The 72,089-nt window shown below is 35.4% G+C and overlaps 3 protein-coding genes across 4 annotated transcripts in view; 2 read left to right on the top strand and 1 right to left on the bottom strand.

Moving 5' to 3' along the window:
• Positions 1–2,843, bottom strand: part of LOC140141253 (F-box/LRR-repeat protein 4-like) — a 4,303-nt gene extending 1,460 nt beyond the window's left edge. The window contains exons 1-2 of one of the 2 annotated variants that reach the window (XM_072163060.1): positions 2,689–2,843; positions 1,607–1,754 (exon numbers count right to left, since the gene is read on the bottom strand). In XM_072163060.1, the coding sequence (XP_072019161.1) occupies positions 1,607–1,752 (146 nt within the window). In that variant the 5' untranslated portion in view covers positions 1,753–1,754; positions 2,689–2,843. The remainder of the gene's footprint in view (positions 1–1,606; positions 1,755–2,688) is intronic. The other variant, XM_072163061.1, reaches the window with a different exon arrangement.
• Positions 2,844–13,487: 10,644 nt separating this feature from the next.
• Positions 13,488–21,563, top strand: LOC140140563 (uncharacterized). The gene is made up of 2 exons (XM_072162321.1): positions 13,488–13,544; positions 20,784–21,563. The coding sequence occupies exons 1-2, from the start codon at positions 13,488–13,490 to the stop codon at positions 21,561–21,563; spliced, it is 837 nt and encodes a 278-aa protein (XP_072018422.1).
• An 8,282-nt stretch (positions 21,564–29,845) lies between these two features.
• Positions 29,846–66,634, top strand: LOC140141251 (uncharacterized). Its single transcript, XM_072163059.1, has 5 exons — positions 29,846–30,362; positions 31,001–31,064; positions 39,219–39,359; positions 62,117–62,357; positions 64,273–66,634. The coding sequence occupies exons 1-5, from the start codon at positions 30,325–30,327 to the stop codon at positions 65,130–65,132; spliced, it is 1,344 nt and encodes a 447-aa protein (XP_072019160.1). The 5' UTR covers positions 29,846–30,324; the 3' UTR covers positions 65,133–66,634.
• The last annotated feature ends 5,455 nt before the right edge of the window (positions 66,635–72,089 follow it).

Raw genomic sequence — 72,089 nt, 5'->3', positions numbered from 1 at the left:
ACAATGACTGACCAATTAATATCGGTACAACAGAGGTCATTACTGATTCTGACCTCGACTGTACATTTCCGGTTGACTTTGTCAGGTGCAGCCTATACACCGAAAAATACGGTATAAAAAGTGATATTTGGCAAGCTGCTTATATAATAACATTTATGAACAGAACAAATTTGAATTAATTATGATCCAATGAGAACGCGGTGAATTCACCGCAGGATGAACATCAAGTGACATCTAGTCTGCGAAATTGTTGACTATATATAGCATAATTCGTGGTAATTTTCATTGTAATAAATACTTTTACATTATTATTACCATACCGCGGAAACATGGCATGTTGCCTCAGGGGATCGACGCTAAGTCAGGTACCGCGTGAGCAAACTCAAAATAGCGCAAATAGCGCGAGCGTACACAAAAGAAACTTCGCGCGTAAGATAAGCGATGTCGCCAGGTCTGTACGCAGTACCGGCGTCAGCTGAATTCGAGTATGCTTAGAAGGCACAGGCATGGAAAATTCCAATCTGTGTATTAATAATCTAAGATTATTACAAACTAGATTTCGCGGTTCTCGGGTTGGGTGGTTCTTGTGACTATCTCTAATTACCCAACACCCGTTACCCATTCATAACCTCATTAATAAACGCGATGCGTGCGATCCAATCATATTTTATTATTTGCGAAAACGCGAACGCAAATCGAGGTCATTAATATCTCACAATTGACCGCAAAATGCGTAATTGTTCCAATGTCGCACACAATTGACTTCTGCGTGCGCGGTATTGTGCGTCCAACAAACTGCGCGCGCGCTGGCTGCCGTATTTGGATTGCGCGCTACCATATTTGCACAGATTGTGATACGCACTTTTGTTATTGGTCGTTCTGTTTTAGCCTGATCGATTTTTGGCAAGGGAAGATGTAAAAATCATCTATTTTTATAAACTTTTGAGCAACATTTTGTGTTATTTTGTAAGGTGAAGAGATTAAAGTGACGGTTATGAATGAGGTTAATATATGTTATATTTGGTGTTTTTACACCGTGGACACGTGAGAAACGCACGTGTTGTTTGTTTACATCTCAGACCCCAATATCGATTAGGTGACGTCATCAGAAAAAGGTCTGTAATCGGCGAATCGAGGTGGTCAGCGTGCGAGCTATGCGCTCGCGTTTGTCAGCGTTGCTAAGGTAGCTGAGTACAATGGAAAATGAACTATTGCACTGGTGCGGAGTGTAATAGTCTTTTTCTTAAAATGGAAAAAATAATCAAAAATAATTGACCAATCAAATGATAAGACAGAATCTTTGTAAGAGTTATATAAAAATCAATATTTCCGATCTCCGACTGATTTTGCATGATCACATCACAAATGTGAAATGATGCCATCATTATTCGCTGTCGTAGTGCACGTTAGTAACCATTGTTTACTGCTCCAAGCCTGGGCCCATACACCTGTTCTGAATTTTGATATGCCATAGGATTTGTGTTGTGATCATTTCGATCAGTGGTTCGTAACAAAGAAAGCATCATCCAGTTGACCTAGCAACGGTCATATTCTAACGTGCACTACGATAGCGAATAATGGTCAACAACAACACAATCTTACGTACTGTGCTGCTCGTCCTCTGTCAACAAGACATAGAAAAGAGAAGATGTGCAGAAAATCATCCTCTGTCAACATATCGATATAACAGGTAGCTCCATCGCAAATCACCGAGGTACAGTTGATGTCGTCCTCAACGATGTCGTCAGCCATCTCTGTAATAGATTGAGGGTTTTTGAGACAACGATGATTTAAGAGCAATAATCAATCACGTACACACACACCTTCAACATACCCCCCTCCAATTTACCACCCTTCCCAACACCTCAACCCCACCACTCCGAGTAAACATATTTCCTTGGGAAAAATGTTCACGCAGCCTCAACCTCAGTCCCCTTCCATGCTTATCCTCAGTCCCTGATACGGTTACAATGTATGTGGATCGTATTGGGCTATTCCAGAAAATGGATGCACACCCCCTGTAGAGGAGGTCGGATTTCCGGACTTTTTTGTACAATCGTGAATGTTGGAAATCCAGATTTTTAAAAGCGTCCAAAGGCAAAAAATCCGGCAGAAAAATAGTTCAAAATCAGAAATCCTCAATTTGAGACTTCATTTTGGATATTTCCGTAATTTTTCCTTCATTTCAATTCAATTTCCAAGCTTTTTCAAGTAACATTGGCAACAAGAATTCCAGTTGTTTCCAGAAAGCAAATTTGGAAATCCAGACATTTCTTTGATTGAAAAGTTACTCCTCTATAGGAGGTGTGTACTTATTTTCTGGAATAGCCATTTAACATCTCTTTATCGGCATAACGTTTACCAAAAGGCCTACCATGTTTCTTTGTTTGATTACCCAGTCAGTTCGAGTAGACGCATGTACGCTTTGGTCCTGATGGGACCAGGCTCAAGCCGCAAATTAAAAGCTTAAAAAACATGCTAGCCTCTATTGTTTGTGTGTTTTCTTTTACTAATTAGTTAATAGTTGCCATTATATTTGCCTTTTATAATAACAGGCTAGGAGCTGCTAGGATATCCTAAATAATTTTAATACACAATAGTTTCCATTCAACAGGTCGTTTTTAACTTCAAAACTATACAGTGTTAATGTTGCACACGCGCAGATGAGTGATTTTTTTTTTATCTCACCTTGTCAGCGGTCAAGCTGGTCGAGTACACAGTCGCATCATGGTCGCATTTAAGTTGAAGGTCTGGTCAGTTAGTTTGTGGACATTATTCTGATAGTGATAGTAAACCGTAGTGTACATAAAGTTACTGTCACCTGAAATGCGAAGAATAAGAATTATTCGAAGATTTCATTGACAAACATTTGACGTATCTGCAGTTTTCATGGTTGTTGTAAGTTAAGGATTATAACAAACAGGTAGGTAAACTTACATTTTTACATTCACATTTAAATTACATTTTTAGAGTAAAAAAATAGCTTGCTAATAATGAGACAACTAAAACCTCTACTGAAAAACTCGCTGTTATGCGTTTTAAGATAATTCATTGAATTTAATATGACGATATGACTTAATTTGAAGCAATTTTGCAATTCCCTGCCTCGCAGCGTGAGTCGAGTTTTAAGACGAGCGCGTTGCTCAGAGTTCTCTGTTCTGTTGCATGTTTGGCATGTTTGAAAAGTCAATCAAATCAAAGAAATACACCTTGCCGAATGTTGGGAAACGTGTAAAAGGTGTTCAGTATAGAATTGAGGGTATATAATGGTCGCTGTTTATGCCACCGACTGAGCTCTCTCGCTTGGGCATATAAACATTCGGCCGCACAGTGTCATCGCCCCGATATCTTCATGGTAGAAATCGCCATGGTAGGTTTAATCCACAGCCACGCATGGCCATTTTATTCCGACCTTATGAGACGTATAATTAGCCAAGTGACCTGACTAAGGCTACTGACAATAGCCGGGGTAATTGATTTCTCGCTGTGTGAGTAAGCTTGCATACGACATTGCGGTCAATGGTCATACTGCCTCCACTGGAGTAGTGAGTGCAGCTATAGCCTGCGCGCTGTAGGCCTAGTCCATACAGGACCAACGCAATATAAAATTAGAATTTTGGTCAGATTTTGAGTTCAAGACGCACGGCCTTTTCTCAAGACGCAAGCTAACGACTATCATATCTGTTCAACACGTATTGTCAAGTGTATGATACCAGATCTGGTTTCTTGAGACGAAATCATTTACGGGAGATATTCATCATTTTCTATCCCGGTATCCGAAGATTTTCGTCTGATATCAAAATCGTGCATAGCAATTCACGTGTATCGATCCCGGGTATTTATTTTAGTATCTCTGCTGCACCAAATGATTATTAGCCAGGCGATGTCGGTGTGGGCCGTGTCCTCAATAAAGTAGGGACTGTGAGCCCGCAAATTAACACTGGCGGTGTTTCTAGAAGATATATAGTGTTTCTAGAATTGTTCTGGATCAAATGTGTTTATTTTTAAAGCAACACCGTGGTGTCTACCATGCACAGTAGAATTTATTAGCGGTGTGTACGACCTTATTCCCACTCTCAATTTAGAGTATAATCTCTGCATCATGCATGGTATGAGTGAACCGTGCCCGCTCAGTGCATTAGCACCCTGGGATCGCGTGACGTGCAATGTAAAATAAAAATGCACTCTCGCGGAGTCTTTTTGCAGGTGACGCTCAAAATTGCAAAATAATAATCAATATAAATTGGCCAATCAAAGGCCCAGATTAATTGTTTATAATTATAATTCAACATATCCAGTAGCTATAATCAATAAATCATGATCAAATAGCGGGCCGAATAGAACAGCGTAATATGTAATCCAGAGTGAAGAGTACCATATAGGGCCTACCAGTAGGCCTATTAAGCTTGCATTCTCTGAAAAAGAACGTTAAATTTTGCCAAAAATTATTTTTTTATACTATAGTCCAGAATGTAGTATATACTACTTACCATTGCCACTGCATGCAACAATAACTCAAATAATATGCAGTGTTTCCAATTTTTGAATCCCCAAATGTGTGACTAAGCGCCCAAGATTGACCCCTACTAGGCCAATATGCATGTATCGTCGATTTCTGTGACATGAATTTCCTCAAGCGTCCCAATTTGGCGAACAACTCTTGGTGTTGGCAACAATAGGGCACAGTTCGATTGTAATCATGAAGGTCAAGGATGTAACTTCCTGGTTGAATCTGAGGGCACCAAATCGCATATTTGAGATTACGCCAACCAATATCGGTCCTGGAGCTAGTATAATAACTAATTTAAATAGTCTTCACCGGCGTGTCCATGCAGGATCTTTTCCTGCGGGGGCTCAACCCCACTTTCAGATTTATGCGAGGGGCTTAATGGTTAAAATCGCCAAAAACGGCTGATTTTTAACAAAGTGCGGGGGGGGAGGGCTTCAGCACCCAACCCCCCTCTCCCCTGCACGCCATTGGTATTAGTCCCGGGCTTTAGTCTTGGCCTTTTTGTTTCTTTTTTTTTTTTTTAAGCCGTACGGTCGGTCCGTGCAGAGACACACTTCGGATATTATGATCATGGGACCAGGCTCATCAAAGAAGAGAAGCCATATGCAGCCCGGGGACATGGCACATCGGGGGGGGGGGGGCTTCATAATCAAATTCGGGATATAAGTCGGTGAGAGCAAAATATAAAAAAAATATGCAAAATAGGCACTGGGTGAGAGACGCAGACCGTTTGAACTAAATTAGGTGACCATTGATAATATGACATTTTTGCTGAACCATGAATTTGGTATCAGTATATAGTGTATGTTACTTACTTACTATTTTACCAGCTATACTTATACTGACTAACCTTTTGGTCTGACATGGACATATCTCAGGGCCTATTTTAACGTGCCTCCTGGCATGTTCGTGCAGTGACAATAAAAATCCGTGCAGTGAAAATTAAAAACCCGTGCTTAAAATATTTCTATACTATTCAAGTGTGCAGGCCAGGAAAGTAAAATAGGTTCCTTCACAAAATAAGACTGAGGGAGCAGAGTGGGTCAGACAGTTTTACCGGACTAGCCAGCTCTAACATTGTCTAACGGCGGAAATTGACCAAAATCACCCTGTGTTTAAAAACACTTTGATTCGGGGCAAAAATAGTGTAATATTTAAAATTGCGCCATGTTAACACAACATAATCACTTTGATTTGGGGTAAAGGTTTTCTCGCGCCCCGCAAAATCGAGCCAAAAAGTATGACCGCCAGGAATATGTTCATCGCTGCCCACTCCTGATACGCAACTGGGGACGAGAGTCAAAAAGTAAAGACGTACGGAAGTAACTAAGGGCCATGCGGCTCACTTTGTAACTCATTGTAACTCAAGATGTCAGGATCTTGTGATTACAAATCCTGACTTCTTGTGTTCCTGACTTCCTGCCATTTTGAAATAAAGAAATAGTTAAGACAACTCAAGATCTCATGAAATCTGTTCAATTTTCACGGCGTCAGTATTTTAATTGCAAGCCCATCCACGTTTATTATCTAGAGATCCTATTTTCATGATTTAAAGTCGGGAACTCACGAACTCACGACGCGCTTGAGTTCCTGACTTCAACTTAGGAAGTCAGAAACTCAAGCGCAGCGGGGCGCAGCGTGAGTTCGTGAGTTTAAAGTCGGAAACTCACGACGCGCTTGAGTTCCTGACAGTCAGGAAGTCAGGAACTCAAGCGCGGCGTGAGTTCGTGAGTTCCAACAACCCGGTTCCCGGTTTCTGAGATTTAAAAAAAACAAATCAGTCAATTTGGTTGACATTTTTGATCTCAACCAGTACAGTGGTGCCAAGTATTTACCGGTATCATTTTTTTTTCACATATTGGGGCAATATCATCGTAAGGACAACTTGTTGAATATTTTACAAGATTGGTCACACGATTAAGAATATTGAAAATAATTGCAAATGGTTCGTTAGACCATCATCCTCATCATTTTCTTTCGGTCATAACTAGATAGCTACATCATAATAATAGATTTTGAAAGTGCATAACTCGATTTTTTGAGCCTAGCTACAGCTTGATGAAAGTACACACCTGGTTTACGAATATGTCAAATTAACGGTATTATGTTTTATAAAAATGTTAATCACAAAAGATATTGGTTGGAGTTATTTAGACGGGTAGGTTTCATTTAAAATGTAAATCCATTTAATTGACTTGTCATTATTTTTACTTAGCCACGGCTCAATGAAAGTACACACCTGGTTCTTTAATGTCACGTAAAAGGTATACAATGTAAAAACAAAGAAACTGAAAAATTAAATTAAATGCACACATGAGCTGGCAGTTTCATATAATTACAATCTCTTAAAATAGATTTATTTAGAATGGTGGGTTTTCATTTAAAACGTCAATCTATTTAATTTTTTTACCTAGCTGCATATCGATGAACGTACACAGCTGGTTTACAGATATAAAGCTAAACGGTATTTTGTTAAAAAAATTTAACCAGATTTGGTGATCTTATACCTGTTATTGATTGCCCCGGGGTTGTGGATTGGCCAGCACTATCTGGATTTGATCTTTTTTTGCGTTACTGCGCCCTCACTCAATAATTCTAGCTTCAGAAAATATAATGGAGATTCCTATAAAGAGTGTGCACTCTCCACCAGAAGTTTTGTGTGCATGTTTTTTGCCAGGCATTTATGATGATTGAAAACCAGAAGGCCCATTGTAAGTTACGGCTTTTTGGTTCTCAACCCTCGATTTGATGTGAGTTTCTCAATTTCTGAATAACTAGTTTCTTCATCAGTGTGAAGAAAAAAAGAATCTGCTATTTTTTTTAAATTGCCAGTTGCTTTCAACTTTGAAATAGTTCGATGTTTCCTGAAAATTGGAAGTCTACCAAAATTGTTTAATAAAAACAATTACAAGGACTGTTCGTGTTTGCTGAATTTTCAAATATGATGCAAGTAGGCCTTCTAAATTATGAATTAGCACGATCAGCAAAAATGATCAGGGCCAAATTTCTTTTCTTGTGTATTTAATTGAGCCTGTGCTATAAGAGGCACATGCTATTGTTGAAACACTGATTATTGTCCAGAAGGTATCAATCTCTCCTTTTCAGCGCCCAAGAGGCTATAGTGGTGTTGCTTTGTTGTGGAATAACTTGAAATCTTGATCATTTTGTGTTCTCTGTTGACAAGGGGCAGTCGTCAGTTAACGGCTCTTTTCAGAGCCATCAGTAGGCAAGGGGTGGTCTACATGTCTCATTCTTAGGTACTTTGTCCTGAAGAAGTCAGAGCTACTCCTGACGAAAGCTTGACAGTTCTAAACTTGTCCGACGGCGAACCCGCTAAAAACCCACTAATTGTTATGAATTCACGTCATAAACATGATAAAAGCCCATCCCACAATATGTAAATTTGTATTGACTTTTTATTTGTTCTATCGTGAATTTCAAAAAATCTAAATCATTATTTGATATCAAAAGGACAGTCCACATGCAGTGTGCAGAATGCAATTTAGTGTGTCTGATGTGCTCTCGTGTCCCACAAAATACTGTGCAAAGGTGGGTGACAGTCAATAATATATCAACTGAAAAAAGTCTTACTTACTTACTTACTTACTTACTTACTTACTTACTTACTTACTTACTTACTTACTTACTTACTTACTTACTTACTTACTTACTTACTTACTTACTTACTTACTTACTTACTTTACTTACTTACTTACTTACTTACCCAGCAAACACAAAAACATTTTAAAAACGTTTTAAATAAGTTATATTTTGGCTTTTGGTTTAGGTAAAAACGTTTTAATAACATTAAAATGTCGGGTTATATAAAGGTCATGATAACGTTTTAAAACGTTTTGTATGAAAAGCACACTGTAACAATATTTTTAAATGTTTTCAAAAAATGTTATTGTAAACTATTTTTGCAAACATTTTTGCCAAATATTGTGTCAATACTTAAATAACATTATGTTAAAATATTTGAATCCAGCAAACACAGAAATGTTCTTAAAATGTTGTTTCCAAAACCTTTTAATAACATTTAAATGTCGGGTTATATAAAGGTCACGAAAACGTTTTTAAAACGTTATTGAAAATATTTTGGCCAAACATTATTCGCAAAATATTTTTTCAACCCCAAAATAACATTCTGTTTAGAATGTTTTGTGTCAAGTTTTCAAGAATGTTTTTGGAATGTTATTAAAACGTTTTTATACCCTTTATATAACCCGACATTTAAACGTTTTCTGCAAAACATTTTTGTTTGCTGAGCAGTAGATTATCAAAAAATGTTATTTAATGTTATAAAAACGTTTTATACCATTAATGTATCCTTTATATAACCCGACATTTAAACGTTTTCTGACAACCTTTTATAACCTTTTGCGAATGATGTCGAAAACGTTTTGTGTTTGCTGGGTACTTACTTACTTACTTCTTGAATATTTTTGTTTATGTTAATAGCTCTAACATTGAGATGGCTGACATTTCTGGGAACCCACGTCAAGTAAGAGCATTTGTATGGACTATTCCACGCTCACTGGGAACAGTCTTTATAAAATGCTTGAGCAACGTGATAGGGGTAAGAATAGTGTTTTCATTGATTATACAATGTATAAAACATAAACCTAACATGATCAATGCCATTTGAAAATAGATGGGAATTGATCACACAAGGCTTTTGGTGGAAGACAGTAACATAAAATAAGAATCTAGGAAATTAAACCATTGATATGACGTCAGTCTATTCAATAAACAGAATACAGAACGCAACGCAATAATAAACAGAATGCAACACAGGTCTAGCTTTCTTCAGGTGCAACACTACAAAGACCTGCTATTGACCATTATCATGATTAACATTATGAACCCATGACCATTTTAGCAATTGTTATGCAAAATATATGCCTATTAAACACATCTACTTCAAAACTAAATAAATTATATTATGCATTACCAGTGGGTATACAAAACTATTGATTTTCTAAATCACTTGAAGGATTTTACGAATCAACATTTATTTAATTTGTGTAACAAACATTTTAAATCAATCCTAACATGGGCATATTGTTGTTTGTAAGAGAATCCACAGTTTTAGAGTAATAGGGTAGCTGCAGGTAATATGGGACAGCAGGTAATATGGGACACCTGTTTTCATTTTAACAAAAAGTAGCTTAGAGAAGGTACACACTTTAAGTTGATTTGTTAAGTGTTTAGAGACATCAATTGTGCTTCTAGAAATGCAGTTTTGGAGTCTGTGTATCAAACTCTTGGAAATCAATGCCAAAAAGAGTGAAATTGCCCAAAAAATTACGTTGTTTTTTTGGCCTGATATAAAATCAATGACGCCACATTTTATGATTGTGTATCCAAATACTCTGGTACTGAGGGTGCATTTGTCACTTTTTATGATATTTAGGTGATGGGTTAAGCTTATCAGCAGGTAAAATTCCACTGACAAGTGGCACTTTCCTTTTATAAATGATTATTTTCTCTGATTTTCAACTGAATGGGTGCAGGTAATATGGGACACATAGGAAATTGTGTGCATTGTCAATGCGAAAAGCAAAACTATTTAGAAAATTGAATTTTCTTGTTGAAATTTGCATTTAACATTCAAAATCATGTAACAAAAATGTTTTTAGAACAAAAGAGTGATTTTCTGAACATTTTGATTTTCACCATAGAGATAACACAGTGTCCCATATTACCTGCATGTGCAGGTAATATGGGACACTTGACGATGACGTCATTTTGACGTCATAGCGTCCAAACAAACATAAAAACAAGATAACATTGCCTGTTTTATTAATCTTAAAGGACAGGTTGTTCATCATAACAATCTCTTTTGGGCATATCTTCTATAGTTTTTATGCACATAAGCTAAACGTCCTTTATGGTCCCATATTACCTGCAGGTACCCTAATAGGCAATGGTTTATGTCAGAGCATACACTTGAAAACTGTTAATTCTTGACACAAGTCCGCTCGGCTTCGCTCTATGGATTCTTATCCAAGAATCAACAGTTTCTCGTGTATAATTCTCCTTCTTATACAGAACCATTACGTTTGCTCTTTAGTGTCATCTTTACTTGCTTTACTAATATTATGAGCGTAAAACGCTAGTTCATGCTCCCGTTCGACTAGCAACTATTTTAAACTGTTGCGATTTGCTAGTTCAGAGTATCTTGCGAATGGGAGTTTTGGTGTACATCAGGGTTCTATATTAGGACCTCCATTGCTCATCATATTCATCAATGATATTATGGTAAGCACAAGGCAAAGATCTACAAGAAAGGTGACTAACCTGGCAAATAATGATGATGCTTCATGAGCTTTGGCAAAAATTGTATTGATCATTTTATAGCGAGTGTGTAGAAGAATACAAATATCGAGCTAGGAATGAGAGCAAAAAGTAGGAAGTCGCCACGGTACTTTCCATGGAAACTTTTACCAAACCGACAAAGTCTCCAAGGAAGAAAAATCAAAAATCATACAGTCACCACGGATATCGATCGTGAAGGACGCTATGGTGTCTTTTGAAATGTCCACGGAAACTATTACCAAACAGACAAAGTCACCACGCTGATCGATCGCTATTTGCATAACAATGAAACAAGAAACGGGGGTGCTGGATGAGCTGACCTTTGACTGTTGTCACAAACAATCGTCGTTTTGAACTGAAAGCCGAAAAGTGCGCTACCGTCTTGATCAACATTAGATTTTTGTCAAATATACTCTCGAAATTTGTTTATAATATAGGTTTTCTCAGTTAATTTAACACATTTTTCGTTATATTTAATATCCCGTTAAGTTTGAATTCGTCCATAAAATTTTGAAGTGTCTATTTGTAAACTTAAATTTCGTCTTTGGTCAAATAAATTCATATTTTGATCAAACGTATTCATACACAGTTCGCTTAATTTCGTCAAAATGCATTTAAATTTCGTCCATTGTAGGGGTTATCAACTTAATGTGTAAATATTTTTCTTCTTTGATCAAATATTTTCATATTCGGGTCATTTAATTTCGTCTTTAACATAAAGCATGTACAAGTAGGCCTGCATATTTTCTTTTTCTTTCTGTCTTTCTCTCTTTCATTCTTTCTGTTTATCTTTCCATTTTTATATATTTCATATTTCTTTATTTTCTTTATTTTGTTTTCTTTCTTTCGTTGTTTCTTTCTTTTCATTTTTTTTTTTTTTTTGTTAGTTTATGTTTTGTTTTTGTTTCCTTTTAATCTTTATATCATTATTTATTTCAATCCTGGTTGTATGGCCCTCTTTTTCTCGCTCCCGTATTATTGTGATAACTGTTATTTGGTCAGAATAAATTTAGACACGTCTGTTCGGATTTATATCAGCAAGGTAGGAAATAGTGTTATTTCAATGCATTGGAATAGACATTGAATTGAATTTGATTTAGGCCATTTTTCATTTCAATTCAGTGAAATGAATCGAAATGTTTATTTTATTTTTCATTTGAATTCAATTAAATCCATTTCAATTCTTTCATTTTAATTCAATGCATCGAATCGAAATGTATTTTTTGTTAATTTCAATTCAATTCATCGCATAAAACATGTATTTGATTCTATCATTTCATCTGTATTGTCAGCTTATCAGTTACAATGAACTTTCTCCCTGAACTGCGTTTAGCCAAATGGCCGGTCAAATACATCAGTGTTGGTAATAAGAATTGAATTTGAATAGGCCTATGAATCGAATTCAAATGCTGTGAATTGGAATTGAATTCAAATGCTGTGAATTGGAATTGAAATTGGTTAGCAGTTAATTTCAAATTGGAATTGAATCAAAATGATTTTATATAATAAGAAAGTGAATCTGAATTGAATTGAAATTCATTTTCTGAATCGAAATACTATTGAAAACTCAATACCAGTGGTTGAAAATCGAAGATGTAATTAATGAAGGCCTACAATGCATTATGGAGGACGAATTACTTTGATCAAAGCATGAAAATTAATGAACAAAGACGAATTATATTTGTGCAAGTACTGTCCATGCAGCAGGTGAGACGATTTCAATGCGCTCTAGGACGAAATCAAATGAACATTGTATGAATCCTTTTGATCAAAATATGAATTTATTTGACCAAAGACGAAATTTAAGTTTACAAATAGACACTTCCAAATGTTAAGGACGAATTCAAACTTAACGGGATATTAAATATAACGAAAAATGAGTTACATTAACTGAGAAAACCTATAGTTTTTTTGTGTTTTGTTTCTTTCTAATTTTTATATCATTATATATTTCAAATGTGGATGTATGGCCCTCTTTGTCTCGCTCCCATATTATATATTGTGACAACTGTTATTAGGTCAGAATAAATTTAGACACGTCTGTTCGGCTTTATATCAGCAAGGTGAGAACTAGTGTTATTTCAATGCATTAGAATAGGAATTGAATTTGATTTAGGCCATTTTTCAGTTCAATTCAGTGAAGTGAATCGAAATGGTTTTTTTTTCATTTGAATTCAATTCAATTAATTTAATTCAATGTTTTTATTCTTTCATTTCAATTCAATGCATTGAATCGAAATGTATTTTCAGCTTATCAGTTACAATGAACTTTCTCCCTGAACTGCCTTAGCCAAATGTCCGGTAAAATATATCAGTGTTGGTAATAAGAATTGAATTTGAATATGAATTGAATTCAAATGCTGTGAACTGGAATTGAATTCAAATACTGTGAATTGGAATTGAAATTGGTAAGCAGTTAATTTCAATGCATTGAATTGGAATTGACTCAAAATGATTTAAAGTAGAGAAGACTGAATTGAAATTGCATCAAAATGATTTTATATATAAGAAGGTGAATCTGACTAAGATTGAATTGAAATTCATTTTCTGAATCGAAATAACACTAGGGAGAACTCAATACCAGTGGTTGAAATCTAAGATGTAATTAATGAAGGCCTACAATGCATTATGGAGGACGAATTGCTTTGAACAAAGCATGAAAATTAATGAACAAAGACGAATTATATTTGTGCAAGTACTGTCCATGCAGCAGGTGAGACGATTTCAATGCGCTCTAGGACGAAATCAAATGAACATTGTATGAATCTTTTTGACCAAAATATGAATTTATTTGACCAAAGACGAAATTTAAGTTTACAAATAGACACTTCCAAATGTTAAGGACGAATTCAAACTTGACGGGATATTAAATATAACGAAAAAATGTGTTAAATTAACTGAGAAAACCTATTTTGATCAAAAAGATTCATACAATGTTCATTTGATTTCGTCCTAGAGCGCATTGAAATCGTCTCACCTGCTGCATAGACAGTACTTTTTTTGAAGCACGAAGACCATCACACACATGTGGAGTTTCTCAATCTCCCACGGCATTCTGTAAAGTCCCAACAAAAGCCTCCAGCTTTTTATATCAGTCCTCATGCAAAAAACCCATCATCTATTAATAAACCATTACTTCAATCACATTTTCACAACATTGCTGCAATCTTGGGATTTCCTAATATTAATTATACACATTCACCTTTCACATTACATCACTTCCTGGTTTTTTTTTTCTGACTATGGTGCAATATACTGAACTGGGGATTTCCAAGTTCCAAACATAGATCTGACTTTGTTTACAATAATTTGGGGGAATTCCAAAATACATGGGGGGTTTCCCATCTCATAAAATACTTTCAGCTTGCAAACAAAGTTAAATAATTAAATTAAATCAAATTACTCAGGGCACATCACAATAGGCTTTTACGACATCTAATTATTAAAATATGCACTGCATACATGAATAGAAAAAAAATGATTTACAATATCTTGGTGTAGATTATTCATCCAGTAGTTCAAAACATTATTTTATATATTCAATCTAATAATAATACCGGGAACTAAAATTTGCAACTCACTTTGCTACGTTGCGTCCGATCAGATGCCTGATGAAATCCGTTTTCGGACGCAACACGAGCAAAGTGAGTTGCAAATTTTATAGTTCCAGTATTAGATTGAATTTATAAAATAATGATTTACAATCTTATAAGATGTGTATCTTTAATGAATGAAGGAATGAATGAATTGTTGAATGAATGAATTGTTGAACGAGCGGATGGATGAATGAATGAACTTATATATGAATGATAGACTATCACCACACCACCGCCACCCCCCAAAAAAAACACCCCAAACACCCCACACACACCACCACCAAACACCAACAACATTATAAACAGCAATGATAAAATATAATGCATATTTATCGCACAAAACAGTATTATTCTTGAGGATTTGAATACAACCAGCATTACGATTTTCAACAAGCGTTTCAAAGCGACTGGATTGATAGACTACCGTGGCTACTTTTACAAAAATAGGGAAGTCACCATGTCTACCAAAATGACAAAGTCGCCATGGGTGTAAAATAATGTAAAGTGAGCTCAAACTCTATTTTTCTGAATTCTGCGCTCAAAATCAAAAGCTAATTAGGCCCTACATTGAAGATACAGGGTGTCCCATAAAAAATTACCGAGCGAATAAAATTGAACGTAAGTTGAGAAATAGACATCAGAATCAACAAATTTAAAATGTAGCGCATAGCTTATTTTGTTGTGCATCACATACGAAAATTTTATTTGATTCGTTTGACTGGTTGCGAATAAATGAACGATTACATAATGCGTGCATCAAGTCAGTTCATTCCAAGTTTGATCAACAGGCGCCTTTTTTCATACTCGCTCACCGCTTCCTAAAGTTTGTGTATCTCATTCAATTTAGTCCACATTATCTATTTTGTAACTGTCATTCATGCTTTCACTGAAGATAAATATCAGTTTGTCCGAGAAAACTTTAATTTCTGCAATTGGAAACTTTCCAACTTCAATTCTTTATGTTGTGCAAATATATTATATTTTCACTTTCCAACGAATAACAATGATCAAGTGCTTACAGCTTTACGTGTGATTTTTGATTGATAGTAATGATATCATGCAACATCAATATTAAGTTTTAAAAGATTTAAACTTTGCATTACAATTTCTTGGAAATATTCCAAAAACATTAATGTGTGTGAGAAATTTTTTCAGCCATCTGGAATTCTTTATGCAATAATTCTTTATGCAACATTTATATCAACATTAACGAAAAAATATAATTACAAGTAGCGAGCACCGTCTTCTATGCAAGCTTTAATTGTCAATATCGTGCAGGTTTTCAAATTTGAACAGAACCTAATTAATGTTTTGCAAGAAACAGATTGTTAAAAAAACCGAAAAGGATTTCATAGAACAAAATATAAAGCCCATTGACAGTTACCCACTAGTATACATTGAGTTGAATGATCTTTCTTTCAAACTTGGAATGAAGTGAATTGATGCATGCTTTATGTAATCGCTCATTACTTCGCGATCAGTCAACCGATCCCAGTAAAATTGGGGTATACGATGCAGAATAAGATGGGCTACACGCTGACGTTTAGAGTTTTGGATTCTAATGTATATTTTTCGACTTACGTCCAAATTCATTCGCCCGGTAATTTTTTCTGGGACACCATGTATAGTTGATGAATGTGGGGTTCTGCAGGTATACATGTATGGGATGTGTGGGTGTTTGTTGTTAGTGCTGTGAATATATGCTTTATAATTATGCTTACTCCAAAAAAGTTAAGACCATTGTATACCGTACCACCAGAAACCCTCATCAGTGCTATCTACTGTAGATAGCATGTTATACACACACAATCTTACAGGTAGAGATGGTATTAATTATGTATCATGCTGTGTAGGCAAAGAAAGAAACCATGCTTTATAGGAAATTATACGAATGTGTATATTATGCCCTATAGTCCCAGTATCTAGGCCCTACAGCATGCAGTTCAATTGCGGTACGTCAGATTCGTATATAATTTATAGGTCTTTTGGTGTCAAGTTGATCGCTAATCGATCATAAGGGGCACTTCGTAATCAACATCATCATCCCCCATCATCATCTTGCTCCAAGGCCAAAGTATGGTATATAGCCTGTTTTAATTATGTATCGTATCATGGTATGGTATGTACTATCATGCTTATAGAAAATTAGGCTATAGGCGTATTATGTGAATGTATTGGCCCTAGACCCAGTGTTCACGTCACAGCATGCATTTTAAGTGTTCAATTGCGGTAGGCCTACCACTCTAGTCTAAGTTCACTATATGATTTATTGGTCTTTTGGTGTCAAGTTTAATCTTAAAGGGCACTTCGTAATCACTGACATCATCCCCCACCCATCTTGCTCCACAAAACTTATAATTTTATACCATCAGAAATCATAGTTTTGTGCATGGACACGTGTAGCACAGTCATGACAGTACTTTGAGTATATCTTTGAGCTTCTTTGTAAAAGCGATCTGCTAGCACTAGCCGGCATACAGTAACTGCATGCGGTATGATAATATTAATCATTAGGCCTACTAGGCGGTTAGCCATATTTGGCGGTTCTCGGCCGGGCGCGATTACCTGGCTGATGGTGACTGTACCCACTAAGTTTCATGCCCAATATAATATGACAGTTTTACAGATCTCAGAGACCCTGGTGACCCCAAAATGACCTTCCAGAAATTTGGCTCTAAATGTTGACTGTAGGGCCTACCCACCAAGTTCCATGCCCATACGACAGTTTGTTATTAATTTGACCTCAGATGACCCCTGGGTGACCTCGAATGACTCCAAAATGACCTTTTAAAATTTTGGCTCTAAATGTTGACTGTAGGCCTACCCACCAAGTTTCATGCACATACGACAGTTTTTACTAATTTGACCTCAGATGACCCGTGGTTGATCTCGGATGACCCTAAAATGACCTTCCAAAAATGTGGCTTTAAATGTTGACTGTACCTACCAAGTTTCATACCCATACGACACGTTTTTAGTAATTTGACCTGAGATGACCCCTGGGAGGGGGCTAGACTTGATCCACAAGTCCTTCAACTGCTTACGACATAATAGGCCTCGCCTGATTGGTTTGTCGCTTCGATGCGATGTTTAATTAATGTTTGTATATATCTGAAGAATAATTGGCATAGGCGCAAGGCCTACAGTTTGTCATATCGCGAATTTCAAAAAATCTAAATGATTTGATCAGAAGGCTATTCGTCGTATTCAGAATGCAATTTGGCCGTCTGATGGCTCCATAAAAACACCATACAAACGTTGTTGTCCAGTTAGCTCCAATTCCTTAAGCCTATTTCAATATTATACATACCACGTGGCCCTACTTTATAGTCGGTTTATTATAAAACAAGTCTTGTCATGCTATATCACGCATCTTCCAAACGTAGGCCTATTATAATTATTAGGCGTATTATAGCACTAACTGATTCATCACGAAGACAAAGCATGAGGATAATTATAATTAAGTATATCATGCAAATATCATTAATTGTATGCAATGTAAACGACAGGAGGATAAAATTCGATTGTCAATATAATAATTATATATTGTTCGCTTCATACTCAAATAAGAGTATCCCTTTCAAGTTGAAAATGTTGTCAATATTAATAAGTCCCTTCAGATTATACATGTATTTCTTATCAATTTTTGTCAATTATGTGTTACTATTTATCTTCAGGCCAGACTATTTTTTTAATAACACATTATTTTCTTGAATGTTGAAGACTATGAGCAACCAGTATTACGATTTTAATACGTTTTAAGCGACTGGGTCAATAGACTACCGTGTCTACTTTTACTAAAATGACAAAGTCACCATGGCGTAAAATAAAATGGACTTGTTATACCGCCCTCATACGCGTGATCACTCTCGTGGCGACTTAGCTATTTCTGTAGGAGTTTCCATGGCGTCTTTGCCATTTCTGTTTTATATTCCGTGGAAGCTTTTATGGAGACTATGTCATTTTAGTTAAATTTACTACCTGGAGCTTGAAATATCACATATATGGTCAATTCCAGCCAAAGCGGGCCAAAATTCTCTCTGGGGGCCATTTTGAAAATGTTTTCCTTTTCAATCAGTCTAGACTTATCAAATGAGATGATCATGTCTAGTGAATCATCAGGTGGAAATGCCATCGGATTGAAAAATAACTTTTCTTGCTAGACCAAATAAAGTGTTAAATGCGCATATGCGTGTTACCCACGAATTCAAGCATTTTTCACCTGTTGTAGGCCTACGCCATAAAATTTCACTTTCTTTAATATCTTTCAATATTTTATGTGTGACTCATATAGGCCTACACTAGAAATCGGTGAAGACTTTGAACGTAAAATAGAATTTCATTACATATATCTACAAAGAAATATTTTGGTTATTACAAATTTTAAGAAAGAACCAGGTGTACAGTTAAGATTATGTCAATTCTTCGAACTCTTTCCAAAGTGGCTGTCATTTAACATTACTGTATTATTTCGAAAGATTAGAATAAATGCTTCATATAAATATAAAGTTAGATTTTATATCTCGTCGCAGGATGAGGATCTCGGATGGATTCGTGGGTAACAGCGTCTGGAAAATAGCAATTCCTATTAATTTTTTTAAATAAAAATAAAAAATACTTTTCCGTATGCCAATAATTCAGGCTGCAATGGCACTAAAATGAATTCTAATCAAAATACAGACCACATGGAATATTTAGAATGGATCATTATGGCATTTTGGGTATACAAATTTTGAGAATAATGAAGTTGCCAAATTCAAATAGACAGAGCAAACAGTTTTATATTATTATTTTAGTAAAATCATTCCATATTTTCATGCAGTAATATTCTGTTAACTCGTGTTTGACAGTTCCTATGAACTAAATCACAATCAATACATTGTTAACTATAATTTAAGTAGGGATTCGTGGGTAACCAAATGTTCGTGGGTAACACATATTTGAAGGTATGTATTGGTAAGCGGCAAAATAGAAAATATTACAGAAGGTTGGAAACCACCATGCGGTTATTCCTCCATTGTGTTTCAATGATTCCCGTTTCTCTAACAAATTGCATATACCCAAAAAATGGTAATTTAGGATAATCAATCAAAACTTCATGATACAGCTTCAGTATACCTTCAAGAGGACGCTATTAAACAGGACTGTTTTGGAACCTATTTCGCATGTTTTCAAAATGTTAAGATGCATAAGAAACATATAATTTACGAGTAAATCCTTGGATTCGTGGGTAACGCCGAATTCGTGGGTAAAGCTATAAGTACTATAGTACCGTTTGGGGTTTGCGTTTCTTAGGTGTATAAACTCTAAGTACTGTCAAAATTATAGCATACCCATGGCTTGAATATGTGCTGATTTAAACTTAAAATAAACAATCTCCTTATTTTTCAAGGTTAGCATCTATTCGGGATTCGTGGGTAACAAAAGTTTAAACCGTCGTAGATTCTTTTTTAAAGCGGTGAACGTATTTTTACGATTTACAATTTTAAGCGCTTGTCAAACTAAATTCAGTGTCTAAAGTTATTAAATGTTAATTTAAGTTATGGCAATTATATTTGCTGGACTCGTGGGTAACAGTTGATACGTGGGTAACGTCAAATTTGATATTATGGAATTTTATGGGTAAAACGTATTTGCATAAAATAATCATTTGGACCTCAGAATTATAGAACGAAACTTCGTTTCATGATATAGTCATTTATGGCATATTCACTTAACATTTTTCAGAACGATCATTTTATTTTTGATATGCGGGTAACAAAATTATTAGCCAAATTGACTTAATGGCCTCTAGAGTCCACAAACTTTGGTGGAATTCAATCGTTTTACATATGATGAGAGAACATGCAAACGTCTTTCTAACGGTAATAATTTCATTTTGATTGACGGATATTCAATGACATATATGGTGCTTTATCTTTGAATTCGTGGGTAACGCCAATTCATTTAAGCTATCATAACTTGTCCCCTGGTGTGACTTGCTAGTAAAGGCCTATATGCACAAAGGGAGCATATTGGACGTGACATGATATGCTCCATCAATAACGTGATTTCCTTTATTAATGACATTTTAAAGTGGAAAGTTAACGTAGAGAGAATTTTGTCCCGCTTTCGCTGGAATTGACCATATACTTTTGTAGGTCGTGTGATTCTTGAGTTATGTTGTAAATAGGGCTGAAGCAACAACACTTTTGTAAAACGTACATAGCTCATTAACACCAATAAATCAAGCAAGTTTTCAAAGTATATGATTTGTAGAATGAACTTTTGCAAAACATCAAAGTTATTTTTCAATAATTTTTTTGATTTTGATAATGACTTTACTCACATTATATTACTTATCGTAATGTTTATAGGTGCAGATAATCAAAGAACCCTACGCAGCGGCACGTTTCTGCGGTCCAGAAAAGGCTTCTTTCGCCGATGACGCCGAATTTCACCAAAACTTGAATGCATCTACATCGTCTCCATCTCAACCAAATGGCAACATCTACGATGACACCATCTGTACATACAGCTGGGTTAAGGAAACATTGGAGGCTAATTATTCAGGAAAGAATTTTGTTATATGTCATGACCAAGCCTATTGTCTCGGAGGAAGATATGAAGATCTTCCGCGTGGGTATAGGCACACATTTCTAATCAGACATCCGCATAAACTTTTGCCATCGTGGAAGAAACAACTGCTTAAGTTGATGCCGTCATACTCGCACAGACCATTTGGTGATTTACCGATGTTACCTGCCAAATATGGATACGGAGAGTTATACGATTTGATGGAGGCATTGCGATTATCAGGAGACGAAGAGAATCCAGTAATCATTGATGCTGATGATCTGCAAAAGAATCCACAGTCTATCTTACGTCAATACCTTCATCTTCTTGGTATTCCTTTCAGTCAAAGTCTTCTGGAATGGGATTCGGGAGATGAAGTGATGAAATCTTGGATTATGTCTAAACGCTTCTACGAGGATGTCACTAGTTCTGGATGGTTTAGCGTGGCTTTAGAAAGTCGTACGTTTGGGCCGCCCTATGATCTCCCTATAAGAGATCAGTTAGACGCTGATATTCTTCCATTGGTTGAAGCTTCCAAGCCATATTATTCAAAGATGCATTCTTTACGTATCAAACCTTAATAAATCTGAGAATTATTGACATTCTTGTTTTAACATGACAAGGAGTAAGGGGTATTGGTTTTAATTCTGTGGTCCAACCCCATTCCATCCAATACCACTTGGTCCACTTGCCATTTGGTCCAAACCCAAGTTGGTCCAATTGTCATTTTGTTCCATCAGAACCCAAGGCTTAATTTGACACCAATGTTAAGGGGGTACTACACCCCTGGCCAATTTTGTGCCTATTTTGCATTTTGCAAGTAAGATATGTATATTATAGGGGCAAGGACTACAACTACTGCACTGAAAATTCAGCAACTCAAGGCAAGTCGTTATTGATTTATAGATCAAATATTGGTTTTCCCTCAATTAAATGGCCAAATAAGTAAAGTCAACAAATTTGAGATCTATTTTGACATTTTTATATAATCATTTTACATGGATTTAATTGGACTGGACTCGGACCGGAGTCCTTTTGTGTCCGAGTCCGGGCCGAGCCGAGTCTTGTTGTGACCGAGTCCGAGCCAAGTCCGAGTCCAACAAAAGTGGACTTGAGTCCGAGTCCGGACTCGAACGATACATCACTGCCAAATAGCAAGTAACCCGTTAGACGAGTTGTATTAGACCCAATTGGAGGTTGAAGGTTTTGGACGTTGAAATACACATGTAAGCACGTAGTAAAGCTATTGGTGAAAAGGTGAATTCTTATAACCTCCAAAACTGTCCTAAGGTAGGAGCGTGCAGGCGAAAATCTTTTCGGAAAGAAAAACATGTTAAAGATCATTAACAGGCTTTAGAAGAAATAATTCTCGATCAGCATGATCAGGAACAATACTGACTTTGACTTTGTTGACTTACATTTGGACTTAATGCCACCATGTCTCCAAGCGGTGTGCCAACTTTGAACTCCTCCGAGTCAACCGCCACTTTCTTGGGCCTGATGTTCGGCATCTTGCAGCGGCATCCTCCAAGTTTGTTGTATTTGGTTTTTCCATCTGGTATAGGCGGACGACCTGCATGACCTGGTTTCACAGGTGAAATCCTGCAGGTAGGCTTTGACAGGGATGCATGCGGACAACATGGTCAAACTATTTCAGCTGTAGTTGAGATACGGCACTTCTTCCAGAATGGTCTTTCTTACGTTCAGCCTGCGCCTGATCTCCTCATTCCGTATCTTGACCATTAATCAAACACCAAGGATAGACCTCATACATCTCATCTCGAACACTTCAAGCTGCTTTGGTCTGATTTACGCAAGGTCCCAGATTTGGCGCCATTATGTTATCATAGAAATGCTCAGGCTACTGATCTAGTACGCCGTTTAACACCCAATCTATTTGCAAAACCTCTTACTCGCCTTTTCCAGCTGTGTTTTAACATTTTAGCAAAGGTACATGCCAGTTTTTAGAGAACTCTTGAATTGATTTAGAGACTTGTAATCATGATAATTTAGAGTTGTTCGCAGTCTGGCCGTAAGGAACAGTATTGATTGCGTTGCAAGGTGCAATGGTGATGTTTGATCTGAGAGCACGAGTTGATTTCTTGATGGTGATGAAGTTACATAAGTAGTCAGGTGCCAGGTTGTTGAGAATTTGAAGATAAGAAGTTTATAATAATATATGATGCGCTTCTCTACAGGCAACCAATGGAGGGATTGAAGAATAAGAGTTATGTGTCCACGCTTCTTGGTCAATGTAACATGCCGGGCGGCAGAATTTGTAAAGCTGGCCAATGCTGGTCTACATCAGGGTTCCATATTAGGACCTCTATTGTTCATCATATTCATTGATGATATTTCAGCTAACCTGGCAAATGATGATGATGCTGCTACTATGTCCAGGAATGACAGGAGGCAAGCTCTTGCATACTTAATCAGGATCTAAAAACAATTATTGAGACACGGGCTTGAACATGGAATATCCTGTTCGGAGCTGCCAAATGCAATTTAGTCTCCGTACGTAGGGATACGATGGGTGACCATCCCGTGCTCTACGTCTTTGGTACAAGGCTGGAGGAGATCTTCTTGGTTTTACGCTGAGTAGCGAAATATCATGGAACCCAGTTGTCACTCCGACACTCAAATGGCCAAGTCAGCAGGCCAGCGACAATGGCTTTTACGAAGAGCTGAACATACATAATAAGTATAGCGGTGTTTATGTAGGGAGGGGGTATGTGTGGGGTGTTATTCAGGTGAGTGTGGGAGTGCAGGGTGCGTATCTTGTGTAATTGGTGTGTGCGAGAGGGCTGGGGGTGTGGGTGTATGCGTGTGGGATGTGTGGTGGGGGTGTTTGGGGTGAGTGTGTGAGTGGAATGTGCGTGGGGTGCTTTGGTGTGTGTTGGGGTTTGTTTGCATGTATGGGCCTATGTACTGGTCAATGCTCATTTTATATTATTCGTAATTTTCTCGTATTGATTGATTATTATGTTGTTGGATTTGTATGTAAAATTGTTGCAATAATTCGGTTTTATACTGTGATGACAATTTATGAATAAACCTTTTATGAACGAACGAATGAATGAATGAATGAATGAATGAATCCCTGCCCAGAGATCCATTAACTACAAGGCTCTGATACGCTCTGCCAGCACCACGTGACTTCGCTTTTTCCCCTTTGTCCCCAAAAGATGTAGATTTTTGAAGATAATCTTAATGTTAACAAATATCCTTTTCATGACATAATCTATATACCCTCTACTAAATGGGCTGGGCAATAATTATGAGGGTAAAATTTCCAAACGGCTCGCCAAAAATCGCTTGCCCCCCTCTCGGCCTGCCAAAAATCGCTTGCCCCCCCTCTCGGCCCGCCAAAAATTCTTTGCCCCCCTTGCACATGCCAAATCATTGGGATCCCAATTTACAAACCTTAAATGGTCTATATACCTGTTGCGAGCGCAGCGAGCAGGAAAATTTGCATATTTAAGCGTTTCCGCGTACTATTTTCCAAAGCTTTTTAGAGCGTTTTATTAAAAGGCGCCCCATGAATGTGTGCCAAAAATCGCTTGCCCCCCCCCCATCTCGGCTTGCCAAAATTGCTTCCCCCTTTTGGCTTGCCAAAATTTCTTTCCCCCATTTTACCCTCCCCCAGGGCTCATAATTATTGCACAGCCCTAATAACCCTGTGAATGCCAAGTTCACAACGTGTGTATTAAGCCTGCATTCCACGCATGACACGTGCATTTGGCGGGATATTTGAGTAGGTCCAGCCATAGCATGACAGACGCAGTATATTATTGAACAGAGAATTGAACTTGTTCAGTTTTATTTCGAGAGTTCAGTTAGAAAATGGACAATATTCTTACCAGTATGCTTCAACTATATTTATAAATTCGTATTTATAAATACGTACGTGATCACCTCGGAGCTGCCATAAAAGCTTGTAGACAGAAAGTCTGGAAGCGGCCTTTGACACAGCGGGTGGTCTTCTTGCACATTTGAATGCAAAGGCGGTAAACAACACCAAATTTTCTATTTTGTTCAACTGTGTGATATTAATATTATTGTAAACGTTCCCGTCGATAAATATTTTTTACCGTCGGCAAATACTTTCAAAATGTTGTTTTGGAATTCCCCATGTGTAATAATTTTGCTATTCAATTAATACTATACAGAAATTTCGTATCTATTTCTGTATAGTGGTCAATGGCATGACTTCTACATAGCGGTCGGGTGGTCTTCCTGTACATTTGAATGCAAAAGCGGTAAAAACGCGAGACTGTGCAGTGTCCGTAGGCAAATACTTTCAAAATGTTGTTTTTGATAATATATTACAAATTCGGAATCCCTCATAATAATTTGCTATTCAATTAACACTTAAATTTGATGATATTTATCTAAAGAGTTCCTATCCTTTTTATTCAACTTAATGGCATGAGGATTTGGTCACATCACACTTGCTGGTCTTGGTATGTCGTGCCCGTGGCCCCGCGTAAAATTTCCTAGACTGGTCTGGAATGGGTCTGCATAAACCGCACAGGATAAATATTAATTGGGGTGTGTCGGGAGATGGTGTAAAATAATTGTTTGATAGAAAGTGTTCTTTCCATGAGTTTACATTATGGTGCTCATAATGTAGTGAATTTGCCTAAAATGGCGGATTTAGGGAGCCTGAATATGAGCTTTGTGGGGGACACAATATTTCGGACTTTATGTAACATTGTTCTGTTATTATCAAATTTATAGTTGTTTGGGTTGTATTTCCTAAACTTCGTCAGCAAATGGCATTCATCACAGCTGAAATACACTTGCAATGTACAAATTTTTTGAACATGGGTGGAGCTTAAAATATGGCTGCTCAGAAAGTTTGAATGCCCCCCCCCCCCATCCCACGAGGTCAAATGTTATAAACTTAGGCAAAGGGTACAAAACAACTGCACGGATTCTTGGTTGTCCGATGAACTCACGCTGTTTCTTTATGTACAGTTAGTATAACATTTGACCCCAGGGTGCTATTCAAACTTTCTGAGTGTGTACCAGTTTTTAGAGCCATATTTTTAAAGCTCCTCCCACTTTCAAACCTGGTAGATTGCAAGTGCATTTCAGTTCTGGCGAACATTTTTAGGTTCAGTAAATATCACCTCAAACCTCAATAAATTTGATAATATCAGAATAGTGTTGCTCAAATTCAGAAATTTTACCCCCTACAAAAATCAAATACAGTCTCCTTAAATCCGCCATTTTAGGCTAATTCACTACATTATGAGCACCATAATGTAAACTAATGGAAAGTACATTTTCTGTCAAACAATTTCTTTACACCATTTCTCGACACACCCCAATTAATATTTACCCCGAGCGATTTAAATGCAGACCCCTTCCAGACCAGTCTTGGAATTTTGCGAAAAATCCATACTAAATGTCAAGTCTGTATTCATAAATACGTATTTATAAATTAGTCGAAGCATACTGCTTACACTTGAATATACTAGCAGCGATTCATTGCAACTCAACAAAACCCAAACGAAGTCTAAATGCAAATAGTTAAAGTGCAATAAGTTGGAAAAAATCATGAGAAAACTACAATGTAATAAGAAAAATGATGTGTTTTCAACTTTCGTTGTACGATATAAACTCTTGACACCTGCGCTCATAAATTAAGTTGGGACTTGAAACTTATAGCATACACCTAAAGAAGGATGCATGATCGGAAAAAATGACAGTGTTTTGTTGTACCATCGCAAAATGCGATTAATTTTTTGTATGTAACATTTTTATGGGACACCTTGCATATAACACATTTCTTAACCTTTTGGAAATAATTTGTTGTGGTTTGAGTGTGTGCATGGGGGTTGGGGGATTCATGGGGGGATGGGGGGGGGGGGCATCAAACAATCGACACAAGATACAGGGTAATAAAGAATGACCGTCATGTTCATGACACCCCCTCCCTTTCAAAGAAAATGACAACTTAGCCTCCCCCTTATCATCATGTGTACCAATATTAATTGAGTCCTAAATTTGTTCGACTGAAGTTGCAAATTTAACACTTTTTTACAAATTTATTTGTCTTTCACTCTCTCAGAAAATGTTGATGTTTTAACATGATGGTTCCCTAAATTAGTATACAGTTTTCACTAATATTATGCCTATAATAATGGTTGCCCTTAAATCTGTTAAAACACAAATCAGCACTTGCATTACCAAAACTACAATGTACCATAAAACTTACTTATATAGTTAAACATTTATATGCTGGAATATAATCAGTTTAGTATCCCGGGTAAATTAATGAAGAATTTATTATATAACTTCATTACTTTAAAATTGTACAGGCCTATTAAACAATAAAAATGAAATACATTTATAGGCCTATTTACATTTTGATGAAGTCAATCAAGTAATAAAATGAATTATTTTAATTTAACAATACATAGATATATATTGTACCTGTTGTTTGTGCTCGTAAAGTTATTCCGCGAATATATGGTTAATACAACCGTATATTGATCGGTATTTTCAATTCGCATGCCATTACTCTATCACGCGTGCCACAGTTTTGTTATGGCATCCTTTGTGTCTTTTCATTTCTTTGTTCCCTTTAAGTTGTAACAAAGAGTGCGGAACAGGTGTCGCGAGCCAGCCAGCAAAACACACCTTCTGCTGCGTCTACGAGTTGTCTCAAATCACAAACCCTAGAAAGAACCATGCTGGTGTTGAACATGTTGAAGAGTCAATTAATGTTCGTCAAAAAGACAAAACAAAATAATGCAGAGAGAAATTGGCGGGATTGAAAATGCCATTATTTTAGACTATCCTACCATTCAAGTCTTGGAGGAGTACACTTGTACTCTCTTATTCTTAATGTAAAAGAGTGAACTAAAAGAGTATGCAATCCATAAATGATAAAGAGTGAAAATCACCCCAAAATAAATTTCTCTCCAAAAACATAAAAAAGAGTGAATTTCACCCCACTTGTGTAAATTATTCCCCCTTTGTTCATGTAAGAGATAACTCTCTTGGAATGGTCCTTTGACTCCTCGAAAGAGGGAAATATCACTCTTTTTCTCTTTTTGGAGAGCAAATCAGTATGCATTGTGTTCAATTTCATCGGGAACTAAATTAAAGTATCCATACCTATTTTAAAACATATGTGTGAGTATGCTCATTATATTCATTAGTAGCCGTTATGGAAGAATGCATCAAAATAAAGAGGCCAAGCAAATAGTTCTAATCAGGTATTAAATAATGACCTTTTTTTTATCTTTGCAAGCACCTGCATGCGATAGGCGGGCGACAGGTGTGCAAACTACGCCAAACGTATCATCACAAAATTATGTAAATCTCTCTTTCATTATTATATTGGATATTTAATTATATTGAGTATCATACATAATTTAAATTTATACCCATAGTGTTCGGTGTTTTTTTCCATTAATTGTGGTTCTTCTCCTTATTCATTTTGGAATTACTAATATTATTATACTACTCATCGCAGAATATCATTAAAGAGAAAATTGAAGCGGAAGCCGTTGGTGAACATGATGAAATAAGTGACTCTCTTAAGAAAAAGAGATACTTTCACGATTGCATAATGAACAAGGGGTGCAATGTAAGTGCAACTCAATTCCACTGGAATCGAGTGATCACTCAGTACGTGTAGGCTATAAACCGGTGTGTGTGTGGGGGGGGGGGGAGGGGGGGGGGGGGGGGGGTGCTGATTTTGAAGAGGTGGACTTGTTTCCAAGGGAGCGGTTGTGAAAAGTGGACTTTCTTCCCCAAATTTGAACCCTTTTTTGACCAAAAAAGCTTTAAAATCCAGCTCTGGGCTAACTAACCATAAATAGTGAGATTTAACTCTTCTAATTTTTTTTAGAAGATACAGCAATGAAGCAACAGATGATGAAGGCACGTGCAGCAGACAAAGCAACAGATTAATAGTTTCTGCTAAAACAATGGTATAGTGGTATTTAAAGCAAGACATGAAAGATGTCGTAACTTGAATAGGCCCCGGAATAGGCCTGATAAAAAAGTCATATATTTAAGCAAGAGGTACAATAATCACATCTCTTAATAATATAATCTTAACTAATAATGACGTTACTGCCTACTGGTTAATAGAGAATAGAATAAAGAATCCTGACAACTAAGGACCATCAAAAGATTCAAACAAATCACCCTTAAGAGATAAATAACATAATTATGAGAAATAGCGCTAGGTGTATCGCTTAACCATCCATAGATACAACGTTTCGCTTCCGATCTTCTCAAGTTCATCCTTAATTAAGTAAATTATTAATTGCAGCTAAGACCTATTAAATGCAAAGTTTTCTTTATAGCTTAGAGCTCTCGCAGATGGCCGGCTGGCAGGTCACATCTCTAGCTGATATGTTAGTCAAAAATAAACATCTTTTTAACTAGACTTGACTTTCTTATTTGATTATTAATGAAACCCACAAGAGTAGAATGTCAATAGCTGCAATGACCTGTAAAAATATGAACAAAGGAGTCGCGCAATCTTCGCACAATCTTTGCGATGGCAAATTTCGTGCTGTATCCGAGCAGGGAAGTGTCGAGGCTGGAATCATTGTCAAACAAAGAAAGCGAGGTAGCAAAAGCAGCCTGGAGTGTTTCACTCTTTAGGTCGAAAGATAATGTTCGTGATATAACTTAGAACGTCATGCTGAAACAATAATAACGTATTTCCTATCCAAAAAGTATTAAATGATATGGCAGCATTTGTAAAATTAACTCGCTACAAAATTTAAATCGTAAATCACACATAATTATGACCACTTTACGATTTTAATATCGACTGGCAGGCTTTATTTTGATTTGCCATCCACGTGACCCACCTACTGCCTTATCAAGTCGCACGCGCCATCGTCAGTCGAATAACCCTCTTATTGGTCGCTCCTCAGAGTGTCTTTGTTATGTGTCAGTCCTTGTTGCACTTACACCATACTTACTTACTGCGTGTTTAGCTTACGGCACTAAATAATATAATCGCTTTGGCGATCAGATAACGAGGCTCCCATTCAACATGCTGTATTTGTAGTGCTCACACACAACAGCATCACAGCCTCTTTTCACGTTTTTCCCTGCTATGTTAGCTACAACAGCGTCAAGAATGCCAGTGGTTTTTTAAGTAAGAGAATTAAAATTGCCATAATGGAGCATATTCTGTGAATGCAAAAGGAGTTATTCATTTTCGCGTGGCGGTAAAACTCAGCGTTGCAGGGGTTGCTACCTATCCGTCGTACTAGTGATCTGACATACTGATCGGGTAGTGTAAGTGGCGACGCAATTTACCACCACTTTTGGATTTTACACTTTTTTGCACATCTGATGGATGCGAATGGGACTAATACTATTCAGGCAAGCCGGTGAGTATAATATTTTGGTAATAGAGACTAAATAATCCTGAAATATGACATTAATGCTCAATTTGTTAGTGAGTCATCACATAGTAATAATTGCATTTCAATGACAAATGTATTTGTGTTGACTCGAGATACGCTTTTAAGCTGTAAGGTCAAGATGTGTGATTGAGAAAAGATTCCGTAATGGCGGAGGTCGCGTGCAGCTCAATTTTCTTTATCTACTTTACCTTCACTATTGTATGTTTGTCATTGAAATAATAATAGATGCTTCTCCTAATATAAAGATATATATATATAAACTGCTCTTTCTTGTTACACACAGTTAAAGCAGAAGCTTACCATGCTTTACACGCTAGTACTCCATCAGGTTTATTGTACTGATAATTAACAACTTACATAGATCTGGTTCCATTAGCTAGTCCCCTTTTATTTACAAATGATTAATCAAGCAATATATTTTAGTAGCACCAGCTGTAACATTAGCAATAGTAACAAAAGAGTCTTTTGAAATGACATGCAAAAGTGCGTAAAATCTATAGACCGAGTGTACACAATCATAGAACTGAGTCTTCCATTGAATTAATATTATGTACACTAACTTTACTTTTGTGTGATATCTTGTTTGACGTCATGTTTCACAGGCTCATCGGCTGGAAGAATAATAACAACCATTCGAGGAATTCAAGAAGAAAAAGAAGAACACTTGTAAGTTTTAATTATAATTAATCATTGTGCTTAGTAAGTACCTATACATGATATAGGTACTTTGCAATAATGTACTAGAAGAACATGTTGTAAAAAATAATTTTTGCAATACGTAGTAATATTTTTCACGAAAATATTGCATTATAATATTATTTCGTACAAAAATGTAGGCCTCAGTTCATGGTATCATCATAAACCAAATGAATGTATCTATTAATACTGTGTTAGTAGGTCATGCAACAGTACGGTAGTATTGCCCTAGTATTGTTGATCATCAAGAAATTATACCAGACATAGCAGTTGCCTGGACAGTACACTAACATGTTTTACACTGCAACAGCTTCAACTGGTACAATTTCTTGTTGATGATATAAACTAGGATAAGACTGTCTTAAGGTAGCATTACCTACTAAGCAAACTTATTAACAAATATGATTACGGAGAACCATATTCTTTATGAAACAAAACAACAATTTGTGCTTGACCCACTTGTTAAGAGATTCATCCGAAGAAATGGATGAAATAATCAAATGATATTAAACATGTTGTTAAATATCAAAGTGCTTTTTAATAAATTCACGATTGGTTTAAAATATCTACATCTATAATTGGTTGACGCAGGTCTTTCGTTTTGTAAAAATAGATTTTAATATGCAGTTGTGAAGGCTTCAAATATCTATTTGTAAAGTAGGCTCTCATACATTGTATTTTTGTCTCAGGCTCACCTCTCTCAATAAATAAATTCCGTACGGTAAAATATTATTTTAAAAGCCATATTCTCACCACCAGGGTACCCTTCATGTATAGACATGTCTCGTGGTATCCATCTCCCGTGGGGTAACCTCCTTAATTGAAACAGTTAAGTGCAAGGCTAAATAATCAATTGCCTTCAATGAGCTACTTTCATTATAAGGTATGAACCTTAAATCATTGAATATTATTGACCTCTTAACTTAAGTAGTTGAAAATAGAATGAATTAATATAACAGAGGTTAACTCGCATAGAACCAATGTATGTGGTTTATACAATAAGTATTGTTCAAGTTAAAATGCATGTAGAATATAACAATAAAGCTATGAATAACAACAATGACCTCAAAGTTGAAAGGGACATTGTACAAAATAAGTTTGTGCAAGATGTGCAGGTATTCTTTAACAATTAAGAATCTAATAATAAATCTAATTTTAAATAATTTTAAAGAAAGTGGTCGATCTTATTATAGGTTGCCTCTATCAAAGTATTTTTAAATGGTTATGATGGTGGCACGTGTTATGCTATTTCTCACTACCTTACATTTAGCTTTATTCAACAGGTTCAAGTGTACCTTTAAAAAACAAAACACCTCTGTTTAAAACTACCACCTGACGATTGAAGATTGGCGAGGAGTGATTCAGTACTATAGATATTATTATTAAACTCAGATCTTTCAAGAAGTTGGGTACACTTTTCTTTAAAGCAACATGATGAATTTAGAATACAGCAGCACGACAGATGGAAGAGATGTTGATTGTTGCTTCGTAAGGTCACGCGTGGGGCGAGCTTTTGCCCCGCGTCTTGTGTTTTGAAGATGTCAGAAAATCAAAAGCGAAACGAGACGGCCTCACGCATGAAGTTTAATACTTAACCCTTCACTTTGCGCGCCAAAATGGCTTCTATTAACAATCGGGTCAAAAATTTGTATATTTTTATCAAAAAATATTACGATTTCGTATTTTATCAAATATATTTGTGTGAGAGATCATCTGAAGTGTGCAATTAATAATTATTCAGTTGGTGGTTCTTAACATGGAGGTTTTCATCTCAGATAAAGCTTAAAACCCGCCAGTGTTATGAACTTGTAGTTGAGAGAATTAAGTAATAACAAAACCCTGCAGGGTAATAATATATGAACTCCCTTATGACAAGTGTCACCGTGTATATAGGGTCATTGGTGTCATCAGCATGCATAAATGCAGGCTGGCTTGGTTGCTATCATATATTAAACGCTACTACTACTACCTTGACTACTGGATATGTGATTTCATCTTGATGCATGATTGATTATCTGACATGCTGAACTTGACTATTGATAATGCAAATAGCAAGAATAAAGAGAGGCACAGTCTATGATGAGACAGAAGGATGCGATCAGGAAAATACAGCTCGAGATGTTTACGAACAAAGGATTCGGTGAAGAGAAAGGGGAGATGGAGATGGGGGAGGGTTGCCTTTAATGATAAAAAACCCATGTTAACTCCTTATCGCTAAAGATGGTCACCATTATATCATGGGGAGGGGGAGTGGAACTTGTAATTGCCTGAGATGTGTGTGACGTGTGGGTGAACATTGGCGGGGGAATTTCTTTTTCTGGGGGTGAAGTTAAGTGACATTTGCATATTTGGTGGGGGTCGGAAAATTTAGTATTTTGTGCGCCAACTCGTGATTTTTCGAATGTGGGTGAATATTGGCGGGTGTTTTTCTGGGGGTGAACCGGTAAAGTAAAGTGAAATTTTGTGGGAGGGATGGAAATTTTAGCATTTTGTGCTCCAACTCGTGGTTTTACGAATGTGGGTGAACATTGGCTGGGGAATTTATTTTTCTGGGGGTGAACCATTGATTGGTGTGGGGTGAAAAATTGAGCATTTTATGCTCCAACTCGAATGTGGGTGAACATTGGCGGGTGTTTTTCTGGGGGTGAACCGGTAAAGTAAAGTGAAATTTAGTGTGGGGTGGAAAGTTTAGCATTTTGTGCTCCAACTCGTGGTTTTTCGAAGATTATTTTTCTTACAATGTGACTGGGTGAACACATGAATCTACATGTATTTTCTCCATTTAAATTGTACAGTGAGTGACTTGATTGACTGGAATATCTCGACCTAAAAATAGCTCAAATGAATTTTCGTGACTCTGATGGTTTTGCTAGTAGTAGTAGTACTATTCTTTCAGGTTTTCCAGTTGCCTGCCATACATTGTAAACTCAATAGTTCGTGAACTCCTTTTATCAGCAAACGCTACTTGAAATATAGGGGCCAAGATCAATATTATTAGGTCCTTGATAAAAAAAAAAATTCAACACAGTACGTTCATCCCTAAGATTATTGAACTCGTATAGAATAAAATGAATGCAAACCCAAATATATCATGTATTATAGGCATAATATCATTGATCTTAAATTATTATCATCGATTTATCACGGGTTATTTGAATTTATATTAACCTTTGATGTGTTACTAACCTGTTAGCTCGATATCGACAGGTGCTAGTGTGCCACAGCCCAGCAAACATTAAAATGCCCTTAAAACGTTTATCCAAAACGTTAAATGTCGGGTTTATATTAAGGTCATGCGTTTTTCAAAAACGTTTTATTGTAAAATATTTTGGGCAAACATTTAAACAAGTTGCAAAATATTTTGTCAACAGTTAAATAACATTCGGTTAGACTGTTTTTCATAACGTTTTCCAAAATATTCTATGTAATATTGAAACGTTTTATTACCCGACATTATTTTTTTTTTTTTGTAAAACGTGTGTTTGTTTGGAGTTACCGCATACATTCGCATTCTTTTTAAACCCCATTTATCCTATTCTTATTCTGAATTAGAATGGCCTGTAATGCATGTCATATGTAAAATGATCTCATAATTTGGTTTGTAATAGGCCCCTAATTATATTAAATTTTGCTACTATTTTGCACTTTCTTGAAACACTCTAAAACATTTGGCCTAGTATTACATGCAATTAATGGACAGAAATGATAGACAAAGTTCTAAAAACACTAAATCACAATATTATTCAGTACAGACATCATAGAGGCCTTGCAGACATTCAGGAACAGCCAACAACAACTGGGCTGAAGCTTGACTATGTTGAAGCTCTTAAGAAATTATTTGTCTACAAATTGGTCGGAAATAGCACTCCGTTAGTTTTCGCCAATATCATTTAAGTCTCGCGTAATAATGGAAGTTATGGAACAACTTAATTTCCTGAGTTTAAATAAGCATTAACGGAACTATTTAAACTTATAGCTAGTGTAATATGGTGCATTATATAATATGTAATTAAATAAATGCTGGTTTTAGGCGTATACCTAAATGCACATGTCTACTTAAATCGAGAGAATGGCATAACTAGGTTAACATTTAGGGCTTATCACTTAAACATAAAAACAAAACAAAACAAAACAGTGTGTGGAAGTCATTCAATGACATTGATTGTCCTACAGTATCGCAGAAACACAAAATGTTTTACGGCAGAAAACTTAAACGTTTAAATGTCGGGTTATATAAAGGGTTGAACCGACGTTTTAATAACATTCCAAAAACATTTTTGGAAACTTTATACAAAACATTCTAAACATAATGTAATTTTGGGGTTGAAAAAATATTTTGCAAAAATGTTTGCCCAAAAGATTTGCAATAACGTTTAAATTTTTTTTTATGACCTTTGTATAACCCGACATTTAAATGTTATTGAAAAAAACAATTATTTTAAGAACATTAGAACTGTGTTTGCTGGGACACTTTTAAGGTGGTATTGGAGGCATTTTGAAAGTGCTCTAAACATGTTTTAAACAGATTAATTGAGTAGAGCAAAGCGCACTTATCAATATGCTATTTGTTTGAAGCAGATCGGACATGCGGTTTTCAAAATATATCAATTTATATTTTCTTTATATCTTATTGTTTTTATCAATAATCAATATAGTTAATGAGCTAAAATGACTGGAGAAGCTCATTAACATATAATTTTGCCAATATTTTGCTAAAATCCATGCATAAATGTTCAGGGTACTTTTATTTTGCATACTTTTGCCTTGAAACTTGGTCAAAGTGTTCCTAATGTGTTCTAATGTATTATATAATGAAGCCGCCCCCTAATTTGCATATTTGCATAATTAATTAGCATTTATGCAAATTAGCTCATTAATTATGCAAATATGCAAATTAGAGGGCGGCTTCACTATATAATACATTAGAACATATTAGAAACACTTTGACCAAGTTTCAGGGCAATAGTATGCAAAATAAAAGTACCCTGAACATTTATGCATTGAATTTTAGCGAAATATTGGCAAAAATGACATATTAATGAGCCTTTGCAGTCCTTTTAGCTCATTAACTATATTGATTATTGAGAAAAACAATAGGATACAAAGAACATATAAATTGATGTATTATGGAAACTGTATGTCTGATTTGCTCCAAACAAAAGGCACATTGATCAGTGTACTTTACCCTACTCAATTAATCTGTTTAAAACATACTCAAAGCATTTCCTAATTTCTAGAAAATGCATCCAATACCACCTTAAAGAAATTGATCGTCCTATATAAGAAAGATAAGAAAGCACAAATTTAAAATTATGCATGTGCAATGCCATTGCCATTACTTGTTGATAACTTTGAATAATAAACATAAACATGATAAATGGTAAAGAGATAAGAAAAACTTATGCTATCACATGGCCCTAGTTATATGCCATGGCCTCAAGCAAGCTGCATTTACCTACATGTTATCCCGACCTAATTTCATGGATCTGATTTTAAACTTTCCATAGTAGTTCCTCATTAGAAATTTGCATTGTGAAACCTTTAAAACTGGCTAAACCGAAAGAAACGTTTTCAACTTGTTCAACAAAATAAGGTAAATCGAGAATCGTGATTTGTGCATGTTGTGAGCATTTGTGAATTCGCTCGCGAGTGCGCGTGGGAGTACTTACCAATCTTTGGTGTAAATGTTGACAATCTCAGATAAATATTTATCTTGCTTTGTTGACTCCAATGCTCCATGTGTGTATACTATTACTTCTATAGCTTCTATATAGCCAAAGTATAAAAATGGGCCAGGTGTGTTAATTAATGTTTTCACTAGGAGCCACAATAATCTCATCTCCAAAAGCTAAGTTCAGTAACCTCCAATCAACAAGTCAAGGCTCACAAATTGACCTCAGGTTGTGGGGATGAGTTTTTGTACCCATACATGGAAAGATCATTGAACGAACATATTGAGGTTCAAGAACTTTGTCTGATAGATGAGCATGTCGTGGGCAAGTTAATGGCTGCCATGATGTGTAGACTTACCCACTTCTGGCATTGAGCAGTCGATGTTTGAGACCCTATATAGTGTTCATAACGGTTTATAATAATCGAATATGTCCCAGTAAAAAATCCTTTTTTATACAGTCCTATATATCAATGTACATATTTTTATAGATAAAACATCACAACCTTTGGTACAATTATTTCAGGAGTTATGAATTTCTTTTGTTAAAACAAGTCTTTTCATATATTTTGTCATTTTATGGTTTTATATCTCATTGCAAAGTGACTTGCGTCTTATACATAATAGTATACGACACAAATTGTCAGTAAAATTCATAAATTTAACCTTTTGGTCCCCAAACACACAAGCTTACTTAAACCGGATGTCGGACCCAAAACTTGAGCAGTTTCTCTATTACAAATATTATCTCTTAACCGATCTTGATCCTCCACAACCGTGAAATAGATTCTTATAATTTTAGGGTCAAAATGTCATTTATGAAAATCGAGAAAGTGAAAGTGAGGCTTGGTAAACAGCAAAATACAAGGTGTTTCAACTTTGGAGAGTACTAGACCATGATAACACACAGGCTATCAGTTCAAACAAGGCGAAAAGATTGCTCCATGGTACATGTGTAAAATTCAAATGAAAATTTGACTCGGAAGTTAATGCTTAGTCTTGATACGATTTAGCACACTAATTGTCATTTTTTTTGCAATTGTTTAATATTTTTTAATGAAGATATCATCTGGGCGAATGATTGATGTTCTGCAATTAGGATAATGCATGATGCATATACTGCAATAGCTGCTTTATATATTTTTGATAATTTCTGCATACTATAATAGTGCATACAATCCAATAAAAATGTGACCTGGCAGCTATTGCAGATGGGGTTTTCTTGCCCTGAATTGTCACCGTGACAAAAAAAAAATGTTTCATACCCAGATTCCTGTTGCCACGTTAATTCAAAAAGCTTATATTTCAATGTCATCTTTCAAAAATAATCTTTTAATATAAAGCTTACATCTCTGGGAATAGAATATTCACGATGATCATCATATTAATAATGAATGACTTAAGCATAAAACTCGACCCTTGAACATGCCCTCGTATAATTATTAGCATGCTAAAACACAGCACTGTTAAACCAATTTACAAAGTGGTTAAAGATCAGGATCTCATCAATGCATTTTCATCCCGCACTTCCTCTCGCTATTTTTTCAGTGTAATTCTCACACTTAAGGTGACGCAGAGGCGGGTTCGTATTCAGTAGTTTTTTTAATTTCCAATTTGCGATTGTACTGTTTTTGGTCCTTTCTTTCTTTCTTTCTTTCTTTCTTTCTTTCTTTCTTTCTTTCTTTCTTTCTTTCTTTCTTTCTTTCTTTCTTTCTTTCTTTCTTTCTTTCTTTCTTTCTTTCTTTTCTTTCTTTCTTTCTTTCTTTCTTTTTCTTTCTTTCTTTCTTTTTCTTTCTTTCTTTCTTTCTTTCTTTCTTTCTTTCTTTCTTGTGTCTAACTTATAACGAGCCATCGTAGCCATATGCTTTAGGCCAATTTTGCCATATTTGGTCACAAGGACCATTGGGTGGGGGCACAAATGTTACATGACCAACTCTTCCACAAATTACATAACACAATGACGTCACTTAATTGTTTGTTGTTGTTGTTATTAATTTGTTGTTGTTTTGTTGTTGTTTTTTACACCATCAAACAATTTCTTATTTTCACAACATATTAATATCGCCAGTCTCTGCAGGTTATGTATACAGGTATATAATTAGCTAATTACATTAATATGCAATATGGTAGGCCCAATTGTGGTTCTTGAAAGGCCAAAAATGTATTAGGACTTTATTTAATAATCATTTGTTTCAAGTTTATTATATTATTTTCATGGAGACACGTACTTGCTTCAAAAAACCACAGCCGCTAAATGAATGCAGCGTTTGACGAGTTCCTACGTCACATATAAATCCCTTTCATCTTCAAGCAAAGTTTCAAAAGGAAGTCAAAATTTAAGAAGTTAGAATCACCTTAACTGACTTCTTTACGTCACTCCCTAATGACTCATCCGTCTAGTCCGTCCCTAACTTTTCTTTCCTATGTTTTTCTTTTTTCTGCTACTATAACAGGGAAAGGTTCATACTCAGCGTGTTGCAAGTACAGAAAGTATTACTCTGTCGGAGAAAAGACGGAAGGATAGGGTGCATTTGAGTCTTGAAGAACTTCGATCACTGCTTCCGACGACTGGTAGCAGTGGGGAGACAAATAAGGTAGGTCTACTTTAATAGGCTTCAACAAATGTTGCTTTATGGACACTGGGAAATGGACATATTAGACTTCCAAATTGCAGTCTGGATTGAGCAACACATGTGCCTTCGTGTAAATTTAAGAACGTGTAACGTGAGTTGGCAAACATGGCAGCTCGGATACCCGGTTCGGATGTCTTGGGTCCATTTTGAGAAGTCAGTGTTGAGGTTCATATCGAGGGCTTAGAGCCAGAACTATAGCTATGTCCATTTGTTTTCTCAATTTCATGTTACTCATTTCGGTAACAAATGGACTGTTAATTCTGCCCTCCATAAGAAAATGTAAGTGACTTTGAGGTATATGCATGGTCACTTGCGTCTAACCATGGAAGTATACTTCCATGGTCTAACTAACTGTTCAAGTGACCTTGCATATACCCGAAAGTCACTTGCATATTTATTATGGAGGGCATAATTAACCGTATATTTGTTGTCGAAATGAGTAACATGTAATTGAGAAAACAAATGGACATCTAGCTAGTTCTGACTCTAAGCCCTCGATATAGGCCTAGACCAAAGGCTAATACCATTATTATTAGGCTGATGCTGTTTGGTTGTGGCAATTCCTTCGTGATTTTAACTGTATTAAAGTATATAGGAATTAACCTATCGCAATGAATATTCACAACTCGTGCTGCGAAAATCTTCAGCGCAAGTGGCAAAAATGATTGCCAAAAGTCATGAAAATTAGGTTAAAAGTCATGTATGTTTTTTCCGCTTACCACTGCTTATACGTTCAAGTCTCATTGTAGACGTAATAAGGGGAGGGAATCAAGTGCTCTCGCATACAGACCCTCCCATCCATAAAACTGAATAGTTTATAATTTATATACAGATATGTATCATGCCACTTCCAGTTCACAAGTTTTTTGTGTTTTTTTAGTACACTTGACCTAGGCTCAAAATTATTATGGAATAGCAATAGCTACCCCTAAAACTAGGTTACTGCATTAAGGGCCTACAGCAATAAATTATAAAATAAATGTCTTTTCCACTAGCTTTATGTTATAGCGGTATAACACATCGGGCTTAGGCCTAATGTCCACCATGTTTATCTAGCAAGTCAAAATGGCCACCATCACGACCACGTGACGTTGTTTACTTCCGGTGTCTCTCATATTGAACCAATTTCCTTTTTTATCAAGTCTTTCCTGTCTTGGAAAAACAGTGAAAAACATCTACAAGTAGCGATTCCTAAAAATAAGATGTCACCTCATCTCACATCCTGTTTTTGAGGTCTTCAGAATAAGTTCAATGATAAACATGTTAAATGAAACCCTCGAACGACTTGACTTTCCTGTGTTTTTTTTTAGTTTGGAAAAATGCATTCATGTCTGCTGGTGAGAGAGCGTCTAAAATAGGTCGAGTGCTTAGTACGATACTATATATACTGGACACTTCCTCGTCTCCATTACCTCCCCTGGGCAATGTTATTCATAAGCACGATACATAACATTACACATGGGAGCTATATGGAGATAAGTCTTTGTTGCACTGAGCCTTCGATATGCTCCACCCAGGAAATCTGCAATCATGCAGGCCTCATCCATTGACGCTGAACTTCTACCAGTGTGGGAATTGCTCCTGTATAAATTATACCTGTTTATTTTTAACCAGGTAGATGATTAATGATTAATTAATTAATTAACATGTACTGATTAATTTCTTTGAATTAATCGCTAATAATTTTAACACTATAGAGTTATAAGTATATGCAATTCATATGTTCTGAATAATTTAGCAAAAGAATACACGCAATTATTTAAACCAAAAGAGATGAAATAAGAATACTAGGCCTATAATGCAAAATGATAAAACTATAAAGAATCAAACTGCTGAAAAAAATAATGATCTTCTAATAATTAATTTCCATGTAGTAATTGTAAATATTCTTAATAAAATAAACAAATAGATAAATTCATTATAAAGAATAAATAAATGAATAGAATAAATAAATAAATAATATCAATTAATTTCTTTGAATCAATCGCTAATAATTTTAACACTAGTGTAAGTATATATGCAATTATGTTCCGAATTTAGCAAAAGAATGCACGCGATTATTTAAACAAAAGAAGATGAAATATTAGAAAAATTATTATGCAAAGAAATAAGCTACTCAAAAATAATGAATATTATATAAGATTGTAGTAAATCTACATGGAGTAATTGGAAATATTCTGCCAATTCACTCTATTTTAATAATTGAAGACAATATTATTGAACGTGACCTGCCTCTTGAATTGTCAAGGTTTTATGCTCGTTCATGTTGTCATTCACTGTAATCACACTCAATCAAGCAAGGTCACTTCAAGATTTACATCGATTTAACTTTGATGTACAAGTGTAATGTATTTTAATCAAAGAAAAATACAGAGTAGAAATATTTAGATTATTTAACGAAGTTGTTAAAAAAAAGAATTATGATAATAATGAACAATTAATAACACTAATATAATATAATAATGATGATAATAATATATTTAAAAATAACCTTGACTATAAATTATTATGTTTAGACATGCTGTTTTTTGTATGCTATATTTTTATATTGTTGCTTATATATATTATTATTGTTTTGTCACTATTATTGTCTATATGTGAGAGTATGACGTTAATATAACTTAACCACTAAACATATCTATATAATAATAATTATAGGCCTAATATTAATAATATATTAATACTATTTAATAATACTACTAATTAAATAATTATAAAAATAATACATTTTTGATAGACAAAACGAATCTATTTTCCCTCACTTATTTTGTTATAACAATAATTAAACAATATTAAATAGGCCTAATTAATTATATTTTATACCTTTTACCTCGAATTGGCACTTCCACTTCCGTCCGCAGTGTATCATCATATTTTTTATCTATTCTAAATTTCATTTCAAATGACCCACTAACGAGTTGCAGTAGCCTATCCCTGGGAATTAATTCAACGGATGCGCTTGCTCTTAATTAGGATATAATTCAATTAGTACGCCTATCAACTGTTTAATAGATAAAATCATTGCGATGTGTATTGGTGTATAATTTGCGGAGGGGGTGGGTATGTAGGGGGTGTGTTGGGTGGGGGTGTGGGGGTAGCCGAATAGGTGTATCTTTTATGCATACAGAGAGAGTTATATCGCATATGATTCGCATCTTTACTTCACTATTAAAAAGCTATTAAAATGGATGTTTGAGTTTAGCCTTTACACATCGCTATGAAACTAGCCACAATACAATGTGACCCACCATTCGTAAACATTAAAAAGATTAAACAATTGTAATTTTAAACAATAGTTGAGGTTCATATCTGATCTTTGTATAACAGCCATTTAAGAGTGAATATGTTTATAAATAGGCCTTTATCATTTTATTACAAGATAAATTTATTCAAAATGTATAGCCCTTTTGTTTTAAGCCTAATTATTGCCCACCACACATAATATGGATTTTTTATTACAAATCGTTTTATGTTCAAAGGCTAAAAAAACAGGCAGAACTTATGAACAGTCAAATTTATGTGTGCATATAAAAAATATTTTATTGTCAATATACCCGCATTAAATGTATTTTCCATTAATATTATTTCCACTTATATGTGTAGTTATATATACATGTACTAAACCACAATGCCACTGTCAATGTAATCACTTCAAATTCAAGGATATCATACGTTTAGCTTATCATATGTAATGCATTGTATCTTGTAGAGCGTAAGTACATTATGAATTATGAATTATGCTCATCTGAAGGTTACTCGATCATTATATTTTTTTATATCAAAATGAAAGAACGCGAACAAAGAAGGTTTTCAACACAAACAAAAGAACGCGACTTCAATATAAAATGCTACTGTCACCATGGTCACGTGTATAAATATTGAATACAATTTTGTACATCAAAATGACATGCAAATTCCATTTGGTGTACACTTATAAGATTGATATTGCATTTTTTTTTATCAATAAGTATCATTTTTATGATAACAAATCAAATGCATAAATGATAATCTATAAAAGCTCCAATGTGTAATAATGATAAGCTAGTAATGCCACTCAGTCTTTTACTCGTTGATCATGAGTCATCGTCAGGTTTCTGGTACGTATGTCTGCAGGCAGGTGCTTGTATGAATATAAAGATTTGTATAAGTAGCCTGAAAGGTTATGTACAAAAGTCAACATTTTGGACATTTTTTCCCGCCTAAAAAATTATCTCAAACCTATTAAGCCAATACTAGGTGTGTTTGTACTCATTTGAAGGTATTGTTGATTTCAACTGTAGTGAAATTAAAAAAAAATTCTTACAATTTTTTACGTGTTGAATTTCGGAGCAGACGACATTTCGCGCGCAGCTAGTAAGGATAAAAAACAAGATGCATTCATTTTGTGATCATGATTGTCGTATCATGGCTCATCTGTATTTTTGCATCCATTATAGACATTATTGATAGGTATTTCTCACATATAATGACTGGTTTCTTTGTGTCAGCCATTATTTTGTAGTGATTCAAATGCTTCTGGCAATTACAAAGGTGCACTTGTTAATCGTTCCCTTTTGTTGCGCTTTTCAAATTTCTGCCATCGATTTTGTTCATGTAGCCTATATCGTGGTACATAGCAATGTTATTTTACCACTTATCGGAACACCTTGGCATAAGGGCGCGAATAAAATGTTCAGTCGTGCAAATCCGTCTTCATATCCACACGTGTGCGGTCAGCTGAAAAAAAAAATCAAAATTGGGTAAAAGAGTCTAATTTTAGTTCGAAGATTTGTACAATTTTATCTTGCTTAAGGGCAATACATTGTGTTTGCAGATATGCAAACTGTTCTAATAAGAAAGAACACAAGGCACAATCAAATAAGAAAATACCAGTTTAAAATAAATGCGACATAGAATCTCCTAAAATATAAAGTTCAGGATTGCACATGTATCCTCAATTCAATTCATTCAACAGAACTCTGACGCTAGAGAATTCGAATATATGTTGAACCTGTACTATTTTCAGATTATTTAAGTGAGTGCCCATCACGATATTCACCTCTAAAGTGTCCTCTCCGCAAGCTCCTGTGCAATCGTAACTGATCCACATTCCGTGAGTTGAGTGCTTCGCACTAAAAACAATCGCAATGGTACCTGATGGATGTAAATAGTACCTTGAGATACAAGATATTCACCTGAAGATTTACCGAGCCTGTATCTTAAAGGAGGATTTCGTGATCCTAGCATCCTCTTTTTATGACATTTTTCAGTAGATATCCACGAAAAAAGCTTATTTCCAAAATTTCAGTTGATTCCGATTTTGCGTTTGCGAGTTATGCATGATTATGTGTATTACATTGCTCCATAGACAATGCGTTGTAATTTCGTTCTGGTGCACCAGAATGAAATTCAAATTTGGCGATGTTTTTGCTAAACGAATTAATCTGCAAGAAATATTTGGTACATAAACATTATGTAGCCAGAGGTATCCAGTGGTGTAAAAATCTCAACTTTTTTGGGAAAAGTGGGGGATGAGGCTGTGGATCACGAAATGCCCTTTAAGGCATATTTGTACTTGGAAGTGGATTGCTAGATTTGAACTCCTCAGTATAAATCACCTTCCAGCGAAATATACAACCGATCTAAATTCGGTTGTAATGATATTGGTAATGCTTGTGGGGCCAGCTCACAAAATAATATCAAGATAATATAGCTCAATAATAAATGAAGTGATAAAGACATGTTTATCGTCATGAATTTGTGATATTTACTCTAACAATTGACAATAATAATTCAGAATTTCTGTAAAATTTTTGATTAAAAATGCTTGATTTTGTGTCGTCTGCAAACAATGGCAGTTGACGCGGTAAATCAATATTGACACATCTTGAAATACATTTTCACTTTTCAGCATATTTTATAAGTGTGAAAGCATCTTCTTTGAGTATACTAGACCGATACTCGGTATGTTTGTTCTTAAGGAAATACATTTTGCACTACTTATATACAAAATGTAAAACGTTTTCTCAAAAAATGTTAAGATATTTCAATTTTCTTGAACAACGATGTCACAAAAAACTGCGCTCTGCATACTTTGTGTTAATAACAAAGCGCTTGCATCTTTATCTTCCGCACATCACGTCAAGGCATTTGAGTAACGATCTGGAATAAAAATCATCACACACACACGACCATTATGTATGATCCATAGTGTCATACAAAACCACACTATTTATTAAGCACCAAGTGTGATTCACCAAGTGTAGCCCTAGAGCCTTTTGCAGCAGATAAAATGAATAATTTCAAACACACATCGTAACATCGATTTGGTGTTGCCATCGTGTTGTGATAAATCGCAAGTGGCATCTATGCATACACGGTTATAACAGTACCCCCGTGTCACTATTTTACTACTTGGCCCCGTGTCAATTGCAGAAGGCAAATTAAAGGGAATGATAGTGAGGAACACTATATCAATTTTATTTCTTGATTGGTTTAATAGCCTATAACCAGAAGTGGATCAATAGTATAAATTGAGTAGTTAATTTGTCAGAATTTATATGTTTTAGAATCCTCTTTTTTAAGTAAGAATGAAGCAGGAAATTAATGATATGTTCCTAAGATAAGATCGATTCTGAGAATGCATATGCTGGGAATTAAAAATAACCTAAATTAACCACTCATGAATAATCTGAATTTTAAAATGGAATTTGTAATTTAATTATTCTAAGCTCTTTTTTTTCAAACATTTTCAAAAAAAATACAAAATTTTATTATAATATAGACAATATACCCCGTTTCTTATATCGCAATTGTATCATCAAGCAACGATCAATCAATCAATCATAATTTAGGTCTCCACGTGTTCAGTCAATCATGTAATCAATTTTAATCAATCGTATTATACGAAAGAAACATACGAAGGTGGGAAATTCATTCTATGCATAACAAAAGCGAAATTTAATTCTAAAATATGATCAATTATTATAATTTATGATTAACTGAACAATGAATTCTATCATAACATGCAATGCCATTTGCATGCATGTTCTTTATTACTATACATCAATTGCCTTTGTGGTGATTATGTTCTTATACCAATACCCAAGGGTTTGAAAATTGATCATCCGCACACAACAGCAGTACATTATCATGATTATGATAAAACGGAATTATTTTACCCAATAAATCATGATATGCGCTATCATAGCAACGTGGATAGAATTATCATTAGCAATCATTCTTGATATATTTTTCGCTGCGTAATAATGTATAAAGTGTATCGTAAATTGAGCCTGACTATACACGCAGCTCCAGTATCTTCAACATGTGTGGGGGTTTGATGATATAGGGGAAGAAAAAATAGTGAAAATGGCGAAATAAGAATCAGAAATGAGATAAAACGCCTCTGGTTGTAGATTTATTTGATAAGGAGCAAACAAAGCGAGGATGAGTGTTGAGTGTGTAATATTTAGATGACTTTGCGGTGGATGCTATTTCAACTGCAAAAACCATCACTAATAATATACAAAAATACAAAATGTACACATTTTAGTGGAGCATATGATATTATTATTATTGACAAGAAAGGAACATCTATTATAATGTTCCTGTAAATATAGTGAAAATAATGATATTTTTCAAGACAACTGTTGTGAAAAATCTTACGTATAACACATCATTATGTATGAAATATTATTCTTTAATTTAATTCTTTATAGAATTACTACACCTGCCCAATGTTGTGCCTATTTTTCATTTTTCTCAAAATTATAGCTCATTGGGGACAAGTATGATATGTATATTATAGGGGCAAGGACTACAACTCCTGCACTAGAAGTTGTGGAGTTACAGTCAAAAATGAGGAAAACCAATATTTGATCAATAAATCAATAACTACTTGCTTTGAGTTGCTGAATTTTCAGTACAGTAGTTGTTGTCCTTGCCCTATAATATACATATCTTACTTGTCACCAATGCTATATTTTTTGAGAAAAATCAAAAATGGGCACAAAATTAACCAGGGATGTAATACCCCCTTAATTCTTTTGCAAAATAATTTCAAAATATGCTACTATTAATTTAAAGGGGCATTTCGTGATCCACAGCCTCATCCCCCACTTTTCTCAAAAAAAGTTGAGATTTTTATATCACTGGAAACCTCTGGCTACATAATGTTTATGTACAAAATATTTCTTGCAGATTAATTCGTTTAGCAAAGATATCGTGAAATTTGAATTTCGTTCTGGTGCACCAGAACGAAATTACAACGCATTGTCTATGGAGCAGTGTAATACACATAATCATGCATAACTGGTGAACGCAAAATCGGAATCAACTGAAATTTTGGGAATAGGTTTTTTTCGTGGATATCTAATGAAAAATGACATAAATAGAGGATGCTAGGATCACGAAATACTCCTTTAATTAGATGGTGTGCCTTTTTCATTCTGTGAGCATTTTGTGCTCCTGTGATTATTCATTCCAAGTTCACCATATTCATTGAATTCCAGCAGATTTGGTGAATCGTATCGATCATAAATTTTGCTTTTATTTGGTGAAAGATGCTAGACAAAGAATTTCGCTTCGTATAGCTGGCTACCCACGCGTGCAAAAAGTGTGTATCGCTCACGCCAGGTAAATGGTGGGTGAAATTGTTCAAAATGACGAAATCACGAAAACAGGACAGGGCTGAAGTTTGCAATACAGTATGCATGGTATATAACACAAAGTTGTTTTTTTCCTCAGTCCGGTGGGATAGGCTTTTACGACGGGAGTTCATAACAATTAGTAAGTTTTTAGCGGGTTTGCCGTCGGCAAAGTTTAAAACTGTCCGAGCTTTAGTCAGGAGTTGCTCACTGTTGACAAGGGACAGTCTTCAGGGAACGGCTCTTCTCAGAGCCACCAAAGATTTTACATCATGCAGCAGATAGGCGAGGTCGCTTATTCACTGTTGACGAGGCCGAGGGGCAGTCTTCAGTGAACAGCTCTTTTCAGAGCCACCAGTAGGCAAGGGCGGCCTACATGTCGCATTCTTCGGTATTTTGTCCTGAAGAAGTCAGAGCTACTCGTGACGAATAGTTCTAAACGTTGTCCGACGGCGAACCCGCTAAAAACTTACTAATAGTTTTTTTTCATATTTTTATATTATATTATATCGATATTTCATACATTTATTTCCATTTCAAGCTGATACTTTGCTCAACAGTTAGGCTGTACACCTTGTTGTTAACAAAGCCTTAGCTCTAAAACACAAACTTGACTCGTATTGAAAATCAATGCAAAACTCTGTTCTGTTTTGCACATTGGCGGATGTTTCAAGGGCCAAATCAATGATATTATATAAAATACAGGTCAAATTCCAAGTTTACTTGAGGCATATTAACTCTTAATTGTTAAACGAGAGGTGCATCAAAAATAAAAGGGAAATCCTAATTGGTCTTTTCTGATATAAAATTTATAAGGAAAATAAGTTCAAACATTCCAGAAGGTGGTTCAGTGGGGCTTTTATTTTGGCACATTGATAATTAATACACATACTTGTTCCTTGTATACAAGAGCACAAAAATTCTCACTACGAAGTATTTTTTTCAATCACAGACCCCGAAGCTGTTGTGCAATATTAAAGGAGTATTTCGTGATCCTAGCATCCGCTTTTTATGACATTTTCAGCAAATTTCAGTTGATTCTAATTTTACGTAAACGCGAGTTATGCATGATTATGTGTCACTCATACTAGTATCATGCATGCTCCATAAGCCACTATTTCTTGTACAAATGTACATAAACATACTTGTAGCCAGAGGTTTCCACTTTCCAGTGGTGTAAAATCGGGTTTTTTTTGTGAAAAGTGGGGGATGAGGCTGTGGGTCATAAAATGTTCATAACTCAGATTGTTTTTGCATACTTCGTGTTAATAACAAAGCGCTTGCATCTTTATCTTCCGCACATCACGTCAAGGCATTTGAGTAACGATCTGGAATAAAAATCATCACACACACACGACCATTATGTATGATCCATAGTGTCATACAAAACCACACTATTTATTAAGCACCAAGTGTGATTCACCAAGTGTAGCCCTAGAGCCTTTTGCAGCAGATAAAATGAATAATTTCAAACACACATCGTAACATCGATTTGGTGTTGCCATCGTGTTGTGATAAATCGCAAGTGGCATCTATGCATACACGGTTATAACAGTACCCCCGTGTCACTATTTTACTACTTGGCCCCGTGTCAATTGCAGAAGGCAAATTAAAGGGAATGATAGTGAGGAACACTATATCAATTTTATTTCTTGATTGGTTTAATAGCCTATAACCAGAAGTGGATCAATAGTATAAATTGAGTAGTTAATTTGTCAGAATTTATATGTTTTAGAATCCTCTTTTTTAAGTAAGAATGAAGCAGGAAATTAATGATATGTTCCTAAGATAAGATCGATTCTGAGAATGCATATGCTGGGAATTAAAAATAACCTAAATTAACCACTCATGAATAATCTGAATTTTAAAATGGAATTTGTAATTTAATTATTCTAAGCTCTTTTTTTTCAAACATTTTCAAAAAAATACAAAATTTTATTATAATATAGACAATATACCCCGTTTCTTATATCGCAATTGTATCATCAAGCAACGATCAATCAATCAATCATAATTTAGGTCTCCACGTGTTCAGTCAATCATGTAATCAATTTTAATCAATCGTATTATACGAAAGAAACATACGAAGGTGGGAAATTCATTCTATGCATAACAAAAGCGAAATTTAATTCTAAAATATGATCAATTATTATAATTTATGATTAACTGAACAATGAATTCTATCATAACATGCAATGCCATTTGCATGCATGTTCTTTATTACTATACATCAATTGCCTTTGTGGTGATTATGTTCTTATACCAATACCCAAGGGTTTGAAAATTGATCATCCGCACACAACAGCAGTACATTATCATGATTATGATAAAACGGAATTATTTTACCCAATAAATCATGATATGCGCTATCATAGCAACGTGGATAGAATTATCATTAGCAATCATTCTTGATATATTTTTCGCTGCGTAATAATGTATAAAGTGTATCGTAAATTGAGCCTGACTATACACGCAGCTCCAGTATCTTCAACATGTGTGGGGTTTGATGATATAGGGAAGAAAAAATAGTGAAAATGGCGAAATAAGAATCAGAAATGAGATAAAACGCCTCTGGTTGTAGATTTATTTGATAAGGAGCAAACAAAGCGAGGATGAGTGTTGAGTGTGTAATATTTAGATGACTTTGCGGTGGATGCTATTTCAACTGCAAAAACCATCACTAATAATATACAAAAATACAAAATGTACACATTTTAGTGGAGCATATGATATTATTATTATTGACAAGAAAGGAACATCTATTATAATGTTCCTGTAAATATAGTGAAAATAATGATATTTTTCAAGACAACTGTTGTGAAAAATCTTACGTATAACACATCATTATGTATGAAATATTATTCTTTAATTTAATTCTTTAAGGGGGTACTACACCCCTGCCCAATGTTGTGCCTATTTTTTCATTTTTCTCAAAAATTATAGCTCATTGGGGACAAGTATGATATGTATATTATAGGGGCAAGGACTACAACTCCTGCACTAGAAGTTGTGGAGTTACAGTCAAAAATGAGGGAAAACCAATATTTGATCAATAAATCAATAACTACTTGCTTTGAGTTGCTGAATTTTCAGTACAGTAGTTGTTGTCCTTGCCCCTATAATATACATATCTTACTTGTCACCAATGCTATATTTTTTGAGAAAAATCCAAAAATGGGCACAAAATTGGCCAGGGATGTAGTACCCCCTTAATTCTTTGCAAAATAATTTCAAAATATGCTACTATTAATTTAAAGGGGCATTTCGTGATCCACAGCCTCATCCCCCACTTTTCTCAAAAAAAGTTGAGATTTTTATATCACTGGAAACCTCTGGCTACATAATGTTTATGTACAAAATATTTCTTGCAGATTAATTCGTTTAGCAAAGAATATCGTGAAATTTGAATTTCGTTCTGGTGCACCAGAACGAAATTACAACGCATTGTCTATGGAGCAGTGTAATACACATAATCATGCATAACTGGTGAACGCAAAATCGGAATCAACTGAAATTTTGGGAATAGGTTTTTTCGTGGATATCTAATGAAAATGACATAAATAGAGGATGCTAGGATCACGAAATACTCCTTTAATTAGATGGTGTGCCTTTTTCATTCTGTGAGCATTTTGTGCTCCTGTGATTATTCATTCCAAGTTCACCATATTCATTGAATTCCAGCAGATTTGGTGAATCGTATCGATCATAAATTTTGCTTTTATTTGGTGAAAGATGCTAGACAAAGAATTTCGCTTCGTATAGCTGGCTACCCACGCGTGCAAAAAGTGTGTATCGCTCACGCCAGGTAAATGGTGGGTGAAATTGTTCAAAATGACGAAATCACGAAAACAGGACAGGGCTGAAGTTTGCAATACAGTATGCATGGTATATAACACAAAGTTGTTTTTTCCTCAGTCCGGTGGGATAGGCTTTTACGACGGAGTTCATAACAATTAGTAAGTTTTTAGCGGGTTTGCCGTCGGCAAAGTTTAAAACTGTCCGAGCTTTAGTCAGGAGTTGCTCACTGTTGACAAGGGACAGTCTTCAGGGAACGGCTCTTCTCAGAGCCACCAAAGATTTTACATCATGCAGCAGATAGGCGAGGTCGCTTATTCACTGTTGACGAGGCCGAGGGGCAGTCTTCAGTGAACAGCTCTTTTCAGAGCCACCAGTAGGCAAGGGCGGCCTACATGTCGCATTCTTCGGTATTTTGTCCTGAAGAAGTCAGAGCTACTCGTGACGAATAGTTCTAAACGTTGTCCGACGGCGAACCCGCTAAAAACTTACTAATAGTTTTTTTTTCATATTTTTATATTATATTATATCGATATTTCATACATTTATTTCCATTTCAAGCTGATACTTTGCTCAACAGTTAGGCTGTACACCTTGTTGTTAACAAAGCCTTAGCTCTAAAACACAAACTTGACTCGTATTGAAAATCAATGCAAAACTCTGTTCTGTTTTGCACATTGGCGGATGTTTCAAGGGCCAAATCAATGATATTATATAAAATACAGGTCAAATTCCAAGTTTACTTGAGGCATATTAACTCTTAATTGTTAAACGAGAGGTGCATCAAAAATAAAAGGGAAATCCTAATTGGTCTTTTCTGATATAAAATTTATAAGGAAAATAAGTTCAAACATTCCAGAAGGTGGTTCAGTGGGGCTTTTATTTTGGCACATTGATAATTAATACACATACTTGTTCCTTGTATACAAGAGCACAAAATTCTCACTACGAAGTATTTTTTTTCAATCACAGACCCCGAAGCTGTTGTGCAATATTAAAGGAGTATTTCGTGATCCTAGCATCCGCTTTTTATGACATTTTCAGCAAATTTCAGTTGATTCTAATTTTACGTAAACGCGAGTTATGCATGATTATGTGTCACTCATACTAGTATCATGCATGCTCCATAAGCCACTATTTCTTGTACAAATGTACATAAACATACTTGTAGCCAGAGGTTTCCACTTTCCAGTGGTGTAAAATCGGGGTTTTTTTGTGAAAAGTGGGGGATGAGGCTGTGGGTCATAAAATGTTCATAACTCAGATTGTTTTTGCAATATAGTAAATGTATAATGATGATGATGATATTAATACTGATAATTAGATAATTTTAATAATGATAATGATAATAATAATAAAAAGTGTGATTATGATGATGATGACGAAAGCAAGCATTCAACGATGATACGTCCAGTGAAAGAGAACACCCAGAACAGGTGCATAAATAATTGAGCTAAGTATTGAGAAGAAAACCTGATAGCAGGAGGATTGATTTTAGCATAAAACTGATATCGAAACCTTACCGATGTACATCTTGAACCTATCATGTCAAATTTAATTTATATTTGCAAAGAAAATCGACGCAATTCAGCTCCGCTAATTAGCATAATTTATGGCAAATTGAGGTGGTACTACACCCCCTGATAAATTTTTTGACTAATTTTGCATTTTTCTCAAAAAATAACTACACACTGGTAATATTTCAGTTATGTATATTATATGGGCAAGGAATCCAATTATATATATACATAGAAATGAGTATAGCGGTACCTCTTTTCTTATCATAATACCGCTTGTCTTGAGTCACTGAAATTCCAGTGTAGCCCTTGCCCTTATAATAATATACATATAAACTTTTGTTACCAGTGTGTGATTATTTTTTGAGAAAGATGCAAAAATAGTCACACATTTATGGGGTGTAGTACCACCTTAAACTGAATCTGATTAACGAGCAAATGGGTAATTGATACGAACTATATTATTTTCGTCGTTTCCTCCCTTTCCTCCTCCTTCGTTTTCTTCTGCCTCGTTTATCTTCTATCTACAATATCAATTTCAAATTCGTATACATCTGGTACATGTTACGGAGTCATTATTTGTAAAAGTTACAATTAATGTCGAATCCCCTTGTTCCTTTGTATCACTTAACCATAATCTGAAGCCTTAAATATTATTCCTATTATCAGATTATTGACAAAATTGCTAACACTTCCTTGTTAAAGTAGGTAAGCTTAATCGGAAGCTATGGTTAAATATGCACCATCTGTTAACATGTGAACACACTGCAGCAGCTTGAAAGCTGTTGGGTGAAGCCATATGCATAAGATCCTTGTGTTTAAGTGTTAAAAGATTGTCTTCACCTTTAAGCTCAAAGTGTTTTTTTAAGAGGAAAATGTAACAAGATGTTAGAACTATGCTATTAACTTGAGCATTTTTGGAGCCATTGTTATCAAAAATTGAACGTATATTTACAATATCAATAACTCGTGGTAAAACATAGACTAATGTAGATATGAGTTTCACATGATCAGTTATTATAAGTTTAATTATCATTTTGCTCTCTTGTTTATTTTATACTGCTCAAAAAAGGTGGGTTTTTGTTTCTCATATATCTGTTGCTTAATCTTAATTACTTACTCAATAATTTTTTCAACTCAAAGGCTGAATGGTCACAAATGACGAACTGTGGCAATTTTCTTGCATTATATAATTTTAAAAGATTGAAAGTAAACAATAAAAACAAGTGATGGAATTCATGGTAGTGCCGCAACATTTGGTGCATGTGTCTAACTCATAGGTTCCTTTCTTTCACTGCGTTTACATTAAAAACGCTAAACTAAAACCACTAAACTTTATTATACGAAATTATGCTAATGACTGCATTGCAAAGAAGTCGTACACCACCGGGATTAACTTTGGAGATCGAATTTACAGGACAGCCACTTTTGCGTGAAACATAATATAACATGCATATGGATAATTATGAATGAAAAATAATATTGCCAAGAACTACAACGACCAGCTGCCGTGTATTTGTAATCTCCAGTTCTTTTTGTGTTTTTCTAGTGAAGATTAGTGTAGCGTGTAACCCTCAAACCATGTTCAGACGAGGCAGGAGGCTTTAAGGTTTAGCAACTATTTTAAACTGTTGCGAGTTGGTAGTTCACAGCATATTGCGAATGGTAGTGAGTTTTATGGCAAAAATTGCTTTGATCATTTCATATCGAGTATGTAGAAGAATTCAAATATCACAGATAGTTTTGTAGATTGAGGGATAACCAGAGAGGCGCCGTAACTCACATCGTGAGTTACCATGGTTACGGCGTTCTGGTTATGCCTCAATTTGGAGATTAAAAATTTGTTGGTCGAAGCAGCAAAAAAAAAAAATCAATTTTCATTATCTAAATCAATATATTATTGAAAAATAACACTTTGATGTCAGTTTTCAAAAGTTCATTTTACAAATCATATACTTTGAAACTTTCCTTGATTTATTGTTGTTAATGAGTTATGTACGTGTTGTTGTTTCAACCCTCTTTACAACATAACTCAAGAACCTCAGTGCGTCCGCATGACTGAATATTCAAGGGTTGTGATCCTCTGAGCTTACCCCCGAGTGTTTGCCCCTCCGTGTGAACGCGACTTGAGTAGCCTAATTATTCACATTAACAATAGCGTGCTAAAGCAATAATTTCAAATGGGTCCGTGGTTGACCTTCTCTGCAATGATATTCCATACTTTGTACTTCATTATGTTAATTAAGTCACAAACTGGTGGAAATTGGCTTGCTCTAGAGATTTTTAGCGCGTAATTTATTTGATTTTTATCACTCAGCATTATTGCGAATGAGAACTTGCACCATGTAAGTTATGCGTTTAAGTGCATGACTGTGCTCGCACAGTATAGAGTTTTAGATATTTTTTTCTAGCTACTCAAAATTGCTGAAGATCAATTTTGCCCCTAGTAGGCAAATTTGCCACAGTTTTGGATCAAATTCCAATAAATTCGTCAACTTTGATGAAATCTGAGAATTGGAAGCCTTATTTGGAACTAATTGGATTCGTCTTGAACAGAGACCATTTATATACTTCAGTCGTCACAATAAGCGACTAAGATTAGACCATTTTTACACTTGCGCATTCATGGTAGTTTGGATGGAAGTAGCGATCCAACTTATGTGATCAAAAAGAGGCGCTTGTCGATTAAACGACTGGTTATGAACAATGGAGATGATGGAATGAGAACTTTTTTGTTGTTGTATAAATTTGCACCTGATTTTTCCCCTTATGCATAAAATAATGAGCATATTGATAAAAATCGTTGCTTCTCTGATTACATAATTGTTTGATTTGGTTATAAAGTAATTTTGTTAGTATTTTAAGCACTTAAATAACAATTTTATATTTAGATGGACATTTTTAGAGTATTGATGATTTTGATGTATCCTACATAGCCTATTGTTTCTAAGCCGAAGAGACCCACTTTAATTCCATTTTGATAATTTAAATGTGATATTCCCACACCTTCATGATCTTGTCAAAAACAATATGACATGAACTTGATGAATGATCCTTCATGCTCAGTGCCATTGCGAGGCCTGGTTGCCAAGTTATAAATGTATCGGAACAGGGACGACGGACAGGACAGCTGCATGTACTTCAAAAAAAAAAAAATGATACAGGATTTCACTTTAACATGATATCACTGTAAAAATGCTGTCAACATTGCGTATAATCTGATCATGACTTAACAGGGGTCACTACCCCGTTTTACTTATTATATTAACATGAACTTGAGCAGACGATAGAAAAGCGCGGGAAAACCACGAGCAAGCGAGCGAGAAAAAAACAGGTTGTCATCCCAGGATTTTCATATCTAATATTTCTATAAAAGCTTAAATTGACGATGATCGCTTGAAGCAAGTGGTAAAGACAGGTGATATGACCGATGTAGCGCGAAAAACTAACACTACCGATTTGAGTCCAATCCCCTCCTTGGTGAATTTGAGTAAGATGCGAGACATGAATATGCTTTGTTAAAACTCTCCCGCATATTAAAGCTGACACTGTATAACCGATTACAGTTTATGAGTTCATGCAGAATTTGTTTATACAACAAAACTGATGCAAGGTACATATATATGCAAATGTTTATATTTTTATTTCCATATCATTTTGAATTTAAAAAAATTTACATACCGATTACAGTTTATGAGTTTATGCAAAATTTGTTTTATGCAACACAGGACTGTTATTAAAGTGCATATATCAAAATGTTTATATTTTTATTTCTATATCATTTTTGAATTAAAAAAAATTACATACCGATTTAATACAGTTTATGAGTTTATGCAACAGAACTGTTATTAAAGTGCATATATCAAAATGCTTATATTTTTATTTCTATATCATTTTGAATTAAAAAAAATTACATACCGATTTAATACAGTTTATGAGTTTATGCAACAGAACTGTTATTAAAGTGCATATATCAAAATGCTTATATTTTTATTTCTATATCATTTTGAATTAAAAAAAATTACATACCGATTTAATACAGTTTATGAGTTTATGCAAAATTTGTTTATGCAACAGGACTGTTATTAAAGTGCATTATATCAAAATGTTAATATTTTTATTTCCATATCATTTTGAATAAATCAATTTTACATACCGATTACAGTTTATGAGTTATGCAAAATTTGGTTATGCAACAAAACTGATGTAAGGTACATATCCAAATGTTTATATTTTTATTTCCATATAATTTGGAATAAAAAATGTTTTCTTGCAAGAAGCTATTTATGATGTCAAGAATTATTAAAGCATCGCCTTTAAAAGGGGATGTCTAAACCAAGCTGACTGTGTGTGTAAATGTGTGTGTTTAATGTCTTTTATTTTACTGCGCAAATGGATACTGCACTATTTATGAATAATGCATGTTATCATTGGTTATATACAGATATGATGAATTACACATGATCATCGTGATCAGAGGAAATTCTAGATGCTTTAGCAACAAAATGAAGGTCTTTATAATTAGAGAATAAACGGTAGAATTTTTATTTTGCCTATCCTCTACATGTGATAGACGACAGGCAGGTCCAATATTTTGAGTAGTGGATGCCGGCGCAGCCGGTATCCACTACGATAAAAATATTGAACCTACCTGTCGTCTATCATAGGTAGAGGATAGGCAAAATAAAAATTCCTATCGTTTATTCTCATTCTTAGTCAGTTAAATATTATTTTAATAACTGTAAACAATTTTTTTAAAGCAAAAACTAAGTTACCGTCATAAAAACTCCCCTCATTATAAAATGAACGAAACTTGTTTACAACTTCACGTAATCTGTTGCGCGTACTGCTAGCGCGTCGCGTATTCCGCACTAGTCTACGCATTACAGCGCAATACATACGCGCACCTCTACAAGCGTGTAAGGCATTATCAAGACGCATGATGACGTGGGGTCGTCTACGGCCTGATAAACGGCACCCGAAATCTTGCGATTGTCCAATCAAAAATGTGTCTACGAACTAGACCACTCCCACTGACTAAGAATATAATTTAAAGGTCATTGTTTACATTTTACGTATATAAAATGGCAGCAAGCAACACGAGCTGAGATTTTAAGCTTTGATAGCTGCTCATCTTTAATATACTTGAACACTATGGATCACAATGGCCTCATCCCAATGCCATAGTTCAATAACCTCAATTAAACAATCATAGAGCAAAATGTGACCTTAAGTTGCAGAGTATGAGTTTATGTACCCAAATTTTCAAAGGTCATTCAATGAATGTACAAATGTATTGGGGTTAAAGAAATGTGCCCTGATAGATGAGCATGTTGTGTATAGTGTAAGTACGGAGGGGTGATCATGTGAAAGTATATTGCGTTTTGTAACAGTTTCCGGCATTTTATATTATTTTGATTAATTATTTGACAGCAGCTTAATTTCTAGTGAAAATATTTAAGAAAAAAATCCAAAATATAACAATTAAAAGCAATTAACTTGCTAAAAATAAAACTATGTGGTATTTTGTCTCCGGTAATTTCCATTGAATTTCGAACTAATATGTGTATGAAACTGATTTATATATATTATTTCACTCATAATATATAATTTAAGTAATCACGTGTTTTTTTTCATTTTCCGTGAGCAATCTTAGGTGTTTGAAAAAAGAATTAATTAAATTAATTATCGCGAAGGTGAGGTATTTGGACAGTTTGGTTCTTGGATGATGATAATACAATGTCACAATCTTGACCTTTGTGGTCCACCAGAATATTATCTTATACAAATTAAAGCCAACTTGCTCTGCTATATTATGGCTATTATGATAGTAGTCATTATGAATTGAGTGTAAAATAATGATGAGTTTCCAGGTCATTTTTTCCACTCGATATAATCTAAAGTGACCTCCATTTAGAGCGCCATTCTTAAGAAAATATTTGCTCTTGGAGCCATATTTGCACTTAGAACCAAAGGAACGTGTAACAAGAAATAATAATGATGATGATACATGTAATAATATAATAATATAAATACTGACAACACCAATAATGATTATAATAATAACATACTACTACTACTACTACTACTACTACTACTACTACTACTACTACTACTACTACTACTACTACTACTACTACTACTACTACTACTACTACTAGGCTACTACTACTACTACTACTACTTTTTTTTAAACTTTTAACCCCATAGTTTTCCTCATTCTTCAAACCCTCTTTCTGGGGCTAATTTATAGTTTAAGCTTGCTGGATATCAAGTTTGTTGGTAGTGGTTCTTTTTTCGAAGCGCTGATAAAATATCAGGATTTTGTTTTAATCCGAGCGTAATTTTGCTCTGTGGACTGTTCTGCATCCTCGTCCAAAATATGGCTATACATTCCAATTTTAATACTTTTAAACAAAACTACTCTTGGCGCATTTTAAATCTGCATATGAATTTTTCATTATATCCATAGGGTTGTTTTCTCTAGCGGTTACAGTACAATGCACCTTCAATTATACGTTGATAGCAAAACTATAACATACAGGGTGTCCCAGAAAAATTTACCGGGTGATTGAATTTGAACATAAGTCGACGAATAGACCGTCGCGTCGGAATTAAAAAAATTAAAATGTAGCGCGTAGCTCATTTTATCGTGCATCATAATACGCAAATTGTATTTGATTCCGTTCACTGATTGCGAAGAAATTAGCGATTACATAATGCGTCCATTAATGCAGTTCATTCAAAGTTTGATAAAAAAGCGCCTTTTTCATATTCGCTCACCCTTTATTAAGTTTGTGTATCTCATTAAATTTAGTCCCCATTATCTATTTTATAATCCGACGGTGTTATGTTATTCATGCTTTAACTGAATATGAACAACAGCTTGCAATGCACGACTAGACAGCCAATAAGAAGATGTTTAAACATGGGACTTTTGTTCAGCATCCCATTGTTTAAAACATGCCATAATTATTGTCAACACGGAGTGCTATACTTCAGAGGACAGAACAACCAGCATCCTGTATTTATTACCGTGTGATATAGGATACTAGGTCATTTGGGTGCCATAGCACAAAATATTTGCGCCACTAACGCGTGTGGGGATGGAATAATAGTAATTCGAATTGAGCTGTACAACTCCACGTTGGGAATACAACTTGAGTATTTGGCGCTATTGAGATCACTCGTGCACGAGTGATCTTATTAATACTACAAGTTCACTATCACCTGTATATTATTAGACTTATTGCAAGATCTTGAGCTTAACGCGTTGAAAATATTGTACGACGTCTCGACTTAATTAGCGTTTATTTTATTTGTGGGTATTATGACAGATTCGAGAACATAACAAATGCGATTTGCAATAAGGGGAAAGAAGGTTAAAGAACTGTTCTTCACATGCTCACGTAGTAGATCTAAACCCTAAATATGAACCAGCCTGGTGTGCGGGTTGTCAGTTATTTGAGATCAAACTAGGGCTTTTTTTATACACACACCACACTCAAACGAATCCAAAATTTGCACGCATAATCGCTACGCGCATGCGCATTCAATGTGTGGAAAAAGACTTAGGCCTACATACACGCAGACATGGATGGAGCAGGATTCTCTTGTATAGGCCTACCTGCTCCAAGTATGCAGCAGTTCCTATTATAATTACACTCCATACAAGTCACTATCAGGTATAAAATTTAAAATTCATAAAAATAATTTAAGTCGAACGACCAGCTTGGGTCGTACAAGCAGTCTATATCACATTGGGTCGTGATCTTGAGTTAATACAACACTGAAATAACTCGCGGGCATACAGTCTAAATGACAGTTATATCAAAAAAATAAACCGGGGACTCGGAATTCACAATTTAACTCTATAATAAAGCTAATCACACAGAAGAAGTTCATGCTTGAGCAGTAATAAAAGCGCTTGAAATAGCTTTGAATTTGTGACATTGATTATACTTAAACAAGTACGCCACAGAGTAATTTAAACTTACTTTAGTTTATGCAAGAACATCGACTATCATAAATATTAATGTTAATACAAGTTTTACCACTATACATTTTGAATCTGTAAAATTGCAGTATATTGACAGGTTTAAGGTTATTAATTATTTTAAACTGTTGTGATTTGGTAGTTCACAGCATCTTACGAATGGTAGTGAGCTTTGGCAAAAACTGCATTGCTCAATTCATAGCGAGTGTGTAGAAGAATTAAAATATCACAGATATACTTTTATAGGTGCTGGGGTTTTTGAGTCACGTTGTAAAGAGGGCTGAAACAACAACACTTTTGTAAAACGTACATTACTCATTAATGACAATAAATTAAGCAAGTTTGCAAAGTATACGATTTGTAGAATGAATTTTTGCAAAACATCAAGGTGTTAATTTTCAATAATATATTGATCTAGATAATGAAAATCGATTTTTAGGTTGCTTCGACCAACAATACCTCGTCTACCCTTAAGATGTGTCCTTTGCAAGAAATTCTGCCCAATGTAATCATGTTTAATCATAGATTTTGGTTTAATACAGTACGGCGTGTAGGTTGCATTAGAATTTCCTTCCTGCATGTAGGATCCATAATGTACATGCTTAACCACGTATAGAAGGGTCTTGCATGTTGATTTAATGAGGCTAGTCACTGAAACTATAGTTTAAAGTGTATATATTTTTAGCGAACTTAATTCAAAAGACACGAAAGTAATTATTTGAAAGGAATGTTTTATTTACAAGTCTTCTTTTGTATTCTCCTCTTTTCTTGTTATGATTTTAGGATCCAGTGACTACTCAGGAAGAACTTCTCGCAATGGCCGTGGAATACCTAAGAGCAAGGCGGGCCAATGTCGGCTCATTGTCGTCATCGTCATCATTATCGTCGGCATCATCATCGTCGTCGTCGGGCTCCAACGTTTTTATTGGGACAAGCTATGACTCGAAATACACCGATCATACAGCTGCAGCAACGCCTCAGAGTAAACGAAGTAGAAGAAGACAACAACATTATCAAAACAATGGTACGAGAAAATTATTTATTGCATTTGCAATTACAATTGAATGCCTGAGTAGAAGAAGGGCCTAACTCCATGAACACTGTTTTGAGACATTAACAAAAAACACAATATTTGGAAAAGGTTTTTAGTGACAGATTGTTTTCATCTTGAGGGGACCTATAGTACCGGTACATGATCATACATTATAACATTATATGAAATGATATTATCATGTTCCAATGGCAACGGTACAGGTCTTTAAAATAAACTATTTTTTGTAAAATAAAGTTGGACCCTTCTTCCATTCAGGTATTCCATTATAGAATTGGAATAATGTCTTAAGAAAGATGCAGTGCATAAGAAACATTTTAATATTAATACAATTATGGTAATAATTGACATTTTTTGAATGTTTTTCAAGCCAAGACCATGAAGACGAATGCAGTGTTTTCACGTTGTTGCATTCTAAAAGATAATTGTCACACTTTTAGACCAACTTGTTCAATATATTATGTAAATTTTACGTCATACACTTTTAATAAGCCTTATATGCCTAGATATGGGATATTAGCTTAAATGAGTCACACAATCGTGGAAAACAGCACCCCCATACCAGTATTTACCAACATTGTTACATTGACACATATTTTGTGCATCTTCTGTCGTCTGCGAGGCAAAATGGCGGGAAAGCTGATGTGCTAAGAACTCGTTCGTCGCGTGGTGTTTTATGGCTCGTGTGTAATCAGCCTTGTCAACAGCATTCACTTCATTTTCTAACTGAATGCACTAGTTCGTGTATCTTATGTTTAGAGTTAAAGCAAACCTTTTCAGTCGATTATATGACCTATGATATAGACTTGACAATCTTAACACATAAAATACGAGGTACTTCCGAAAGTTTAAGCATGGCTTTTAAATGCAGAGTGTATAACAACTAGGCATCTGAAAGTTAGTGACCATAAACAATCCGTAATCATCCAACCGTTCGTTTTTGACATTTCAGTTTGCATCTGAAAAAAAAGACTCTTTATTATTAAAGAGTCTTTAAGGTGCTCGCTTGTCTTAGTATCTTTCACTACTTGAATATGCGCCAAAACATGGTTGCATTGCTAACATGTGGCATAATTCTTTTAACCCCGACCCATTTACAAACATTACTATTAGTACTCAAAGTTTTACCTTTAAAAGTTAAAGAACTTGTTCAAAGATCATACAGAATTATACATGTACAAACATATTGATGTAAAGAACTGCGTTCAGACAAATGAAGAAACGAAGACACGACGTGTGCTCTTGAAACCTGCGAATAAGTATTTTCTTAAGAGTCGCTTTGATTCATGTGTCCGAACAAAACCCGGATACCAACAAATTTGAAAATTCTTTAAAAGTGTTCGGACCATTAATATGTATTAATGAAACTTTGCAGTCGCCTGCTCTGCAGTGGAATGAAACGCAAAAAGGACCTTTACCATGTTTACAAATCAAAAAGTGGTCGGTCATTTTTGAAAACGTTCATAACGTTTTTATAAATGGTACCCACCATTTGAACGTTTTCTGACAACCTTGGTCAATGGTCATGTTTATGCCGCACGCTTTTGAAAATGTTAGAAAAACGTTTTGCGATTGAAGGGACCACTGAACTTCTAACGTGTGTTTCAACGACAAGTTTCAATTTAAAAAATTCAGATTTGTACATTTTCATGATCATATTTAGAATCAGCATGAAAATTGCATTAAAATAAGTACAAACAAGCCTAGTATTGGTTCAGTGGTTTTTAAGATAGCTCGTGATATTTTGAGAAAATTTCTCAAAACTTGTTGGCTCCTATACTTTTTATGTTGAAATCAATGGCTAGCACGAAGAGCATTAACTTGCCCTCGCTAATAGATCTTCACTAACAATGTTTTTTCTTTATTATTTATACTTCTTCCACTACAGATCATGCAACAGAAACAGCAGCAACACCTCGACACAACGTCGCATTTCATCCGTCGTCTCCAACCAATGCCATGTTAGAAGGATTCAGGGAATGCATGGAAGAGACTATTCGATATTTAGTCGAAGTGGAACATTTACCGCCCGATCACGATATCGTTGTAAGATTGAGGGCGCACTTACTGAAAGCCCAATCAAAATTGGACTTGAACAATCGTGTAAGAGGAGGCAGTCTTGTAGACCCATCATGCACTGCGCGAGCGATCAAGACTCATGGATCACAGGGGACCCAAGTGGGATCTGCCGCATCGACACAAACGTCTCCTGATGCAGTGTCTTATTCGTCTCCAGCACAAATCCCTGTGTGGGTTCCTTCGGGTCAAAATGGACACCCAGCATCCCGTGGCACAGCACCGATTTCAAGAACTTCCGGGTTACCTAATAGCTCAACAGCTAGAAAGGTCATGAAACCCTTAACTGTTGATACAAATCAGTATTACGCTATGCCTTCACCCTTAATGTCACACTGTACAAGTAATAGTAGCTCAGGCAACTCAAACGAATCGTTATTGACGATTGCCAGAACTTTGCCGACGACGACGCAACCGACATATAGCACAGCAAATGTAACAGGTCGTACCCTTAGTTATCGCCGGCCAGCTCCTGTTCAAGGTGCATATCTTCACAGACAACATAATACAACAGTGCCAACCATGGTGTATTCCACAACCACATTAACAGCGCCAATTACAGCCACGGCACTGCCCACAACGGTGACCTCTGCGACAGGTCATCATTTAGGCTTCAACTTGAACTATGTTGCGCCTTACATTATGGCTTGGGTGAGACCGGCACAACAGTAATTACATTTTGAAATATTATTATGTATATTGGACCAAATTTAATCACCTTTGAAACATTCCAGTATATTTTGTGTAAAAAAAAATAGTTGTTGTTGTATTTCAAAGTTGTGTTCACGCCAGATTATTTTTATGAGGAAAAAAACGTGCATCACCACTGTCTACCTGTAACCTGTTTAAAGCATAATGTTGTAAACTTGTTATGTCGTTTCTATTTTACAGTAGTAAAATCTGCTAGCCAGAGTACAGTGACAAAAATGCTTTAGCTGAATGTATACTGTAGTCGCTAAAAACAATCGGTTGAAATCTGACCATTATGCTATTGTTACATGTTGCTTTGGAAAGAACAATTGGTCAAAAGTTAATCGCTCGTCATTAGCGATTTGTGTATAAATCCAGCATAAACATATCACAATGAATTGAAATAGACCTCCGTCTCTGCTCTCGAAAAGAGCCTAGTTCAGATGTCTAAACTAAAAGCAACCACTCCTCGCTGTAGCAGTTGAAGAATTGAAACATTCCACATTCTGGGTGCATCAGTGCAGCATCACAAAATATAGACCATTTCCCTTCTCTTGTCATGCAATATTTTCAAAACATTTACCTAAGCTATGTGCCTTGAGTTGCACGCATTTGTAGCCGAATAAAGAATTCTGCTTTATATGCGGTTTATAGGATCAGACACAATTCTTCTGGTATCCACTATCGTTCAAATAGAGCATGATGGGAAGATAGGGCAAAGGTCAATTACAAGAATTACGTATTTCGTGTTACGTGAACATGGTGAAGGTTCCGAAACAATAACTTATGTAAGGGTGAAATCCCGCTCTGTAAAGAGCCAAATAGGACAAGCGTTTGGAGTAAATATCATCATACTTGTAGACTAGAACTAATTTATTCTAAGTCCATTTGAAATTTTGCTCCAAGAAGCGATGTCCTGATGGTTCCTCAGAGAGTTGGGTTTAACCAACCTTTAAGTGTTAACTCTGTCAGGTGTTTCACAAATTCAGTTGTAGAGCTTGTGTAAGATTGTTCTTGTACCTATATAAATTGTTTACGAACTATTGATCACAATATTTGTAATGAAGATTACCGTAACAATTACGTTTCGCTGTTTACCGAACTACTTGCAAAGAAACCTCAACGTCATCGTCAAACCGCAGCACGCGCCACTACTGGCGTGCGCATTCCCGCATTTACAATGTTCACATCGACGATGTTTCAGTTTCTTCGTAAAGGATTTCGGGACATGCCGAAATGCCTACGATATGCATCGCTGTACGTAAGTTACTCATCTCATACGTACGCAACAGTAGTTTAAATTACAATAATTACGGTATTTGTTTAACGTGAACCCGATGTAGTTGCCCCTTGTTTTGTAGTAAATCCATGTACAAGTATCCACATTGTGCGTTTTCTTTGACTTGAATATTTTTTTGTAACATCAGTTAAACCTGTCATCTTCTCTGGTTAAACTAATGTGTTTCGGTGCGTACTCATGGTACTTCAGTCAGTGGCGGCGCCACGGGGGGGGCAAATGCCCCCAGTCAAAACTCTTGCCCCCCTGTTGCCCCCCCCCAAAAAAAACCCCAAATTACGAAAATTTCCACTTTTTACGGTAATTTTGCGCAAACTTTGTTGATTTTGCCCCCCCTGAAATTCACTTTTCCCCCCTAGTGCCCCCCCGAAAAAAATTTCCTGGCGCCGCCACTGACTTCAGTACTCAACCAAGAAAGTGGCAATTGTATGAGAGAATTGTTCTGTGTAGAATTGCTGTTAACATATCATTCTAAAGGGCGATCAAAAGCTCAAAAACATAACATCATTTCCTTCACATCCAAAACGCTGTGGAAAGTATTTTAATACTTGCATAATTCTAAAAACGAATCAACGCCTTTACAGATTGTATTTTATTATTCTGAATGTATGTTTCAAATATCGTGAGTTGTGCATTAAAAACCAGTTTCGTTATCAAACACTGTGACGTAAATTAAAGATCCAAAATGCCGAAAAGTAGCAATCATGGTAATTTTAAAATGTTATCGGGCATCCGTGTAGAACATTTCTGTCACAATGTATTCTCAAACATAATATCACCAAATCATGCAAACGGGGTAGTACAATGTCGTGAACATTAGATTGTTGCATTATAATAAACCTGTTAATCAGCTTAAGATGTGATGGTAATTTAATCAAGATGTGAAAAAAGGTGTCAAAAAAATTCCACGTTTAGTTGAAAATGTGCATTAGGTGATTAAACAATAAAGAATTAACACAATATTTTAAATAGTTAATCAGTTCCAACAATTTTGACGACATTGTCCAGCGTGATCTGGTAATATCTTGAACTTGCGTGATCGAGTAATATTATATTTTGTAAGCAAATAATTATGTTTCATCTTGTTAAGGCGCTTCGGATTGGAACATGACCTTAAATACTGAGACAAGTCAAGCGGACACACAGGAGGAATGGTATGGGTTCTATAAAGGAGATCCCAAGGCTTGATATTCGCCGTCGAAGTGATGTAATAATCGGGTTAACTACCATAGCAATAGAGTAAAACAACTTTTGAATAGATGCTCTTCACGTTCACGCGGTACCTCTGCTTTGAACCATATCAAGCTGATCACTCGCACCTGTAAGTTTGAAAGGAGCGGTATTGTATTCAATTTATAATAGCAGACATACACAGGTGATGAGTACAATCTGCTTGTAGGGCAGGGCGATATATTCAAAAATTGTTTTACCCTATTGATATGGTAGTTAATCCGATTATTACGTCACTTTTACAGCGAATAAGGGCTGTTATTTCCTCCCTATGTGCATGATTTTTCTCAGGAGGAGGAAAAGACCAAAACTTTCATTTTGATATAATTATGGCCTTAGCTCAAGAACCACAAATATAAATGAAATTATTGGCTTCCTTGATTTGTTTCCTATAATATCAATGTATTAACACTACATGCTTTTATTTAACCCCTGAGCACTACCTGCCGATCTAACATTGCTTCTGATTGGTCAATTACATTATATCTTCACTTTATTCACCAATCAGAATGGAGCTTTGCAAATAATTCACCTCAATTTTTTTTGCGTGGTGAAATTATTCTAACAATATTGCTGATTGGTCCAATTGATAATGAAAACTTCTTTTTGGCCAATCGGCAGGTAGTTCTCATATAGGTATGGTTAAAACTGGAAAAATATGGCCCTTGACTCCACACTCGCCTTAATTATACACCCACAATAAAATCATTGCGCTCATCTCAACTGTTTGGAAATCAAATATGCACCGTGCCGTTTCGTTGAAAATACAAACAAGTTACAGAGTTTATATTTGATAAAATCGAAACTTGATGCTAATCGAATGTATATATCAGACTATATATTTCTGATGGTATTCATCAAAGTTGTATTAATGTTATTTGTAAGATTTAGTATTGGATGTAATTCCAGCAGGTTATTTTAAGTTTTTTTAATCTTTCCAAGCATATCAAGTATTTTTACACACGTATGTAAAATCGTATTTTTCTTCGAGAGATTAGGCTTTTGTATAAACAGTGATGTCATCAATGACGCAACTTCCTACGTAGATGTCTGTTTTTGAGTGTCTGTGATCAAATTACACTTTACAGATTCATTATGCTAAGCTCTCGATCGTTGTGGGTACACCGAGATACAAAGCTGAATGTGTACATTTACTGAATAGCGTTGTTGGCTGACAATCGTTTGATTTGATTTTCACCATTTATAACAAAAATGAATACAAATTATTTATCAATGTGAAGAAACATTTCATTATGAAGCAAAGAACTCTTCCTGAGAGGCTTGTCGAGTGCAGATCCGTCGGAACACGCTTTTCAATACGGAATAAATGCTAACCTCATCGTGACATCATCCAAGCAGCAAAGTTCATTTCTCATTGAAAAAGCGTTATCCAACGGATCTGCAGTCGACCATTCTGTAAGCAATTACCCACCACGTCTAATTACACGTATCAATATTATGCAAGTTGACTACGTAATTATTGATATGGAGACCAAAAATATAAAATCTGCTTTCAGTCTCCTTTTCTTTTTCTAGAAATACATAACCTGAGTTAATTCTAGAAACACACCGCCCGAATTATACGGTCTGGAAAAAAAGATGGTATGGACGTGATAAGTTGAAAATGTTACCGAATTCTAGGGGTGTGTTATTACGTGTCACACACAGTGTTAGTATTTTCCTGCAACCGTGGACGTTGGCCAGGATACACTCTGTATATATGCATACAAATTCCAACCGAGGACGTCCTCGGGTTGCCGGAAGCCACACGAGGCATATGAAGACCATGTCCGCATTTGCCGGTACATAGGGTAGAGCCGAGTAGAGCCCTCGTTTGGATAGTATGACGTCCACGGTTAGGCGGAAAATTTAGTGGATGTCCTCGTTTGACGATGCATCATCACATACATCCTAGTTAGCTGGTGAATAGGCCTACAAGACAAGTATTTTGTGTGTTTCGTGTATACGAAGTTCGCATTAAATCAAATAATGCTACTAGCAATATACCCATTACTACAGTGTTTGATCACAAATGTCATCTGCATGTAGCACATAATCTGAACTCTCATGATAACTGTTAATGTTTTTCTTCATCCAAATTATAATGTTCTTTGTCTTTCCCGTTATGGAGTAAGTAACTGATGCATGTAAGTCAAAACTATTTTGTTTTCAGGCTGAATATAAAAGTTCGAAAAATAAGATAATGCTTTTGATGATAGCCAAATGTTTATCTAGAGAAGATGAGAACAAGAAAAGAGTGTGTCATGGTGTCATGCATAATTATCATATTCTGCCGCAGTTGAAAGTCGAACATTATTATGTAGCTCAGCCCATGGAAATTTTTTAATGTTTTATTAATGTATACGATTTGTTTTGGAGGAACATGTACTATTGCCGATGTAAAAAAATGTTCATGTACTGCCTTGCTTTTTTATAATTTTTTAAGGAAACTTATACACGCAAAAATGAAAGTTTTAAGATTAATTTGTACGCTTTGGAGAAATTGGAGACTCACGGTGAAATTTTCAGACAAAAACATTGCTTTCCCCGCTTGCGCCAACTGTGCTTTCACTCAAAATGTTCTCCCATTGATTCAAGTTTCTTCATACAATAATTGTGTTCTTCCTCCTCCCTGAAAAAAATCACGTTTATTGTTTTACATGTTTTACTTGTCCCCTTATTCAAATTCCCTAATTTCTCCAGGGCGTAAAATAATGAACGGTCCTTAATTAAGCAGTCCCTAAATTGACCTTTCTGTAAATCCCATAAGCCTTTGCAGGTAGATCTGCGATATCGTCATGCCTGTGCACTTCGCTGCTTTGAAATGCGCAGTAGCAATGTTCGCTAAACGATGTTGGCATCGGCGTGACGACATCTCAGGTCTACTCGCAAAGGCTTATGGGATTTACCGAAAAGGTCAATTGAAATGAGTTATCTATTGGTTAGAATCAAATCTAAAAAGAAACACTTGAAATGCTTATAATGGATTTAAATGATAATATGAAACTTTATTAATTCTTATTTTAGATTTGTCCTCCATCGGAATTTAGAAAGTAACCATGGTAACCATGGAAACGGGAGATTTTTTACCAAATCCATCGTGATACCAGGTCGTGTATTGTGTATAATTATTATGCATGGTGTGTACCGTGATCATGATATGTTTGAATGTATATATATATTATTTTTACGTTCTAATGTTTATCCTTAATGCCATCTCCTTTTTTATTTTCGGTATGTGATACCGACATGCTACTTATGGTGAATAAAAATAAATATCATTTCTGAATAGAATACATACTTCTTTGTATACAATTTTGTCTTTATTATTTTACTATTATTAGCTTAGTACTTTATCTCAGTAGTTTATCGTTACTGATTGTTAGGCTGGGAGCAGCAACCTCAAAAAAAACCCAAAAAAAAACGAGTTCGTTCACCCCCACTACATACAGTGTTTGACACCATAATTTATTTGTAGTTAGTATGGACCCTTTATATCACTGCTAGGTAGGTAGTGGTCTCAAATCTTGTGGTATCAATTTTTTTTCTACATGTCATTTTACGTGTGATAGCGTAAAATCCCGAAAATGTGACAAATTTAAGGGGTAGGGGTAATATAAACTCCCACTTAAAGCCATATTATAACATTTCTGTAAAAATAGATTAGTATTTATTTTCCATAAAATGTTAGCTTTTACTTAGAGAATAAAGGTATTGGTTTTAGCCACCTGGAGTGCATCTATCGTCTCATATAACACGGGCGACATCATTATTTTTACGCTAAAAATAATGATGTCGCCCGTGTTATATGAGACGATAGATGCACGACAGCGGCTAAAAACAATACCTTAATTCTCATTCTTAAACACTTCAATTCAAATAGAAATATCATAAGTATATTACAAATTTTAATCAAATTAAATCCTACATTTTATAAGGAACTACCTAGGGCTTAAAATCGACCAGTCCCGTTGTTGCTATATGCGCCTCCCGATTGGTTCAAATAGCGAGCACGCTGACCCGTGTGATATCGTGTCATATCACACGGGTAAGAACCAATGAGATTACAGGAACGTTCTCAAGTGTTTAAGAATGTCAGATATGCCCCCTTTTATTTTTACTACTAATTACTTACTAATTTACTACTAGCGCCCATGCATGTTACTCCCACGGTTGTAATACGGTACGATCCTATGGGTGTATATGTATGTGTATCCCGCACGCCGTGTACGTACTGTATGCATTCGTGTTCGGCTAATATGTCCATCGTAATAATAAAACGCCGGTTCAATCGTTTTATTCAAAATCTCGGATTTTGACAACACTACAGCACCTAAAGTCTTGATTTTTGCAGAGTATCTTTATTGACTAAAGTACATTACAAGCGTGTCATACTGCAGTTACTGTCCGTT

This window comes from Amphiura filiformis, chromosome 19, assembly GCF_039555335.1.
Source record: "Amphiura filiformis chromosome 19, Afil_fr2py, whole genome shotgun sequence".
NCBI classification, from domain to species: Eukaryota; Metazoa; Echinodermata; class Ophiuroidea; order Amphilepidida; family Amphiuridae; genus Amphiura; species Amphiura filiformis.
The sequence above is the reverse complement of the archived record's forward strand: the minus strand, read 5'-3'. Positions and strand labels throughout refer to the sequence as shown.

Coding starts and splice junctions, on each gene's coding strand:
- LOC140140563 (XM_072162321.1), top strand. CDS start 13,488: ATGAAAATTAATGAACAAAGACGAATTATATTTGTGCAAGTACTGTCC. Junction 13,545..20,783: donor AAGTACTGTCCATGCAGCAG/GTGAGACGATTT, acceptor TAATGTTTATAG/GTGCAGATAATCAAAGAACC.
- LOC140141251 (XM_072163059.1), top strand. CDS start 30,325: ATGGATGCGAATGGGACTAATACTATTCAGGCAAGCCG. Junction 31,065..39,218: donor GAAGAAAAAGAAGAACACTT/GTAAGTTTTAAT, acceptor CTACTATAACAG/GGAAAGGTTCATACTCAGCG. Junction 39,360..62,116: donor GCAGTGGGGAGACAAATAAG/GTAGGTCTACTT, acceptor TTATGATTTTAG/GATCCAGTGACTACTCAGGA.